Source organism: Aedes albopictus, chromosome 2 (genome assembly GCF_035046485.1).
Source record: "Aedes albopictus strain Foshan chromosome 2, AalbF5, whole genome shotgun sequence".
NCBI lineage: Eukaryota > Metazoa > Arthropoda > Insecta > Diptera > Culicidae > Aedes > Aedes albopictus.
Genome location: NC_085137.1, coordinates 378,153,189 through 378,215,205, shown reverse-complemented (window position 1 = coordinate 378,215,205; position 62,017 = coordinate 378,153,189). Strand labels below are relative to the sequence as shown.

The following is a 62,017-nucleotide window of genomic DNA, read 5'->3' as shown; positions in this document are numbered from 1 at the left end:
TGCAATACATGTTGGCATAAAGTTTTGGTTTCAAAGCGCTATATATAATAAATTTTACATCCTTAATCATTTGATCCAAAACAATGCTCAAATGTCAATGCTCAATGTCGATAACGTCTTGGAAGCAAGCGTTTGACAATGAATCACTACAATACACTGAAGATTTTTAGTGGTGAATATTGATGAAAATAAAATAATATCATTGGGTGGTCAATTCCCCCCTTACGAGGACGAAATTCCCCCCTAGGGGGGAATTCCCCCCCGGTTGAAAACCACTGCTCTAGTAAACCGAGTAGCCATAGGCGGTAAATGCAAGAAAGTGCTGTAGTATCTGTAGCGGGGAAAGTTAAAATAATTTGAAATTTACTCGAAAATGTACTCTTATTATTTAAGCGTGCATGTTGTCTGCAACCATCTTAGCGTGCATGACACTGCAACCATCTTAGCGTGCATGACACTTGGAGTTGAATTTTCAGTTTTGTGAGTATTTTTGTGACGGACGGTCGTCCTGCGCTGTGCGCTAGTAAAAAATAAAATCGGCTGATGGCTGAGCGGCCGAATTGCTCGGATACCACAATGGCGCAGCTGGATTAGAACCACAGCGCTCTCACTGGGAGATAACAGCGCTGGAAAGATGTGATAGGTTTGTATCATTGTGAAAAATGACAAAAGATTGACGAAATGGGATGTAAACAAATCCCCGGTAAGATTCCCTGCCTGAAAAGCAGCGGAATAGGCCGGGAGAAGGAAAAACGGGCTCCCCGGTAAGATTCCCTGCCTCAAACGCAGCGGAATAGGCCGGGAGAAGGAAAAACGAGCTCCCCGGTAAGATTCCCTGCCGGAAGAGCGGCGGAATAGGCCGAGAGAAGGAAAATCGAGCTCCCCGGTAAGATTCCCAGCCTGAAACGTAGCGGAATAGGCCGGGTGAAGAAAAAACGAGCTCCCCGGTAAGATTCCCTGCCTGAAACGCAGCGGAATAGGCCGGGAGAAGGAAAAACGAGCTCCCCGGTAAGATTCCCTGCCGGAAGAGCGGCGGAATAGGCCGGGAGAAGGAAAAACGAGCTCCCCGGTAAGATTCCCTGCCTGAAACGCAGCGGAATAGGCCGGGAGAAGGAAAAACGAGCTCCCCGGTAAGATTCCCTGCCGGAAGAGCGGCGGAATAGGCCGGGAGAAGGAAAAACGAGCTCCCCGGTAAGATTCCCTGCCTGAAACGCAGCGGAATAGGCCGGGAGAAGGAAAAACGAGCTCCCCGGTAAGATTCCCTGCCGGAAGAGCGGCGGAATAGGCCGGGAGAAGGAAAAACGAGCTCCCCGGTAAGATTCCCAGCCTGAAACGCAGCGGAATAGGCCGGGAGAAGGAAAAACGAGCTCCCCGGTAAGATTCCGTGCCGGAAGAGCGGCGGAATAGGCCGGGAGAAGGAAAAACGAGCTCCCCGGTAAGATTCTCTGCCTGAAACGCAGCGGAATAGGCCGGGAGGAGGAAAAACGAGCTCCCCGGTAAGATTCCCTGCCGGAAGAGCGGCGGAATAGGCCAGGAGGTGATGATGATGATGATGATGATGATGATGATGATGATGATGATGATGATGATGATGATGATGATGATGATGATGATGATGATGATGATGATGATGATGATGATGATGATGATGATGATGATGATGATGATGATGATGATGATGATGATGATGATGATGATGATGATGATGATGATGATGATGATGATGATGATGATGATGATGATGATGATGATGATGATGATGATGATGATGATGATGATGATGATGATGATGATGATGATGATGATGATGATGATGATGATGATGATGATGATGATGATGATGATGATGATGATGATGATGATGATGATGATGATGATGATGATGATGATGATGATGATGATGATGATGATGATGATGATGATGATGATGATGATGATGATGATGATGATGATGATGATGATGATGATGATGATGATGATGATGATGATGATGATGATGATGATGATGATGATGATGATGATGATGATGATGATGATGATGATGATGATGATGATGATGATGATGATGATGATGATGATGATGATGATGATGATGATGATGATGATGATGATGATGATGATGATGATGATGATGATGATGATGATGATGATGATGATGATGATGATGATGATGATGATGATGATGATGATGATGATGATGATGATGATGATGATGATGATGATGATGATGATGATGATGATGATGATGATGATGATGATGATGATGATGATGATGATGATGATGATGATGATGATGATGATGATGATGATGATGATGATGATGATGATGATGATGATGATGATGATGATGATGATGATGATGATGATGATGATGATGATGATGATGATGATGATGATGATGATGATGATGATGATGATGATGATGATGATGATGATGATGATGATGATGATGATGATGATGATGATGATGATGATGATGATGATGATGATGATGATGATGATGATGATGATGATGATGATGATGATGATGATGATGATGATGATGATGATGATGATGATGATGATGATGATGATGATGATGATGATGATGATGATGATGATGATGATGATGATGATGATGATGATGATGATGATGATGATGATGATGATGATGATGATGATGATGATGATGATGATGATGATGATGATGATGATGATGATGATGATGATGATGATGATGATGATGATGATGATGATGATGATGATGATGATGATGATGATGATGATGATGATGATGATGATGATGATGATGATGATGATGATGATGATGATGATGATGATGATGATGATGATGATGATGATGATGATGATGATGATGATGATGATGATGATGATGATGATGATGATGATGATGATGATGATGATGATGATGATGATGATGATGATGATGATGATGATGATGATGATGATGATGATGATGATGATGATGATGATGATGATGATGATGATGATGATGATGATGATGATGATGATGATGATGATGATGATGATGATGATGATGATGATGATGATGATGATGATGATGATGATGATGATGATGATGATGATGATGATGATGATGATGATGATGATGATGATGATGATGATGATGATGATGATGATGATGATGATGATGATGATGATGATGATGATGATGATGATGATGATGATGATGATGATGATGATGATGATGATGATGATGATGATGATGATGATGATGATGATGATGATGATGATGATGATGATGATGATGATGATGATGATGATGATGATGATGATGATGATGATGATGATGATGATGATGATGATGATGATGATGATGATGATGATGATGATGATGATGATGATGATGATGATGATGATGATGATGATGATGATGATGATGATGATGATGATGATGATGATGATGATGATGATGATGATGATGATGATGATGATGATGATGATGATGATGATGATGATGATGATGATGATGATGATGATGATGATGATGATGATGATGATGATGATGATGATGATGATGATGATGATGATGATGATGATGATGATGATGATGATGATGATGATGATGATGATGATGATGATGATGATGATGATGATGATGATGATGATGATGATGATGATGATGATGATGATGATGATGATGATGATGATGATGATGATGATGATGATGATGATGATGATGATGATGATGATGATGATGATGATGATGATGATGATGATGATGATGATGATGATGATGATGATGATGATGATGATGATGATGATGATGATGATGATGATGATGATGATGATGATGATGATGATGATGATGATGATGATGATGATGATGATGATGATGATGATGATGATGATGATGATGATGATGATGATGATGATGATGATGATGATGATGATGATGATGATGATGATGATGATGATGATGATGATGATGATGATGATGATGATGATGATGATGATGATGATGATGATGATGATGATGATGATGATGATGATGATGATGATGATGATGATGATGATGATGATGATGATGATGATGATGATGATGATGATGATGATGATGATGATGATGATGATGATGATGATGATGATGATGATGATGATGATGATGATGATGATGATGATGATGATGATGATGATGATGATGATGATGATGATGATGATGATGATGATGATGATGATGATGATGATGATGATGATGATGATGATGATGATGATGATGATGATGATGATGATGATGATGATGATGATGATGATGATGATGATGATGATGATGATGATGATGATGATGATGATGATGATGATGATGATGATGATGATGATGATGATGATGATGATGATGATGATGATGATGATGATGATGATGATGATGATGATGATGATGATGATGATGATGATGATGATGATGATGATGATGATGATGATGATGATGATGATGATGATGATGATGATGATGATGATGATGATGATGATGATGATGATGATGATGATGATGATGATGATGATGATGATGATGATGATGATGATGATGATGATGATGATGATGATGATGATGATGATGATGATGATGATGATGATGATGATGATGATGATGATGATGATGATGATGATGATGATGATGATGATGATGATGATGATGATGATGATGATGATGATGATGATGATGATGATGATGATGATGATGATGATGATGATGATGATGATGATGATGATGATGATGATGATGATGATGATGATGATGATGATGATGATGATGATGATGATGATGATGATGATGATGATGATGATGATGATGATGATGATGATGATGATGATGATGATGATGATGATGATGATGATGATGATGATGATGATGATGATGATGATGATGATGATGATGATGATGATGATGATGATGATGATGATGATGATGATGATGATGATGATGATGATGATGATGATGATGATGATGATGATGATGATGATGATGATGATGATGATGATGATGATGATGATGATGATGATGATGATGATGATGATGATGATGATGATGATGATGATGATGATGATGATGATGATGATGATGATGATGATGATGATGATGATGATGATGATGATGATGATGATGATGATGATGATGATGATGATGATGATGATGATGATGATGATGATGATGATGATGATGATGATGATGATGATGATGATGATGATGATGATGATGATGATGATGATGATGATGATGATGATGATGATGATGATGATGATGATGATGATGATGATGATGATGATGATGATGATGATGATGATGATGATGATGATGATGATGATGATGATGATGATGATGATGATGATGATGATGATGATGATGATGATGATGATGATGATGATGATGATGATGATGATGATGATGATGATGATGATGATGATGATGATGATGATGATGATGATGATGATGATGATGATGATGATGATGATGATGATGATGATGATGATGATGATGATGATGATGATGATGATGATGATGATGATGATGATGATGATGATGATGATGATGATGATGATGATGATGATGATGATGATGATGATGATGATGATGATGATGATGATGATGATGATGATGATGATGATGATGATGATGATGATGATGATGATGATGATGATGATGATGATGATGATGATGATGATGATGATGATGATGATGATGATGATGATGATGATGATGATGATGATGATGATGATGATGATGATGATGATGATGATGATGATGATGATGATGATGATGATGATGATGATGATGATGATGATGATGATGATGATGATGATGATGATGATGATGATGATGATGATGATGATGATGATGATGATGATGATGATGATGATGATGATGATGATGATGATGATGATGATGATGATGATGATGATGATGATGATGATGATGATGATGATGATGATGATGATGATGATGATGATGATGATGATGATGATGATGATGATGATGATGATGATGATGATGATGATGATGATGATGATGATGATGATGATGATGATGATGATGATGATGATGATGATGATGATGATGATGATGATGATGATGATGATGATGATGATGATGATGATGATGATGATGATGATGATGATGATGATGATGATGATGATGATGATGATGATGATGATGATGATGATGATGATGATGATGATGATGATGATGATGATGATGATGATGATGATGATGATGATGATGATGATGATGATGATGATGATGATGATGATGATGATGATGATGATGATGATGATGATGATGATGATGATGATGATGATGATGATGATGATGATGATGATTTTTTTTGCCACGAGAAAAAGGAATTCAAATAGAGTACAGAAGGAGGCGGATGTAGTATCTGTAGCGGGGAAAGTTAAAATAATTTGAAATTTACACGAAAATGTACTCTTATTATTTAAGCGTGCATGTTGTCTGCAACCATCTTAGCGTGCATGACACTTCAACCATCTTAGCGTGCATGACACTTGGAGTTGAATTTTCAGTTTTGTGAGTATTTTTGTGACGGACGGTCGTCCTGCGCTGTGCGCTAGTAAAAAATAAAATCGGCTGATGGCTGAGCGGCCGAATTGCTCGGATACCACAAGTGCTTCTTGTTTGAGATGAACGTGTAGTGGGGCAACGTCAAAGAGAACTTCGAGCGCTGCCGTAGGAGTTGAAGCGAACCACGGTGTGCTGAAACATGATTATTATCGCACTTTCATGAACCTAAAATATTTTTTCGTTATGAGTTAGCCTTAACCGTATAGAAAAAGATTCTGGAGGTTAGAAAATCTTTCATCGGGGAAAATTAAAATAAATTTGATTTTAGTATTGTACCATTTTTCTCATATAAACTAGTGTTCCGCAAAAAATAGTAAAACAGAACTTGCACTAAAAAGGACACTTTTCTAATCATAAATGTTTAAACCCTATGAATGAAACAAATGTGGAAGTTCTTATAACGAATAACAAATTGTTTACGACGTTCGTTTTATGTGACCAGCCCACTATAGTCTGCCAAAATTCATATATCAGCAATAGAGCACTATACATGAGATGCATGACCTTTATGTGAAGATTTTGCTTCTTATCTTTTGCGAATTTCACCCAGACAAATTAGACCTTAACTGTAAGGTCGTATTCAGTGTCTGTAAACTTCAGGAACCATCATCGGTTTATATTGCTGAGCTGGAAGCAATCAACTTCGCTTTGGGGATGATTTTTAACATGCCCGCAGACAATTTATTCATTTTCTCGGATAGTATTAGTTCAGTTGAGGCACTCCGGTCGATGAGACCTGTAAGCTGGCATTCATCTTACTTCCTTACAAAAATAAAGGAGCAGATGGGTGCACCGGTCGAAAGATCATACAAGATTACCTATGTATGAATCTCCTCACATCGCTCAATTTATGGCAATGAGAAGGCAGACTCTCTCACAAAGCAGAGCGCACAGGAAGGTGAGATATATGATAGAATTCTTTCACACAATGTTTTTTTTTTTTAATTTTGTTCGCCAGTTTGTACTAAGTACGGTTCCGGTTATAAAGACATCGGCCATGTAGTTTGGCAGTGCCCGGAAAATGACGGCTCCAGAGCTTTTCTTTTGGATACCCTTGAGTCCCGAGAAACACAACAGCTTTTGTTCTTGTGAGAGATTTTGATAGTAGGGGAAATAGTGTATTTTCGGCAGTTTTGTTCTCTTTGTCATAGAGGGTTTTTTGAAAGCTGTTGAACTCAAAGTTGGCCTCAAATCCTTCCCATTATACGACCAAGTTTCATGACGAAGAGAACAAACCCGCTGATATTAGCCATTGTCACCCTATATCATTGGTGCTGTTAAATTTTTCATATAAGTGACAAAACTATCACATATTATTAAGGATATTATTTCAGTATCCTTAAGGATTTAAAATAATCTAGGGGAATCTGAATATATGAAAATACGGAAGGATTTAAAAAGACATGATCAAGACCAAAATAGCAGCCTCCTGTTTCCTTCTAGCCTTAGACCTTTTCGGAACCCCAATAGGGTTGGTGCCCTTGACGGCAGGCTACGCACGCTACGGCTCTGCACTTAATATGGGAGCCAATAGAGCACTGCATTGTTTTGATTTTGTATGGGATTTAGACGGGGACGCAACCAATCGCTCTAAAATTTTACACAGTTGTTTTGGACGCTAAAAGGAATCGAAACAGCTTTGTTCCAGAAAACCGACCTTGTTGATCCATTCTAGTACCAATGGGTAGAAGAATTCGTCTACCTCGGTTACTTGCAAACAGTTGACTGTAGCCGTGAAATGGTACGAAGGCGCATCTTCAGTGCAAATCATGCCTACTACGGGCTGCATAAGAAACTCTGATCAAAAGAGATTCACCCCCGCCCCAAATGTACCATGTGCAATCACCATTAGATATTACTCAGTGAAATACTCAAGATCATAGTTAGCTATTGGTTTGTTTGACATAAGAGATAAAAGATCAAAAATGAGATCAAAAATAAGTATGAGTAAGAACAAAGTAATATCTCATTTAGATATTATAAGATCAAACTTGAGTGCACGATCACATCTCGATCGGAGTAGACGCGTTCGCTCGTAAGTGGTTTCTCGTCGCTTCATATAATCGTGTACGTTCATCTACGATCGAAATGTGCGGTGAAGCGACGGTTAGAAGCACACTGGCTTTTGTCTTCCCGGAGAATGCTGCTCAGCCAACACTTGCTGACATGGCTCGTTTTATCAAAACGCTTGCCGGTGATCGAACAATGATGGAGACCGCGTATAAAATCCCGGATGAAAAATCGGTTTTTATACGATTCCGAAACAACGAAGCCATGATATTTTCGTTTGAAAACAATCCTGAGCTGATTCCGTTTCGTTACACGGATGGAAAACCAGTGATGGTGCGAATGTCCGTTGCGAGTGGAAATACTCGCTATGTGCGTATTTTCGACTTGCCACCGGAGGTGTCCGATCAGAAATTAGCTTCTGTATTTTCGAAGTACGGGAAAATAAAACGCATTGTGCGTGAAAGGTTCCCATCTGAGTTCCAACTTGAAATGTACACTGGAGTACGCGGAGTCTACATAGACATCGACCAGGAGATCCCAGAGGTGCTTTATTTCCACAACCGTAAAGGAAGGATTGTCTACGATGGACGGAAACCAAAATGCTTCTCGTCCAAGTCGGACAGCCATCTTAAAAGATATTGTCCAACGCTGCAAGAGCAACGAAAGAGAGATGGGAACAAAAAGAACTCATCGTTAGTACTCGAAAGCGAGAAAGAAGAGATTGCTGCTACTGGAGAGGCGTCCGAGCAGTGGAATATACAATACAATAAAAAATCGAGAAAGAAGGCGAAGAGGAATGAGGTGAAGCAACACCGGTCTGTTGTTTCAGCCGTCAGCAAACCGATGCCTGAAATTACGAACGCGACCAACACTTCTGCAAGCGAAAGTGATTACAGTCGCGCCTCGGTTCCCGACATAACTTGTGTGAAGAGGAGAGTGCGTATCCCTACATACGAATGGATTAACGATGGAAATGAGCGTCAACAGCTTATCGATGAGGATACAGTCCGGATAGCAGCTGCCTGTAAGCTCACTGTGGATCAAATAGAATTTTATCATTGATTAATTGTAACTATTTTTGTACGGTTAAGCACTTTAGTGTTCAATATTTTGGATAATGTAAAAATGTACAAATGATTTTGGCTCTGTTATGCCCCGTGGCGCCCGAGCCTTCCAAATAAACGAATAAGCAAAAAAAAAAAGATCAAACTATTATTTAGGGAGATCCGGACTGTAGCACATCAAACCAATATCAAAAAATGTTCTGACAGATGGATAAGAGTAAATAAATAAATATGGCCGCGACCACAATCGAACTTATAACCTTGTGATTGATGAGCAGTGACATTACCACTGCTCTACTTACTACTTATATCTGAAAATAGGAGGTAACAAGAGCATCAAGTTCTACGTTTTCCAAGGTGTTTTCGGCTCATGGTAGTTGTGTTGGTTTGGTCGCGCCATGTTGCAGATGAGTGTGTGAAAGAACTAATTTTGATCTTGAATAGTAGTTTTCAGATCTTACAATTTTCAGATGTTTTAGATGAATGTGTGCAAGAACTGATTTTGATCTTGAGCAGTAATATTCTGATCTTTCGATTTTTGGAGGCTGCAGATGAAAATGTGAAGAGCTAATTTTGATCTTAAGCAGTATTTTTCAGATTTTTCAATGATATATGTTCTGTTGCAGAGTATTGATACAGTTTCCACCCAAAATTTGCAAACTGAAGCGATAGCATGGGAAAGAAATAAATTAAATCTCATGGGAATTTCATATTTTCTTAAAATGAAAGCATTTTCCTGATTTCACGCCTACCTATGCCACAAATTGTTAGCAAAGCAAGTTATCACAACTTTAAAAACGACATGTGTAGAAACATGATTGGTTTATTTTGCGCCTAAAATAGGACGAATTTCCATCCAAATGACGCAATCAGTGAAGTACTAGATGGCAGTAATAAGCTTACTTTTTGTATGGTGAATTCTCCATTTCTGCAATGAAATGGAGCAAAACAGTGGGTATTATGATTCATTGCCTAATTTGATGCTGCTTGAGTAAAACTTCGGGCAACAGTGTTGTTGTTCTCTCCATTTCTAGCAATTTAAACAATACAGTTACCCAAAGTTTTGCTCAAACAGCATTAAATTAGGTAAGGAATCATAATACCCACCCTTTTAGAATAATTTTGTTGCAGAAACGGAGAATTTAACTTCTCACCATCAACAATTCAGCTCATTACTACAAATCTAGTACTTCACCAGACGTGCCCTATTGTGAACTGTTGCCTAGAAAAGCTTTAGAAACATTGTAACCGTCACGACCGCCGCCTGTTCGCAAACCCGAGACAGAATCACTACGCAATTTATTGATTAAAACTCAAAAAGCTGGTCGTCTGCAGCGGTATGTATTGCTGAATCTAGAATCAAATGGTCCGTTTTTTGAAATAGTCGTATTGTGCTTAGCGTGCCGATAAAGATTCCAAATCGTCCGGTGATTCATTTAGAGGTCGGACTTGATTATCCGGAGTCGGGTTCTGAAGCTTCCCACAAACATATATCTGGGAAACGAAATGATGTACAAAGCTGAAATTTTGACTGATTACTTATCAAGGTTGGGTAGACAAAGTGTCCAAATTTCAGCTTCATAGAACATTCCGTTCGCCAGATACATGTTTGCGAAGCTTCAGAACCTGACTCCGGATAATCGAGTCCGACCTGTATTGGATTCGTGCCACAAATGCCAGCTCGACATTGAGGTTCAGATAATTTTCGGACTCAAATGGAAAGTCTCTGCAGGTTGCTCACAGTGCAATTAAACAACTGGTAGTAGTGGAGTTTACTGCTAGCTCAGAATTATGACCATTAAGTAAATATCTATCGTAACATTCAGTATATAATTTTGGTCCTTTTTTAGTATAGTAAAGAGTTTACTGAAAATGAAGGCTACTAAAATTCGTGGTGGACTTGCATGTTGCATCTATTTATTACGTAACGATAAATTCCATATTTTTGAACTTGGTGGTTGTTTCATTAGAATCTGGGGCATCCATAATGTGTTTTTGTATGAAAACTCCAACTTTTTGTATGGATCGTAACGCTAGGCTGTATTCCCTATTTTCCTGAAGCGTTGCGTAATTTAGGAACGACGCATAATGAAAATATACCCTAAACTTAAAAAAAGTTTTAATGGGCAATGTTGGGAGATTTCGAAATTTATACAGCGGATTTCACATCATATCACGATGAGATATTTAGCAGATATTTGGTAACTTTTTGAATATCACATCAATATCATATTAAAATATGACATCAAAATTTGATCGTTTTGAGATATGTTTATGGCATTCACGTCTACCCGGGATACGCTGCTGCGTAGGCAAAAAAGTTGGTACTTCAAAAGGAAGCACCTACTTCTAGCAAGAAACCATTTGTGCTCAAATCCTCAATCCTACCGATAAGCAAAAGCTGAATAGCAATAACAAAACCTGGGAATTAGGGTATTCTCCTTGTTGATGTATGGTTGGGAAACTACAATCTGAGTATTTTATTATCATTTTCCGCATTCCTTGTGTATACAAATCGAGGCTAGAAACAAAATTAAAGCTACAATTAAAATATGTCATTCTGTAGTTGCTTCGTTGTTTGGTAACACAGAGTGTTCGTTTTCCGTCCATACACCTTCGGCTACGCGGACGATGACGTTTTTTCCATTGACACTGGATTTTCCACTTTTCCCACAAAGAGTACGGCATCGGAATCCTGATCTTTGATGTAGAACATGAACGGTCGGTTGGCCTCGAACTGAATGGGCATTTCATCTATTCCAAATTTGTTTACCAGTTGGATTTCTAACAAAAAAAAAAATAGAAACAGAAAGCGTTGATTTACTAGAACCATCATTTGCGCATGCTAGTAATCAATTTGTCGTTAAGTTTAGAAGGTTATCAGTGTTTGTGCTAGTTGCACGTATACCTGTTGCTGCGAAGGCCAGTGTTCCTTTCTCGTTCACTTCTATGCCGGCCTTCTGAAGCATTGTTGATACTGCTAACGTGGAGTTTATTCCTCCGGAAAGCTTTGGAAGTGCAGCATCACTGGTGAAGATTTCGGTGATTCCCAGCTGGAAAAAAGACGCACAACACTTATCAGTGGGAATTTCCAATGCAATGTTTTGTTTGTGTCATGCCTTACCCTTATCAGAACATCATTAAGCATCGTACTGTAGTCGAACTTATATTTGGGAATTATCACTACAATTTCCTCCCGTTGCAGGTTTGATTCGAGCTTTCGCAGATTTTGATCGGTTAACGATTCAACCAGTTTATCCAACGACCGATTCGCATAGGGCAGGACGATGGTCATTGAAAAGTGACGGCCTTTGTACGGCAACCGCAGCATTTCCAGCTGCATGTTCTGATCGTCTAGGTATTCGTAGATGTCGGTCTGCTCCATGAACTCTGTTTGAATAGTGGCGTTTTCCGACACGTGGAAGGTACGCATTTTGTTGAGCTCTTCTTTAAACGAATTCCTCCACGAAGCTTTTAAAAACAAAGCGTTGACGATCACCATCACCGAGTCCTCAATGAGTTCTACAAATAAAAAATATCTATAATTATTCATGTCTGTAAACCCAAAGTTTCGTCAAAACCTTCATTCACCAGATCTTTCAAGTGTCCATTAGTGGCTTTGGAGCACCATTCGTTGATTTTACTAGCTGTCTCAGCGGAACTGTTGAACATCACCGACTCTATGCTGGTTTTGTAGCATGACTGCACCAAATCGGAATAGTCAGCCGAGACATTGGCTGCCGTGTGGTCCACAAATATCCGCGTTCCGACGTTGAATTGGTAGTTACTGTTTTCTTTCTGACAAACAAGAAACACGAGAAAAATCCGTTAGCTGTGAGCGAAGCTCTGAAGCTGGGAAAAAATGGCATCTAACCGTAGAGCTTTCCAAGAATTCCTGATATAAGAGACGGTTCTTTTCCAGATCTGAGCCCGCAAGGACAAGCGACAGCTCCTGTCTGGTTTTGCTGTGTTCTTTTGATGCTTCGTACAGCAGAGAAAGCAACAACTTTATCGAGAACGGCGAGAAAATGATATTTTTCTGTTCATGGTGAAACACTTCCTGGAAAGGGATATTTTATCATTACTTGAGCTCGATTCGTTTTATGTTTTCATACATACCTTGACCAGCTTCCAGTCAAGATCATTGTTAAGGACAACTAAATCGGGTTGGTTTTGTAGATGGTTCGACCTATGGTTTCCCACACTCCTGAGTGTTGCTGAAGTTGTTAACAGGACTGCAAATAATGAAAGGTTGAAATATTATAGTTGAACAGCTTCTACTTTGATCAGCTTTATAGCACAACTGATTGAAAGAAAGAAAAACATCATATCGCTGTTAAATGTAATCAATCAATCAATTCCTGAGGCCTTCCCCCACAAAATTTGATCTTTTAATTGGTCGGCGTTAAGTCAGAGGGGTATCAGTAGGTCGGCTCTAGAGGCACGTCAGAGGGGACTAAGTAACAAAATTGACGAAAATTAGATTTTTAGGGCGTTTGATAAAGAATTACTTAAGCTACTTAGAACATTCACCCAATTTTCTTAATGTTACAATTAAAGAGAGTTACAGCACAATTTTCTTTTGATTGAACTGCAAAAATCGATAATAGCGTGCAGTCAGAGTGGACCATATGCTTGATGTCAAGAGAGTTGAAAAAAATGTGTATTGGTTAATATCCAATAAATGAAATAGTTTATCATCAAAATGTGATACGTTTCCAAATTGTATGACTCCCTAACGCATTTTCTGATGATTATTGATCAAGAAAGCATGTGAAATTCCATTTTATTATGGTCAATATCGTATTTTACAGATCATCGTGTTGAAGCATATTGTGGCATTTCGCGTGCAGACAGAGCGGACCATGTGTCTCTAAGAAAAAAACGTTGAAATTACATTATTCTTCGTAATCCTTTCCAAATCAAAATATGTTTGTTAGGTAGCTGTTGGGCATCACATTGAAATGTATTAATACCCGTTTCATGAAGAAATTGAAATTGATTTTACCATTCCTTGTTGTGCGCTCGAACGAGTCGGTTGACAGGATCCCGATCTCTTCACACGGCACCTTTGCGGATTAGTTTGATCTTTTTCCCCACCGCCCGCGTGGGTTTTTGATCGCGTTTATTTTCGGTTCAGTGCAAAGTTTTGTGCTCAGGTGAAAGCGCCATCGAAGGAAGCGAACCGGGTAGACTAGATCTGCCAGGTATCGTGCCACAAACAGCGAATAAAGTCACTTCGGCATTGTAGACTTTATTACTCCGGCAGCAGCATCAACACAGCAGGCGTTTATTCCCTACCTACGGTTGCGGACGGTCAGCTGCTGCAGCAAACGGATAAGTAGAAAACGTTTATCATATACCTATAGGTATACCTACTCCGCATTCAATTGTTGTTGATGCTTTGAACTAGTGTTTTTTCCAAGGTCGTTTTTTGCTGGCTCCACTTCTGTCTCTCTCCCATTGCGGTTTGTCGATAGGGTGTGTCAAAAATATCGTTTCGCAATAAATATAAGTTTATCCTTTTTTTCTTTAATTCACACCAAAACTAAATATAGCATTGAATATTGAATTGAATTGGTTTATTATTGATTTTTTCCGCTTTTTCCGCTTATATTGAAATCCTACGGTTGAGTACTCCCGCATGGATGATCCGAATGGAGGCGGATCGCCTCCTAAAGATATTATTGCTCGGACGCGGTTTTACCAGCCATCTTCGCCTGGGCCTTGGGTTGTCTATTTCCGGCGCAAATGCAAACCTTTGAATGTGCTCTCAATCTCTCGAGAGCTGACGCGTAAGTATCCCGGGACTGTTATTCACCAAGTGAAACAGTCCAAGCTGCGTGCAACCGCACCTAGTTACAAAGCAGCAAATGAAATTGTCCAGCACGAGTTGTTCTCATGTGAATATGCCCTATACATAAATGCACGAGAAGTGGAGGTGGAGGGGAAGATCCTCGACGAAACGCTGACCTGCGATGACATCAAGACCGGCGTAGGCCGGTTCAATAATAGGTCGATCGCTGATGTGAGTATTCTTGATTGCAAACCTCTTCAAAAGGCATCCATGGAAGGTGACAAGAAAGTTTACTCACCGTCAGGGTCTTTTCGAGTGACATTCCCAGGCTCCGTCCTCCCGGAATTTGTTGTAATTGATAATGCTTTTTACACAGTACGTCTTTTTAGGCCGAAGGTTTTTAACTGTACCAATTGCAAGCAGTTTGGTCACAGTGCTAGCTTTTGCGACAACAAGCCCCGTTGTGGCAAATGCAACCAAGCTCATCTCGACGAGTCTTGCACACAGGAAGCTGAAAAATGTAGCTACTGTGGTAAAGAACTACACGAGTTGCAAAAATGCCCGGCCTATAAAAAGCGTATTCAAAATGAGAGTCGCTCCATAATTAAGCGCTCCAAGAAGACATACGCGGAAATGGTGAAATCATCGAATCCGCCCGCTATAATGTCTGAGTCAGCTGTCCCTGTTGAAAATCCCTATCAGGAGTTGTCTTCCGATGATCAGGACGATGGCGAAACTGATGAGGGTGGATCCTTTTCGGAGGTACACGCATCCGGAAAAAGGAAGTCACCATCTTCCCCGGGATTGCGCCGAAAGGTTTTCTTAAAGTCTTCCCTCAACAGTTTGACAACTACCAAAAGAGGCGGAGGGAATTTAAAAACTCCGAAGAAGCAGGTCTCTGATGGTGCAGTTCCTTGCTGTAGCAAGGACCTAGAACCTCCGCCTCCAAATGTTAAGTATACTTCAAAAAGAAATTCTCGACAAGGTGGTAAGAAAAAAGCCACAAAAGCTCCTCGAATTTCAGCAAAACCTATCAAGCCCAAACGAGGACTGTTCACTTTTAGGGCACTTGTGGATCGCTTATATGATGCCCTCGGACTTTCCGACTCCTTCAGAGGCATACTAGACATTTTTCTCCAAGCAGTAGAAGAGTATCTTCGGAATTTGACACAATCATGGCCCCTCCTTGCTTCGATCATATCTTTTGATGGATAATTCATCAACCGAGGTTCAAGATATGATCACTGTACTACAGTGGAACTGTCATAGTTTAAAACCTAAATTAGACCTGTTTAAATTTTTGGTTCACAACTCTGATTGTGATATATTTGCACTTTGTGAAACATGGCTTTCTTCTGAAGACGAACTCAACTTCCACGATTTCAACATTATTCGCCAGGACCGAGATGACCATTACGGAGGAGTACTTTTGGGGATCAAAAAAAGTTACTCATTTTATAAAATTCCAATCCCAACTCATCCTGGCGTAGAAATCGTCGCTTGCCAAATAAACGTAAAGGGTAAAGATCTTTGCGTAGCTTCCGTTTACATTCCTCCAAGAATTTCAATTAACCGCCGTCATCTTTGGAATGCGGTTTCTGCACTATCACATCCAGTTTTAATTCTGGGTGATATGAACGCACATGGTACAGGGTGGGGCGAACCATATGACGATAATAGAGCGGCCATTTTCTATGATTTGTGCGACGATTTCAATTTGAACATTTTAAATACAGGTGAAGTGACACGTATCGCATCTGACGGCAAAGAAAGTCGTCTCGACCTATCACTGGGATCAAGTTCACTATCATTCGATTGCTTGTGGAAGGTAATCGAGGATCCTCATGGTAGTGATCACTTGCCCATTATAACCACCATAAAGCATAATAGTGAAAGGTCAGTCCAACCAGTTCAGGTTCCTTTTGACCTCACAAGGAATATCGATTGGCAAAAATATGCAGAAGCGGTATCTTTTGGCATCGAATCATTCAACCCCCTCCCACCTTTGGATGAGTATCGATTCCTGTCTGAACTGATATACAAGAGTGCATTAGAATCACAAAAGCGACGAGTTCCAAGTGCAACTTTCAAAAGAAGACCAGCCATACTAGGCTGGGATGATGATTGCACCCAGTTGTATCTTAAAAAATCTGATGCTTTCAAAGCTTTTCGTAGGCATGGTACTTCAGATCTTTTTCAAGAGTATGCTAAGCTCGAAAGACAGCTGAAGAACCTGCTGAAAGCGAAAAAGCGTAGTTATTGGCGACACTTCATTGAGGGTCTCTCAAGAGAAACTTCAATGACAACGCTTTGGAGAGTGGCTCGCAACATGCGAAACCGCTCTTCTTCTAATGAGAGTGATGAATACTCCAACCGTTGGATATTCAGCTTCGCGAAAAAGGTCTGCCCAGACTCAGTCCCAGCACAACCGATTTCTTGGGAAACATCTTCAAGAGACGGTTCTCTGGACAGACCCTTCACTATGCTGGAATTTTCTATGGCTCTTCTTTCATCAAATAATTCCGCTCCGGGACGCGATATGATCAAGTTCAATCTTCTTAAGAATCTCCCAGATATCGCAAAAAGACGATTACTAGACCTGTTCAACTCATTCATGGAGAACAACATTGTTCCGCCAGAATGGAGACAGGTCAAAGTAATAGCTATTCAAAAGCCTGGTAAACCAGCGTCTGATCATAATTCATACCGCCCAATTGCTATGTTATCATGTTTAAGGAAATTGTTAGAAAAAATGATCCTATCGCGACTCGACCATTGGGTTGAATCGAATAAATTGCTTTCAAATACACAGTTCGGGTTTCGCAAGGGCAAAGGAACAAACGATTGTCTAGCGTTGCTTTCAACAGATATTCAACTGGCCTATGCGGAAAAGGAGCAACTGGCTTCAGTTTTCTTGGATATTAAGGGTGCCTTTGATTCAGTTTCCATAGGAATATTGTCAGAAAAACTGCACAATAGTGGACTTCCAGGAATTTTAAATAATTTCTTGTATAACTTGTTGTCAGAAAAACATATGAGCTTCAATCTCGGGCAACTGACAACTTCCAGAATTAGCTACATGGGCCTACCCCAAGGCTCATGTTTAAGTCCCTTGCTTTATAATTTTTATGTTAAAGACATTGATAGCTGTCTGGAAGGACAATGCACGCTAAGACAACTTGCAGATGATGCTGTGGTTTCTCTAAAAGGCCCACATGCAGAAATGTTGCAAAGACCATTGCAAAGTTCCTTAAACAATCTGTCCATTTGGGCAAGAGGTTTGGGGATCGAGTTTGCTCCGCAAAAAACTCAATTGGTTGTGTTTTCCAGAAAGCGGAACCCAGCCCAACTGAAACTCAATCTTTTGGGAATAGAAATCGACCAATCTTTGACTTCGAAATACCTTGGGGTCTGGTTTGATTCAAAAGGCACTTGGGGTACCCAAATTAAGTATTTGGTGCAAAAATGTCAGCAAAGGATCAATTTTTTACGAACAATTACCGGAACATGGTGGGGTGCTCACCCGGAAGACCTCATAAAACTTTACAAAACGACTATTCTCTCTGTTCTCGAGTATGGCTCTTTCTGTTTCCACTCAGCAGCAAACTGCCACCTAATAAAATTGGAACGAATTCAATACCGTTGTCTGCGCATTGCCCTCGGCTGCATGCACTCAACGCATAATGCGAGCCTAGAGGTCCTGGCAGGGGTGAAACCTCTTCAGAACCGCTTCTGGGAACTCTCGCTAAGGTTACTTATTAAATGTGGAGTGAGCAACACACTTGTAATTGAAAACTTCGAAGACATGCTCAGACTGAACACTCAGTCGAAATTCATGAGAATCTATCTGTTCTACATGTCATCTGACATAAGCCTCCCAGGTTATAATCCTCCTCGTGCACACTTCACCAATGACAGTTCCTCTGTTAAATACGATCTGTCCATGAAACAAGCTATTCATGGAATACCAGATCAACTTCGGTGTATATCTATTCCTCGCATTTTTAACGAAAAGTACCAACATGTCAATTCCTGTAAGAGATTCTTCACTGATGGGTCTCGAATTAATGGATCCACTGGCTTCGGTGTCTTCAACGAAAATTCCACCGCCTTCCGGAAACTTCAAGAACCTTGTTCTGTTTATGTTGCTGAACTGGCAGCAATCGACTTCGCTTTGGGGATGATTTCTAACATGCCCGCAGACCATTTCTTCATCTTCTCGGATAGCCTTAGTTCGATTGAGGCACTTCGGTCGATGAAACCTGTAAAGCATGCATCTTACTTTCTTACAAAAATAAGAGAGCAGATGTATGCACTGGTCGAAAGATCATACAAGATTACCTTTGTATGGGTCCCCTCACATTGCTCAATTTATGGCAATGAGAAGGCGGACACTCTCGCAAAGGTGGGCGCACAGGAAGGTGAGATCTATGATAGAAGAATTTCACACGATGAATTTTTCCATTTAGTTCGTCAGAGTTCTCTTCAAAGTTGGCAACATGATTGGCGAGATGGCCAACTGGGACGGTGGTTACATTCTATTATTCCTAATGTTTCTTTGCGAGCGTGGCATTACGGTTTGGATGTAGGTCGAGACTTCATACGTGTGATGTCAAGACTTATGTCTAACCATTACTCGCTAGGCGCGCATTTGCATAGAATAAATCTTGCGCTCGACAATCTTTGCCCTAAGTGCGGTTCCGGTTATGATGACATCGACCACGTAGTTTGGCAATGCCCGGATAATGACGCCTCCAGAGCGCTACTATTGGATACCCTTGAGGCCCGAGGTAGACAACCCTTTGTTCCAGTAAGGGATGTGTTGGGAACCCGCGATCTAATCTATATGCGGTCCATTTATGAGTTTCTTCGCATGTGTTGTATAAAGGTTTAATCTCCCTGTATTTTTTCGCTTCAGTTTTTTTTCTCTGTGTTTTGTCCTTTTGTGTTTTGTTCCTGGCCATCCGGCAGATGAGAATCCGTGACAAGCCCATGCCAACACCAGAGGCGACGCCAAAAGCCAAGATACCTCCCGGATGTGCTACAGCAAACCCTGAAACCTTATCCTGACCATGCCTTTCCTTAAAAATTATGTGACCCGCTAACCTCGAGCAGCCACGAGTACCCTGGCCTCCTCCCAGTACTAACCTTGATATAAGAAAGCAATATCGTTGTATGTAATTGAATACAAAAAAATGAATCTCGGCTCCGTAAAGCGTTGAACGCGATTGAGCCATAAATAAACGAACTAGATAAAAAAAAAAAAAAAAAATATTGATTTTACCAGTTATTCAAGAATTGTGTACTTGGTTCACTCTGTCTGAACGATTTTTTGAAAAATGCCAGTCCTCTGAATAAATTATTATGAACTGTGTAACTACAATATTTCAAAAACGTGCCGAACTATGAAAATACATTCAAAAGTTGTTAGCTGTTAAATGTTTAAGTTAAGAATTCTTTAATAGCTCATCAATTGACTACCCTTCATGTGATATTGAACTGTTGTACTTGGTCCACTCTGACTGAACACAAAAATTGAAAATGGTAATCAACAGTGTAATTACAGAAATATCAAATTTAAAACTACCGGCTCACATTATACACTACTCCTATTAACTGTTGTCCTACTTGTGCATTATTTTTTCATCAAATATGTAAAAACTTGAGTGTGAACTGTAGTTGGTTGAAGATTTTCCAAAAATCGTTCAGTCAGAGTGGACTAAGTGCAATCAATTACTTAGCAATTTCTCGGTTTCAAGCTTTATTTTACGTTTTTTTGCGATCAATACAGAGCGATGCTGTGATGAATAGTTATTAAGATTTATGGTAAAAAATCAAGATCACTTGTTGAAAAACTCAAAACTTATAGAGTTGCAAACTTAAAAGTCGTTTTTCTAGAAATTAAGTAAAAGACACATGGTCCTCTCTGACTTAACGCCGACCAATTTTGCATCTTATCATATTCGCAATACGACCAAATACGACTGGAAAAAGTGTATGTAAACTTTACCAATTTGGCAACATACGTATTCTCTAGCAGAATATCAAAAATCATCGAAAAAGTGATTGAACAAATTACCTTTTGTCAGATATGGACTAGTAATTTGATTTTATTTACATGATGTTTCGTTAAATTATATTTTTATTGGCTCCTTTGGCTCAGTACCTTTATGAACAAATTATCTTTGGGGGGTCAACCCATAAAGCGGTAATCGTGCATGTAGCGGTCTCTTTGAAACATAGAATATCTTCGTGCTTGTCAAATAACACAATTAAAATATCGATTGGCAATAACCCTTTCGTGACGAATCAGTTCAATTGTGCTGTTGAGCGATAACAGTTTTGCACATTTTTTCATCTGTTTATTCTTTGTTTCATGTGATATTAATTATTTTAATAGTTGAGCCATTACTTATACTTGTATGTGTGCAAACAAACTTTCATTTACATTGCTAGTGAGATTTACCACAATAATATAAAGAAAAAGTGGACATACATCGTAAACAAGAAAAAGTTTTATCTATCGCATTTTTTTAATTTTTTATTTATCTAGGAAGCCGAAGTTAGGAATCGAAAAATAATGAGTAGTTCTTTCAATTGAGGAACAACAATTGTTGTTTTAATGGAAAATCTAAGAGTTCTGGAGAGCCATAGTTGAGCCATTTGTATGGAGATTTCACTTTTTTGCGCTCCGTCTCGAAACGGATAAAAGCTCTGTAAATCTGCTGATGAAACATTAAGCTGAGAGGCAGGTTTTGTCCTGGTTAGGACTTATCACAAGAACTTAAAGAAGTAAAAGCACCCAAAATTCCACACGCTTAAATATTTCTACACACCGCATGTACAATCCTTACACACTTTGCGGCATCGCTTGCAAAGCAGCCACAATATGTGAAAATTATGTGTAAGCCATATTCACGCCATGAGTTGATGACCAGTAACACATTTTTGTGCAACCGGCTTGTGTTGACAAACGCTTCAAAATACGAGAGTGTCAGAATTCAACAAATCATAAAGAAAAACTTAGTTGTAGTAAATGTAGGTATTTAATTTAAAATTAATAAATCCAGTTTATCTTGGGTTCAATGCTGAATGTAAGCTAAAACTTGCATCGGTTTTACTTCTGCAACTGGTTTTTATTTGGAAATTTACACTTGAACGGAATCGTCACCGGCAACTGACCCGATTTGAAAGTTCCACGATTTGAGGCGGACGGACGTTCCCGACTTGATTTTTGTGCTGTTAGACTATGTACAACTACAGAACGGCCACTTGGAATGGTCACTCAAACGGCCGGCAGGATCTGATTGGATGCCACCATAGACTAACTTCGATCATCAAATCAAAAAATGCACAAATGTGTAACCGTTACACATTTTTGAACGGATCGATTTGAGCGTGTGGGTGATTTACATCAGCAAAAAGGAATGAATAGGAATTAAATGAGATTAACATTTAGATCCCTGAAGCGCAATTAGTTTTGAAACATTAATGAAAATTTTATAATTGTGTGATGTGATAGAGTGAAGGCACTGTGTAGAGCTTTCTTCCGGTGTTTTGATTGAAAATGTGGCGAATTTGAACCAAGATAACTTGGCGGGGACGTTGGTGTGCACATTTAGATTGTGAAGATTCAATGCCGGAAGTGTTAAGCGCATAATGCAAATAAATCAACACGGAAAATTTCTTGCGGACATTTCTTGCGAGTACATCCGAAATAGTAAAGGTAATGCTGCTGCTTATGGAAGACACAATGTTACAGTGTTCCAATAATCATGTGAATGCTGCGTTTCATCACAGTTCAAGTGGAAAAACCATCTGGCTGTGTGTTAGGAATCGCATGATGGACGTATTTGGGTAACATCATTTGGTACTGTAGTTATAATTAGTGATAATTTTGAAATATGTATTCCTGTAATAGTGGGAGGGATAAGTATTTTCTTTTCGTTTCAGAGAGCGAGTAAAGGCGCTTAAGCCTAGGCATAAGGGCCAGGGCATAAGGGGTAAATATCTATGTCCCATCCCAGGAACCCAAGGACCAAGGGGTGACATTAACATTCTTAGCAACGTCACTCCCACCGTTAATGTTTCATATTTATGCTTCGTATACGGAACGGTTGGTACGAGATGTCCCCGTTCTTTGATTTCAATAACAATAACAACGCTGCACAGTAGGCCTGGCCGCTTTAATGTTTGTAATACATCTTAGATGTGCTGCAAGGATTAATAATGACAAGAAAAATGATGGAATTAGTCGATTCTCTCATTTTCCAGGATTCCTTCAATGAATGGCTGTGTATGTGTAGACTAGACTAGACTAGATAAATGAAAATCTTATAATTGTTTATAATCTTGATTTTGAAAATTTATTAATGCTCTAACTTTTTTTTTTCTTTTCAGGTGAGATACACATATACGAGACACATGTTGATACAGAAAGGACTGTATGTATATCCCACTAATAATCATAGTGATTTAGATAGCTTACAGTTGTTTATTATTATCGTTTAAGACAAGCACTTTTATATGCTGCCCTAGAAACAATTTGAAATTCAAATAGTTTTTCGGGAGGTTCTGGAAACTGCCATAATGTCAGGACTATTTTATTTAGGTATTATAATGATTCTAAAAAACTCATCCAATCAAATGTTATTGAAACATCGCTTAAAACTATCAGATTCGATTTCGTAAAACGAAATATTTTGAATGAGTCGTTAATTGGGTTCTTTAGGGGTATCCGGATTATTTCATAACCGGGTTCTCCACCCAAAAATTAGTCGAAATCCAAATTTTCATAATTTTTGGAGTCCGGGAACTATTTTTAAAATGCATTTAAAGTTTTTAGGGGGATTTTTTTTTATTTGGGTCGAACTGTCACTTTATCGATTGAACTGTCATTCTATCCACGGAAATTTAAACTTAATCGATTGAACTGTCATTCTATCCACGAAAAATTGAACCATCAAAACAAAGGTATTGGAATCCAATAAAATCACGTTATACTGAAAAAATAAGCTCTTTCGATTAGGCTACAGAAAATAGCAATATTTTATCCACTAAACAACGCAATTTAGGTATTGATTGACCAATAGACTGGGTCAACAAAATTGTTTTTTTTTGTAACAAAGCTTTTTCGATTCCTTTTGGAGTCCAAAACAACTGTGCAAAATTTGGGAGCGATTGGTTGCGTCCCCGTATTCTGCACTGCGATTGAAATTTGTATTGAATTTAGTTTGGAAAAACTTGGTTTTTCGCATTTTGCTCCTAAATTGATTTTTTTGTCTAAAACAATCTAACTAATGACGTTGAAGTATAGTCTAGGATATGCCGAAAAACTTTGCCGAAGACCGCAAAGTGATCGAACACTTGTGAAAAAAGTTATAATGTACAGATTGCCCGGTGGTGCTTAACATTTGAGGGGGTCAGAAGCAGAGGGGTGTAAGTGACCAAAACTCGATTTTGAGATATTGAACAAAAACTTTGACATCTTATAAAAAAATCAACAATATTCGAAAAAATTGGATTCGCTCCGAACACTCTACTATCAAGTAACTCCACCATCTGAGATGGAAACAGACATTATATACGCTGTTTTTTTGCAGATAGGAAAATTTGATTTTTTGGGTTAGTGTCACTTACACCCCTTTACCACCAAACTGTTGACTTACACCCCTTTGGCACCAAACAAGTTCTCAATAGGCCATATACTCTACATCAGTGATCCTCAGCCTAACTGTCTTTGCGGGCCAAAATTGAATTTTGAATAGAGAATGCGGGCCGCAAGTCGTTCAAGAGTTTATTTTCAACTATTTTCAAGATTCAACACAAAATCCATTTGTCGATTTTTTGGAAATATTGAACAAGATCTAAACAACATTTCTGAGTTTTTTCTGCAGCTTAGGGATTTCCTGAAAAGTATATCGAATCCTTTATTTAAAACAATTTTGGAGCTGTGAGGTTTTTTGAAACTTCGTGAATTTTGAGAAATTTCAGAATTGTTTGTAGGAATTTCAGGGTTCTCGGAAGAAATTCACATAAACTGCCTGGAGATACTACATATTGTGGAAATCCTTGATGATTTTTTATGTTAATCTTGTGTAATTTCTTAGAGAGCCAATGAAAAAAAACCTGCAAACATGATTTTCTGAACAATGTGTGCAAGTATTTGTAGCCTATATAGAATATATATTTTAAGAAGAATTTCCAAAAGTATTGCTACGAATGAAGAGAATCTTACCCAATCTTGCCCAGGCGAAAATTGTAAAATGGTTTTGAATAGTCTCCTGGTAGAAGTGTTGAAATTTTAAGTTATATCTATTACAAGGAATTTTTTTTATTCACAATGACTTAACCTAATTTACAGCTCTATTGTCCACTGGGGCACTACGTGAGCAATTTCAATTGACAGCTGCACTTACATTTTGTACAGCGCCTAGATTCTATTCTACTTTATCGAACTGTTACCTTTCTGCTGCTTTCATTGTTTCTACTTTATACCTAGTAGAATGATGAGCACAAGGATGATGATGGATGGCCGTTGTTTCTTTCCAGTCCGATTGGGGGTCCATTATGAGTAGCAGTTCGCCGATGTCCAGGTATCCGGGTCCGTTAGAGCCATGGGGCTAAGAAGAGGGTCAGTGTCAGTTGCTCTCGGGGGAAAAGCAACTGACGAAAAAATGCAAGTGCCGGGGCTGGGAATCAAACCCATGACCATCCGCATATGAAGCGAACGTGTGACCAACTACGCCACGGGCCCCGGCTGAGGAATTTTTTAGCCGATAAAAACCAAATGGTCATTATTTTAATTTTATTTTCTTGAAATTAAACAAATTACTACTGACAAGTTCTGCCACAACTCCAAAATCCATGGAAGAGAATCTGTAAAATTTATCCTAAACACATTATTCAAGCGAAACACACAGTTTCGAATGTTTTTGGAACAAAATTCGAAAAATTAGTATTTTACTGTATGTAAAACTTTCAAAAATCTTATTTCTTTTGAAAAAACCTCCATGATCAGTAGTTAATATTCACTCTCATGAAAGTTTTAAAATATATTGATATTTCAGATTTTCAATCTGGAATCTATGAGTGGGCCACTTCCTAATACATTTCAAAATCAGCTTGCGGGCCGCACAAAACCTGGTCGAGGGCCGCATGCGGCCCGCGGGCCGCTATTTGGTGACCACTGCTCTACATGTAGACTCAAGTAGTACTATGAATAAAATTGTCCCTAAAATGTTTAAGGGCCTGTTCATAAACTACGTAGACTTTGAGGGGGACGGGGAAGTCTGGTGGAAGTCTACGGTCCTTACAAATTTCGAAAATTTTGTATGAACAAAAGTCTACAAGGGGGGAGGGGGAGGGTCTAAGGTTGCCAAAATCAAGTCTACGTAGTTTATGGACAGCGTCTAATTTCGTTTTAAATGAATAATGCAAGCAACCATGATGATGTGGAAGAATCATTTCTTTTCTGAATTCAAAAAGCAGATGAAGTATTGAGAAATTAAGAAAAAGCCCTAAATTTAACCCTAGTGGGATGTTGGGATTATGACCCAGGCTTTCTGAACGAACACTGCGCTATCGTGATGCGTCTAGCGTAACATAAAACCTTAGTGACCATTTTGTCGGATCATTGTTACGTCAGTAAGGACCTACAATTTAATTATCATAATATTTTCAAAAATGTAAGTTTTTTTTTTTAATTTTTAAATGTAAATAAAAATACATTTAAACCTGATATATTGAAAAGTTAAAAATTATAGTAAACCGGCTGTGCGGCTTTTCGATACACAGCTCCATAGAAAAGTCCCCCGTTATGTGTATTGGGGCCTCTGTTGCTAGTTAATTTGTCAAGTTGTTTAAAATCTTCCCCGGCTCGAAAAAAAAACTGGCATGCAAATGTTCACGCCAATCGTTTCAGATATTTCCGAGTCTATAAGGATAATACAGACAGACAGAAACTCATTATTAACCCGGGAGCGGTCGTGTCGTGTACTGAGTACACGCGCCATGAAAAATACACGCTTGTGGTATACAACGTGAGCGTGACTTCGCTGCAGGTAGTCGAAGACGCGACTGCTCGAGGGTTAAATGTATAAATTGATAGGCTTGCGCTACTAATACATGTTTTATCCTTCCAAATTATGGAAATCGCAAACAATACGATTTAAAATCTAATGATTTATCATACGGATTCTAAAACAGAGCCTCAATGACACTATACACGACGTAATGATGCACTTTTAGTGTAATACTCCCTGACAGTGGTTTCCAACGAGTATATACTGAAATTTGGAGTTTAGACGTCTCACGATTTCAAACGGTAATTTGTTAACTGCCCTTCGTTTCATCCGTGTTTGGCAGCCTTCTTTTAGGAGAAATAGACCTAATTTTCCATAGAACAAGACTGCCAAATACAGCCGAAACGTCGGCTAGTTAGCAAAGCACCGCTTGAATTCGTGAGACTGTACAAAATTTTGGTAATTCTGATCTTCACGATCGTCATAAAATCCTAAATTTGGGAATGAACAATTGTGAATAAAATGCAGTGTTGTAATTTTAATTGGTACATTATCGTCATTCGTACTCACGATGTGCAACGAAAAGAAGGTGATATTGTCACTTTTTTGTGTGAAAAGTTCAGCAAAAATATCAGTCAATTAATTTACTATCGATGTTTGCGGCTAAGCCAGTCGAGTGAAAGTTTTACCTTATTCCAAAAGCTAGACTTTGCAAATACTGGCGTGAGTGAGAAATGGATAATGAGAAGGGCAAATGACGAAAAGGTAACTTCCCCTCTCAGTAAGACTCGAAATAGTACAATACCATCACTGCCATTATTAACTTGAGAATTTAAATTGATTGAAACAATGTTGAGCAATACTTCATGAAAATATAATAAATTACTTACACCCCTCTGCCTCCAAACAAATCTCCTCAACGGTTAAGCGTCATATTTTCAATCAATGTTTAAATATGCTCAAACATTTTTTAAAATTATGGGTCTTTGGCAACAAGCAAAGTTGATCTCGTAGAATCACGTGCGATATTTATCTCAATTTTGAGTTTTTGGTCACTTACACCCCTCTGCCTCTAACCCCCTCATTTAACATGTAAAGGAATAACATCAATAATAAAATCTCAAGTTTTGGCCTACTTTGCGGTCTTCGGCAAAGTGTTTCAGCATTTCCTAGGGGCCTGTCCATAAACTATGTAGACTCTTAGGGGGGACGGGGGGGTCTGGCCAAAGTCTACGCTCCATACAAATTACGAAAATTTTGTATGAACGAAAGTCTACGAGGGGGGAGGGGGGTTCTGAAATAGCCAAAAATAAGTCTACGTGGTTTATGGACAGCGCCTAGGCTATACTCTAACGTAATTAAATACATAGTATTAGACAAAAAAAATCAACTTATGAATAAAATGCAAAAAAGTACGTACTCCCATACTAACTTCCATACAAATTTCAATCGCAATGCGGAGGACGGGGACGCAACCAATTGCTTCCAAATTTTGTACAGTTGTTTTGGACGCCAATACAGATTGAAAAAGCTTTGTTCCGGATTGATGCGATCAAATTTAAAGTTTTTCCATACAACGTTGACCCACTCTATCGACCAATGTACCCTTCGATTGCTTAAAAAAACATATTTCCATTAAGTATGCTTGCAATCAAAAAAGTTCAAAATCGCATAATTTGCCCTATAAATTGAGGTATAGCTCAAAATCGTGAGGCGCTGGAGCAAATCTGAGCCTGGATTCGGATTCTGCGGCCCAAAATACGTCGGAGACACGTTAATGGTTTTCTTGCTGTGTTAGTGTGAAATTTAGCGGTTTGCTGTATCGCGTAAAGAAACCTTCGCAGGAAGAAAACGTCATTCAACTCAGTGAGACAACGGAAATTTTCAGTGAAAAAAGCAATATTTGAATCTTAAAGGAGGAAAAGGCTTCAAAAGATATAATTTATCATTTCAAAACAAATTCATATTTCAAATGCGTCTGAGAATTATTAAAGTTGACAAATAAATAAACATTCTGCAACCAAAGTTGCGCCAATAAATTTCAGTCTTTCTGACCCTTAAAGATTAGGAAATCACTAAACCGATTCTGTACGCGGTTTTTTTTTTGAGCCGAGAGAGGTGTTTAAGATCGTCACCACCTTCTGGAAAGGGAGGGCTTGTATACAAATGAAACATGAATTTCTGCCCAACTAGAGAACGAATCAAGCAAATGGAACCAAATTTGGCGTGTGAGAGTTTCAATAAACTTCAAAAAAACTGTATCTCATTCAGATATTTAAAAAAAAAATAATCACAAAACCTAATGCAAAAAACAACAACAAAATATGTTATGATAGTTCTCACAAATTCTTAACACAGTTAGTTCGAAAATAAACCACTACCACACAGGTATTTGGATTTTTTTAACATAACATTCGGATAAACAATAGCTCGAAAATCTATTTCATATCTAAATAAAATCTCAGCGTTGTCTGTCTGTCTCTCCGTAACGTTTTGAAATATTTCACCAAAGTTGTATCAAATTTCTGAAAACTACGAGAACTTTCTAGATGTGTTTTGACTTTCTGGAAATAATAATGAGAAGAACAACCTGGAACGTTCTGGAACATAAATATTCTTAAAAATTGAAGAAAATTCTAGTTACTGAAAGTTCAAAAAAAAAGAAGAAGAGCATTCTGGCATGTTCAAGAGAGTATTGAACTTCTTAAACTTTTGAGAATCTCCTTTAAATTTATGGACGCTTCAGAGAGAAGAGGAAGGACCTTCTGCATTATTATGGAAAATCTTCTTCTTCTTCTTGGCGTAAAGTTCCAACCAGGGCAAAGCCTGCTACTCAGCTTTGTGTTCTATGAGCACTTCCACAGTTTTCAACTGAGAGCTTCCCAGACCGATGACCACCCATTTTGCATGTGAATATTGTGTGACAAGCACGAATGTACTGTATGCCCAAGGTAGTAAAGGAAATTTCCATTACAAAAAGTTTCTGGACCGGCTGGGAATCGAATCCGTCACCCTCAGTAGATTCCTCGAACTTTTTAGGTGTTGTTTAACGTTTCAGAAATTAATTTCTCAAATGTTCTGGAACATCAAACTTTAAAATATTTATGGAAATTAGGAAAATTCCAAGAACTTTCGAGAAATTACTGGACGTTCCAATAATAAGAAAAAGAACCTTCTGGAATGTTCTGGAACAACAAACTTTTTAAATTTACAAAAACTGTCCGGGAGTTTGTGAACATTCCAAGAAGAAAGAAAAATAACCTTCAAGAATGTTCTGGAACAACCAACTTCCAGTAAAAGATGACAAATCCACTAGAATATTTTGGAACATCAAATTTCCTCAAATATCTTGAACTTTTTAGAAACGGCAAAAGGTTATTGCAACCATAACAAATTGCAAATGCTCCATAGAAAATCAAAAAGCGCTTCATAAAAAGTGAACATATGTTCCATGAAATTGTGCAATGTTACCCATAAATAATTGAAAATGTTCCATACTTTATAAAAAATGTACCGATAAAACATAAAATTTTCTCATTGAAAGTGAAGTTTTGCATCAATAAATAATACTGAAATGCTCCATATTAAAACACAAATGCTCCATAGAAAAATGCAAATCTATATATATAAAAATGAGTTTGAAGTCCCTTTGAGGCAACAAAACTTACGAACGGGTGAACCGATCAGGATGACTTATGCAGGGTTTGATTCGTATTCATAGTGGCTGTGTTTATATGCAGAAAAAGTTACGAAAATCATTTAAAAAAGTATGGAAATTGGGAAAATGCTGGTTTTTGATTAACCGGGAACAAATTCAGCGTGATCAAAATTAAAACAATCTAGAGTGCGTTGCTGCAATGCCCTTAACAGTTGTCAAACCACCGCAGCTTGGCAAGACAAAGTTTGCCGGGACAGCTAGTGCTCCATAAAAAATTAAAATTGTACCCATAGAAAATTGAACATTGCATCATAGAAAAATGAAATTGCACCATAAAAAATTGAGATTGCACCATAGAAAATAGACAAATGCTCCATAAGTATTATCAAACTGCACCACAAAAAATACAATTTGCTCCATGAAAAAATTAAAATTCTCCATAACTTTAAACATTTGCACCACTAAAGCAGTGCAATGTAAAGCAATTCAGCCCTGTCGAATTAAATTATGAGAATATGCTATCTATGGAGGATTTTCAATTTGTCATGGAGCCATTCATATTTTCTATGGTGCAGTTTGATAATACTTATGGAGAATTCATCTATTTTCTATGGTGCAATTTCAATTTTTTATGGTATAATTTTATTTTTCTATGGAGCAATATTCAGTTTTCTATGGGTACAATTTTAATTTTTATGGAGAATTTGCATTTTTCTATGGAGCATTTGTTTTTTTTATTATGGAGCATTTCAGTATTATTTATTGGTGCAAAATTTCAATTTTAATGAGAAAATTTTATGTTTTACCGATACATTTTTTAAAAAGTATGTAACGATTTCAATTATTTATAGGTAACATTGCACATTTTCATGGAACATATGTTCATTCTTTATGGAGCGCTTTTTGATTTTCTATGAAGCGTTTCCATTTGTTTATGGGTGCAATAAATAGGCTGCCTTTAGAAACTGCTGTAATTTTTAGAAAGAATAGGAAAACGAACCTTCTGGAATTTTCTGAACCAGCCATGGCCCCAAGGAAGCCTGTTCCGAAATTCACGTATTATGATCCCAGGCTGTTTAGATACTGTAAACTGAAGCAATTTTAGAATGATTGATACCGATATTGCTAGTACCTACCGAAAACCCCGTGCATTGTCTAGATTTTCCGGCACCAACGGTGACCGAACCGGTTCAACCGAATATTATCTCGATAGATAAAATTTCTGAATTGAATGAGCCAAAAAATTAATGTCGATGGAAATTTCATGAAGATATTATGATCATTTCAATTTCTTGGGTACCCAGGTACCCTGCAGACATTCTTAGGGTGTTTTGTTTTCGCTGGCCCCAGAACGGTTAAGCGACTTCAGATAATGCGATGTGTACTTGCATTACTGCAAATAATGTTTGCAATCCGGGATGCTTCGTTAAGCGTATTGGGCTAAACCTGGACCTAAAATACTAGTTATCACAGAAAATACTAATAACTCAGACACCTTCAACATGCTCTTATTGAATACCCGTGTGTTTATCTCTTGAGCTTCATGGTCCTCATCCCGAGCAGGAGAAAATAACTAAAGAATTACAAACTGAGGTATGGAAATCCGAATACCTACAACCTGAACGATGTATTAAGAAGCCCTGCATAAGAGGTAAAATACCTACAATAATAACTAGTGTGTATTCTGTGTCAGGATAACCGACTAATACCTTGTCTTGGTATGATACCCCAAGCAACACGACTTGTTTCAAAGCCAGTACCAGCAACATCAGTGCAATTTATTCACTGTTCAACAACAGGACAACAGAACACAATTGCTTCTTCTTTGAAACGCAAAAAGCGCAAATTTTAAATCGTTGTGCAACTTGAGCTAGGGGGAATGATAAAAAAAATGAAAAAATATATTCAGACTCGAACCATGGACACCAGGAGTATTAACCACTCACCTTACACACTACACCAGAAGCTCTGTGAAAGATTTGCTGCTCAATGCACCATAAAAGCTACTGAAGTTACGCGTTACTTCATTGAGCCGACTTTGCCACAAGCTGTCAAAATAAAAAGACGTGCAAGTTTTCCGCAACACATTTGGAACCTAATCTGAACAAACAAACCAAAGTAAGATGTTTCATGTGTGTTACACAGCACATTTAATGCAAGCTGACTGTATTGCCACTTGTGAGGAATATGTAAGCTCCGCCTCCATAAATCGATGTTAAATACGATGTTATTTGTAATTCCTATGAAACAAAGCTGCAACTTAACGATATTCGGAGTTTAAATGCAACTCAACTGACAAGATGGAAGTTGCGTGCGCTTTTATAGCAACTCTTTTAGACCAAAACATAGAAAACCACATTTTGGATGATGTTGCAGGTGCTGCTTGGGACCTGACTTTGCTATGCTGCAGTTATGTGTCAGTTATTCGTTCCTGCTCGGGATGCTGACCCTACTTCCTCTGTTTGTGCAATAAACTTAAACCTTTTAAACCACAGATTTCTTTCGAGGCATTAGAGCACCAAGCAAAGCTTCCACGAAAAAGCATCACGAGGATGACTGTCAATTTCTCTGAAGCATTTTTAACAAAAAGCAACGGTACCATGAATTGAATACACTTGCCAGTGGAGAGTATTTCGGACATCAATCGTACATTTGAAACATCATCCCAAAACCTGTTTGACAGTAAACTTGAGTACCAGTCTGATATGATCTGGGAAACAACTCGATATAATCACTGGTTTTGTTTTGATCAAATTGTTCGCAACCTAATTGTATTCGACCGTACTGGCGAGTTCGTGTAAACAATTTCCTCACGACTCGTCCCAAATGGCAATAAAGGTTCTCCCGGTTCTCCAGACGTGCACATGAGTCAGTCTGTTAGTTAGTTAATTGACTCAATTAGCAACCCAGCAAAACATCATTATTGTCATGATTCGTACCCGCAGCAACAACAACGGGAACGTCTCTTCCGAACGTCTTGGCAAGTTCAAGTTCAGTGTGATCCCGCACGATCGTAGTTGAGCTGACGGCAATCGCCGGCGATCAAGTGGCTATAGTGTATTTGAAAGCGTACTACTGGTTCAGCAACTTTTGCACCGATAGATAGAAATATCCATTTGTAAAAACCTACGCCAATTGATCTGGGTCTTTCCCAACTAGAGAATGTAGCAGGCGATCGATCAACAGAGGTTTGTCAATGACTAACGATCTAGCGAACTCCTGACATTCCAAGAGAATATTGATTTTATAATGTCTATAATTCACTAATCCTTCATACTTACACAACAACGCCACCCCAATCTGTAACGCACTTATCCTAAATCGAGGGCACCGAGCTTGCATGTTTCCGATGAAGGTCATCGGGAGCCTAAATGTCCCAGTTCCGTATTTCTCTGGCCTTCTCTGTTGCGACGAGTGGTGACGTAGTGGCTCAACGTCGGCTTTCTACGCTTCTGAAAGTTTCGTCTACGCTGTTGCATCGATTTCCTACGGGTCTCGGCCGACAATTGTATGCATTGGTCCCATGGGAACTAGACCATGTACCGGGTGCGTTGCGTCGAATTAGTACGCGCGGGTTTGGGAGCTACGCGAGAGTAGCGATAACGATCGCAAAACACAACTACGACTAGCTCAATATACTCACACACCGTGCCGGAGCCTACCGGTATAGTTTCGACTTTACTAACTAACGAACCGCAGGCAACTGCCGGCCGTTAGTACGACAAATATTAGTTTTGCTCCAGCCAGCGCATCACACCACCGACCGACCGCGCCGTGTTTGGGTCGTCTCATTTGCTCTCACCCAGCGGAACTCGGCACCGCCGCGCCGTCGAAGTAGGCGATGATAATACACCGTCTGATGTGATGCCCGCGACAACGACGTGGTTGTGATGGTTATGACTACTACGATGATGTCGTTGGCGGTGAGAGAATGAGAATGACCGGTTCTGGAATTATCGTTGGTTTGCGTGTGGCCGGGGTCGCCGATGGTCGGTCAAACACTCACAATAGAGAGACTTCCGAATGCTATGCGCACATGTTGATGGGGCGGTAATGGTGCAAAATATTTGAATAACAGGTGTGAAAAAAAGGTCAGTGGCCAATTTTGTGACCGAAAGCAGACTGCTGCAGTCACTACTCCACATTATTTTTCTTATGTGCGTCCTAAGATTTGAACACAGAACGTGATAAGCGGATATCGATATTTTAAAAAATTGCTAGGAAGAGCTATTTGCAAAGTAATACATTTATTCAGCCATTCCACTTCGCTTGCATGGAATGTCGTAGTGCTTGGTTAGTTTGTAGTACAGGTATACCTCGATTGGACATTTCAACTTTCAAAAATTTAATGTCTATTCAATCGATTTGGCATAAAATCGAAGCAACATTTTTTTATTTCATTTTTATTTAACCCTTTGGAGCTGGAGGGGTCATATATGACCCCAACATAGAAACGGCTGTATAAATTCACCCATTCGATAAAACAGAATACTGTCTTCGGCAAAGTTGTTGCAAATTGAGGCCTCTAGTAGGGAAAAATGGGAATATTTGTATTTGGGACTTCATTGAAAACCTAGAACATCCCGAACACCATGAAATTTGGATAAACAGAATAATTGACATACCAGTTGTTCTAAAAGCTGAGCGTTTATATGTATTCATTGAGCCTTCGTTAAGAATATCAAAAGGTGTTTTATATTCTGGGATGTTCTAGGTGCTCCAAACTGTCCTTCAATTCTACAAGAATAAGGTTGTGTATTTTCGCCACAAATAATAGCATTGCATAACCTACTGGGATCCGTAAAGCTCTTGACATCTACAATATCATTTATAGACACTACAGGGATATTCCAGGTCAGCCAAACTACCTTGGAGTTCAGAACTTCAGGTTTATACTCGTAACAGTAGCCATATTTGTTGCTTATTAGAGACCTTTGGGATATTCAGGGTCGTCCAAACTGTTATATAATGAAGTCCTTCAAATCTACAAGAAAAACTTTATGTGTTTTGCCATAAATAGTAGGTAATATTGCATAATCTGCTGGGATCCACGAAGCTCTCAAAGTCTCAAATGTCATTTAGAGACACTACAGGGATATTCCAGGTCAGCCAAACTACCTTGGAGTTCAGGACTTCAAGTCTACACTCGTAACAGTGTTCATATCAGTCATACTGAGTAACGCTGCATAATCAACCACAGTTACTGGAGCAATCTGAAGTCTACTAGCCTATAAAAAACCTTTGGGACGTTCAGGGCCGTCCAAACTGTTCTATAATGAAGTTCTTCAAATCTACTAGAATAATTTTATGTATTTTCACCACAAATAATAGCGTTGCATAACCTACTGGGATCCGTGAAGCTCTTGACATCTACAATGTCATTTATAGACACTGAAGGGATATTCTAGGTCAGCCAAACTACCTTGAATTTTAGAACTTCAGGTCTACACTCGTAATAGTAGCCATATCTGTTATACTGAGTAACGTTGCATAATCAACCGCAGTTACTGGAGCAACCTGAAATCTACTAGCTTATAAGAAACCTTTGGAACATTCAGGATCGTCCAAACTGTTATACATATAATGAAGTTCTTCAAATCTACAAGAATAATTTTATGTATATTCGTCACAAATAATAGCATTGCATAACCAACTGAGATCCATGAAGCTCTTGCCATCTACAATGCCATTTATAGACACTGTAGGAATATTCCAGGTCAGCTAAACTACCTAGTAGTTCTGAACTTCAGGTCTGGTCAATAAGCGCAATTATTGGAGCAATCTGAAGTCTACTAGCATATTATAATCCTTTGGGACAATCAGGGTCGTCCAAATTGTTCTGTAATGAAGTCCTTCAATTCTACAAGAAAAGATTTATTTGTTTTCGCCATAAACTGTAAGTATTGCATGATCTGCTGGGACCCGCAAAGCTCTTGAAATCTCAAATGTCATTTATAGACATTCCAGGTAAGCCAAACTACCTTAGAGTTCATGATTTAAGGTCTACAGTCGAAACAACAGCCATAACTGCTATACTGAGTAACATTGCATATTTATCCGTGGATACTGGACCAATCTGAAGGTTACATACATACATACATTTATTTGTTCAACATCATTAAGATAAGACATAATCAACAATAGTACGTCACAATACTCGGTTTGTGGCTGCCGCTCTCCATCCTCGATCGCGCCCAATGCTCGCCAAGTCACGCTCCACCTGGTCCGTCCATCGTGCTCTCTGCGCTCCACGCCTTCTTGTGCCAACCGGATCCGATGCAAACACCAACTTTGCAGGGTTGTTGTCCGGCATTCTTGCAACATGCCCTGCCCACCGTATCCTTCCGGCTTTGGCCACCTTCTGGATGCTGGGTTCGCCGTAAACTGCAGCGAGCTCGTGGTTCATCCTTCTCCGCCACACACCGTTCTCCTGCACACCGCCGAAGATCGTTCTTAGCACGCGTCGCTCGAAAACTCCGAGTGCTTGTAGGTCCTCCTCGAGCATGGTCCATGTCTCGTGCCCGTAGAGGATCACCGGTCTTATTAGCGTTTTGTACATGGTGTATTTGGTGCGTGGGTGAATCTTTTTCGACCGCAGTTTCTTCTGGAGCCCGTAGTAGGCCCGACTTCCGCTGATGATGCGCCTCCGAATTTCTCGGCTCACGTTGTTGTCAGCCGTCAGTAAGGATCCGAGGTAGACGAATTCCTCCACCACCTCGAAAGTATCCCCGTCTATCGTAACATTACTACCCAGACGGATCCGGTCGTTTTCGGTTCCGCCTACCAGCATGTACTTTGTTTTTGAGGCATTCACCACCAGTCCGACCTTTGCTGCTTCGCGTTTCAGGCGGGTGTACAGTTCTGCCACCGTTCCAAATGTTCTAGCGATAATGTCCATGTCGTCCGCGAAGCACACAAATTGACCGGATTTTGTGAAAATCATTCCCCGGCTGTTGAGCCCGGCTCGTCGCATCACACCTTCCAGCGCGATGTTGAAGAGTAGACATGAGAGTCCGTCACCTTGTCGCAGTCCCCGGTGAGAAACGAATGAACTGGATAGTTCACCCGAAACCCTTACGCAGTTTTGCACACCGTCCATCGTTGCTTTAATCAGTCTAGTCAGCTTCCCAGGAAAGCCGTTTTCGTCCATGATTCTCCATAGCTCTGCGCGGTCGATACTATCGTATGCCGCTTTGAAGTCGATGAACAGGTGGTGCGTTGGGACCTGGTATTCACGGCATTTCTGGAGGATTTGCCGTACGGTAAAGATCTGGTCCGTTGTCGACCGGCCGTCGATGAAGCCGGCTTGATAACTTCCCACGAACTCATTTGTTTTAGGTGACAGACGACGGAAGATGATGTGGGATAGCACTTTGTAGGCAGCATTCAAAATAGTGATCGCCCCGAAGTTCTCACATTCCAAATGGTCACCTTTCTTGTGAATGGGGCAGATTACCCCTTCCTTCCACTCCTCGGGTAGCTGTTCGGTTTCCCAGATCCTGACTATCAGCCGATGCAGACAGGTGGCCAACTTTTCTGGGCCCATCTTGATGAGTTCAGCTGCGATACCATCCTTACCAGCTGCTTTGTTGGTTTTGAGCTGGTGAATGGCATCCTTAACTTCCCTCAGCGTGGGAGTTGGTTCATTTCCGTCCTCCGCTGCACTGGCGTCGTCGTTCCTTCCGTTGCCGTGGGCTCCCGTGCCTACGTTCTCCACGCCGTTCAGGTGCTGATCGAAGTGCTGCTTCCACCTTTCGATCACCTCACGTCCGTCCGTCAAGAGGCCTCCGTCTTTATCCCTGCATATTTCGGCTCGCGGCACGAAGCCGTTGCGGGATGCGTTGAGCTTCTGATAGAACTTCCGTGTTTCTTGGGAACGGCACAGCAGTTCCATTTCTTCACACTCTTCTTCTTCCAGGCGGCGCTTTTTCTCCCGAAAGAGGCGGGTCTGCTGTTTCCGCTTCTGTTTGTAACGTTCCACGTTCTGGCGAGTCCCTTGCTGCAGCATTACCGCCCTCGCTGCGTTCTTCTCCTCCAAAACCGTTCTGCACTCTTCGTCGAACCATTCGTTCCGTCGATTCCGTTCCACGTACCCGATGGTGCTCTCGGCTGCGTCGTTGATGGCTGCTTTCACTGTACTCCAGCAGTCCTCTAGAGGGGCCTCATCGAGCTCGCCCTCGTCTGGCAACGCGGCTTCGAGATTCTGCGCGTATGCTGAGGCGACATCCGATTGCTTCAGTCGCTGTAGGTTGTACCGTGGCGGTCGCCGGTACCGTACATTGCTGATGACGGAGAGTTTTGGGCGCAGTTTGACCATCACCAGATAGTGGTCGGAGTCGATGTTGGCGCCACGATAGGTCCTGACGTCGATAATGTCGGAGAAGTGCCGTCCGTCAATCAGAACGTGGTCGATTTGAGATTCTGTCTGCTGTGGTGATCTCCAGGTGTAACGATAAGGGAGGCTGTGTTGGAAAAAGGTGCTACGTATGGCCATATTTTTGGAGGCGGCGAAATCAATGAGTCGTAGGCCGTTTTCGTTCGTTTGCTGGTGGGCGCTGAACTTACCAATCGTTGGTCTGAATTCCTCCTCCTGGCCTACCTGAGCGTTCAAATCACCTATGATGATCTTGACGTCGTGGCTTGGGCAGCGATCGTACTCGCGTTCGAGCTGCGAGTAAAATGCGTCCTTGTCATCATCAGTATTTCCGGAGTGTGGGCTGTGCACGTTTATTATGCTGAAGTTGAAGAATCGGCCCTTGATCCTCAACCTGCACATTCTTTCGTCGATCGGCCACCAACCGATCACGCGCCTCTGCATATCAGTAGATCGGCGAGTATGCGGGTGCTCCTAATGAAGCTGAGAGATCGGCAGTTCCACGTACCGAGTTTCCAATCGCAAGTCCTTTTTGTTCGCTGGGGTCGTTGCCGTTGGTCTCGGTTCGTATTATTCTGTTGCTGATTTTCCGTTACAATGGTTTTTTACGGCTGGCTCGTAGGGCCTGACACCAACCCCCTACTTTCCGGAGGACCATAGTGCACAGTTGAGCTTAGAGTCCTTCCCTGGCACTCGGACGTAGATCAGCCGCCCCTAACATGGGGATCAGACGCTGTTGTGAGCCGCTCCTCCTGGAGAACAGACGCTCAGGTTTACCGAAGCAAACCCCCCTTCCCTGTCAGCCAGCGACCAAAGTTCCCACCGGGGTTGGTTACCCGATCTTCCCTAAGGTTGCTCGTAGTTTCCGGCCGGTACCACGTGGAGGTAGGGATAGGAGTTGCTGGGCAGAGGCTAGTGGATCACAATGGGATCTGAATTGCGCAGCATACCCAGCCTTTACCGTGCCAATCTGAAGGTTACATTTTTCTTATTATAAACCTTCGTGACATCCAGGTCAGGTTCGTCCAAACTGTTATATATTGAAGTAATTCAAATCTACAAGAAACACTTCATGTGTTTTCACCATAAATAAAAGCATAGCATAATCTGCTGAGATCCGTGAAGCTCTTGAAATCTCAAATATCATTTAGAGACACTATGGGAATGTTCTAGGTTTGCCAAACTATCTTTGAGTTCAGAACTTCAGATCTACTCTCGTAATATCAGCTATATCTGTCATACTGAGTATCATTTCATAATCAACCGCGGGGCTGGACCAACCTGAAGACTACTATATATTATTCCCAAGTAACCAAAAGTTCAGATAAAAGCGTACTTTATAAGTTAAGCAGCTTGTTTGAGCTTGCTTAGCCTTCTAAGCAGCTTCATTTATAAGTAATTTTGGAACTTGAAAGTTCATATAAGCACGCTGGAAGCCTTCTAAGCAGCTTCTGACAGAACTTTGACAACATTCATACAGATACAGAATCACCACAACTCTGTTGTTGGGGGTTTGTGATTCATGTCTGGAAATTGCTTCTGATAATTACATTTCGCTCCTATGTAGATTTGAACTGGATCCTCCTGCGTGATAGCCTGTCGACCTACCGCTGCGCTGCCGAAGACACTTGACAAAGTCAAGCTAACTTCACTACTGTACAAATGTGCAAAACTAGCTGCCGAAAGAAAATCGATTCAAGTCAGACTTGACCTGCTGTCCACTCAATTGCAGCTGTAGTACTGTGGTAGAGCGTAGGGTTCTCACGCAGCGACTATCGGTTCGAATCCGATGGGCGGCATTGTTTTTTGTTCAAGCCTAGTATTCATTGATTTGATATTTGTCTTTTATTCGTGTACGCTTAAACAGTTGTTTTCTGTAAAAGAAATTGAAAAGAATTCATTGAAACACAGTGCTGCTGAACTGAACTTTTATGAACTTGAAAGTTCCGACAAAGTTCCGACATAGCATCTTAAGCAGCTCTAAAGTTTCGCGAAGTTCAGATAAAGTTCCGAATGGAACTTCCTGGCTGCTTAAGAGGCTAACAATTAGCCTTGCCGGAACTTGTGACCGAAGTTCCAGCAAGGCTCTTCGTTAGCCTCTTAAGCAGCCAGAAAGTTCCGTTTGGAACTTAATCTGAACTTCGCAGAACTTGAAGGTGCATTTTGTCAGGGGAAGCGGAACTTTTGGTTACTTGGGTTATGAACCTTGGGGATACTGAGAGTCGATCAAACTATCCTGAAGTTTAGCTCTCGATAGTAACAGTATTGATTCTCACAATGAACTTTGAACTGTAATCTGTAATCCCCCTGGCATATCATGAGTCATTTCAAGATAGGTTTGAGATATTCCAGATTAACAACAATACTCCGAAGACCATTGCTTCAGGTCTACACTTGTGATAATAGCTTTTGTCACTACGTTAAGTAGTGTTACATAATTCACTGTACTTACCAAAGTTGTTAGAGGAACAATAAGCGTTGTTATATATTTTGGGGATATTATGGGCTTTCTTACTGTTATAAAGCTAAGTTGATAAAAACAACCACCGTAACTTTCAGAAGACTTACTGGACATGATAGATTACAGCTTTTAATGAAAGAAGCTACGGTTACACCCCACAGTATTTTATTTTGCCGGTTTCGTGCGCTTTTTTAATAACGCTTCAACCGTTGATTTTTGTGATATAGTTTCTTCGGAGAAGTTTCTACATAAGACAAAGCGCATCTTTAGACATAAGGAGTTGAATGATTAATCCACCTATAAGTGAGATGAAAAAAAATATTTTTTCAAAAAATGCAGATAGACGTTTGATGTTTTCGGCAAAGTTGTGCACAATGCAATTTTCAACAACTTTGTCAAAGACGTCATAATGCTAAATCTCATAATTTACAAGATATATAGCGTTGTATGTGCATGACCCCTAGAAATCATATATTTCATCATAACTTTTTAACGGGATTTTTTACATTTTTTTGCGTCTTCTACAAAGTTGTTTGGAATGTAAAAATACATGTTTTTGCTGAACATCGAAAAACGCTAGCTTTTGAAATAACAAAGTTATTTACAAATTTCTGATTTTTATAGGGTAACTTTGAACTCGTCTAACTGCTTTCGGCGCGAAATGGTGCAGAGAACCGTTTCGAATAATGAAACAACTATATTTCTACTATATGAAAATGGCTGAAGCTTTTGTATACAAGTTTATTCTTTCTGGGTTATGGTAGAAAAACAAACAATTATCAAATATTGAAATTTTTTAATAATATCATCATTTAACGAGATAGAATGTCGTAATGTTCAGCAAAATTGTGTATTTTTATATGATCAACAACTTTGCAGAACATGCAAATAATATAAAATTTCTGGATTAAAAGTTATAATAAAAATAAATTTCTGAGTGATTTTTTAATAAGTTTATTTTTTTAACTCGTTAAAATAATAATAGCTTTTTACCAAGATTTTCTAAATTTCTTTCATGTTCTAGAAAGTTATTGAGCATACAATTTTTCTGAACATTGCGACATTTTATCTCGTCAAATTAAGAAGTTATTAAATAATTTCGATATTTGATAATTGTTTGTTTTTTACCATAACCCATAAAGAATACACTTGTATACAAAAGTTTAAGCCATTTTTATATAGTAGAAATATAGTTGTTTCATTATTCGAAACGGCAAGGTTGCAACCATTCATTTGCAAAAATTTACATTCATTTACTATTATCTCAGTTCAGAAGCATGCTATCGAAAAACAATGTATGGATGAATTGAACCTTGTAGTTTTATCTGAAAGTTCGCCGAATAGCATTAGGGTCGTACACGCATTCCAAAGTCGTGAGAGAGCTGTGAAGGCAACTCTCCACGCGGTGAATATAAATTTCATTCACGCTGTGGAAAGTTGCCTTCACAGCTCACTCACGACTTTGGAATGCGTGTGCGACCCTAAAGCCATTCGGCGAACTTTCAGATAAAACTACAAGGTTCAATTCATCCATACATTGTTTTTCGATAGCATGCTTCTGAACTAAGATAAAAGAAAATGAATGTAAATTTTTGCAAATGAATGGTTGCAACCTTGCGAAACGGTTCTCTGTGCCATTTTGCGCCGAAAGCAGTTAGACGAGTTCAAAGTTACCCTACGGGTGCACCCGTAGACTTTAAGATCTAAACTCAAGAACAGTTTGGATGACTTAGCATTTCCCGACTGATGTGGTACTGTCTATTAACCTTTCAAAAGACTCACTGGACATGATATATAACAAATCGTAGCTTTGTATAATGAAAAAAGTTACCGTTACACCCGTACATTTTAGGATCTGAACTCATAAACAGTTTGGATGACCTAGGATATCCTAATTGATATGATACTGTCTATTGAATTTTCAGAAGACTTACTGGACATGATAGATTACAAATCGTAGCTGTGTGTAACGAACGAAGTTCCCATACGCCCGTAGACTTTGGGATCTAAACTCAAGAACAGTTTGGATGACCTAGGATATCCCGACTGATCTTATACTATCTATTGAAACTTTCGGAAGACTTGCTGGACATAATAGATTTCAAATCGTAGCTTTGTATAATGAAAGAAGTTATCGTTACACCCGTAGACTTTGGGATCTATACTCAAGAACAGTTTGGATGACCTAGGATATCCCGACTAATCTGATACTGTCTATTGAACTTTCAGAAGACTTACTAGACATGATAGATTACAATTCGCAGCTTTGTATAACGAACGAAGTTCCTGTACGCCCGTAGACTTTGGGATCTATACTCAAGAACAGTTTGAATGACCTAGGATATCCCGACTGATCTTATACTGTCTATTGAACTTTCAGAAGACTTACTGGACATGATAGATTGCAAATCGTAGATCTGTGTGCTGAAAGAAGGTACCGTTACACCCGTAGACTTTGGAATCTATACTCAAGAACAGTTTGTTTGAGCTGGGATATCTCAACTGATCTTATACTGTCTATTGTACTTTTAGAAAACTTACTGGACATGATAGTTTACAAATCGTAGCTTTGTATAATGAAAGAAGTTACCGTTACACCCGTAGACTTTAGGATCTAAACTCAAGAACAGTTTGGATGATCTAGCATACCCAGAAAAAATATTCTGCATGATTTTCTACCCTTTAAATGCTATTGAGCACCAAAGCAACAGAAAAACGTAGAAAAAGTTCCATTATAACGCTTGGAAAAATTCCGGCTTCAAAGGGTTTTATGGTAAATGTCACGGCCTTATTGGCCTTTGACCATGAACCTAGGAAATATGCCAATTGCTATTCAAGGTGAATATCAATTGGCATTTTTTGAAGTTAGTTGATCTTGTTTTCCTCAAACATTCGAAAACTATCGGGTTTTCCGTGACTGTCTTGTAGAACTGTTCTAGCCGCACAAGTTTTTCATATAACATATTCTCAGGTTCAGCTTCTGAAATGAGTTGTAGGTGGTTAAATTTAGATGATGGCGTCAAATTTCATTATATATATTAGACGGTTCATTCACGTTGTCGTTAATAAGGGTATACATGGATAAAACAATAAAATTTCCTTGAATTTGTCAACTTTTTTGTGTAACAAATTCAAAATGCTTCTTTGAACATTTCTCGAAGTTCCACAATGATTCAAAAGTTTTTACCCTCCCAACCAGTTAAAATCCGCTTGTCGGTGTTAAATTAATTTTATTCATCCGGATTGCCGGAAGCCGTGTGATTCTTGGTCTCGTAAATATCTGTTCGTTAGCATTCATGACACAGTAGGTAGGTCTCGTCGGCAAGACATCCATGCGCTCATCCGCACAGCTCCACATCTTGTACCGAATCCACAACACAACAATGTCGGCAAGCAAACTGCTTCCCCCCAAAAGAAGCAATTAGCAGAAATTTATTTACTTCAGAGTTCCACCGGAGGCCAATTTTGTAAAGTGAACGTAACGCTTGTACTTTTCATTGTGTTGATCGTTAAGACATTGTCGGCGCGCTGATGGTATGGAGAAGCGAAAATAGATGGGTTTTCCTTCACTGCCTCCTCGAAACCTCTGCGCTATGCCACCGAGGCGTGGCCCTTCGGGTAGGACAACTTTTTGCTCCACTTGAATGAAGGTGGTGAGAAAGTGGTAAAAATAGCTCACAATTATACCTACAACCACTTCTCTGCCAGTCACGCCTCGAATCCATCCCAAGACCCGGGAGGAGAAGAATTCAACTTTTCACACAGATGGAACATTTTTCCATCATTCCAGAGTGGTTGGCTGTAGGTACGACGCAACATAACTTCCGGGCAAAATTCACTCTCACACTCTCAAGCACACATCCTTCCTCCGAGTTAAACCATGGCCAAGCTAATCGAAGGAACGAACAGTTCTGCCTTCTTTCACACACGTAGGTAGGTACGTCTTGAGAGTGAAGCAAGCGCAACGCCGCCAACAAGAAGAGGTGGCAAGATTGCTGTCAGAAAAGTTTTTAACTGCTGTCTTTGTGAGGAAAATGAGAGTTGTTTCCACTCGTACACTGCTAGGAAAAGTGCTCACCACATAGACTTGGCAAGTAGAAGAGTGCATTCAGCAAGAGGCCGGTTGAAGAAGTTGGCGCAGAATACTGCCTTCGAGTTTGCATTTTTTAGCTGTACAATGTACAGCTGTGTACAGTGTACATGTGTAACCAGCATTTACGATCTTTTACGGCAATCTTTTACGACACTCTTTTCAGTTATTCCAAATAATCTCAACGGTGTATTTTGTACTGTTCTCCCTTTTACAGTTGTGCAGTTATTTGTTTTTGTGTCGTGTTTACTGCATTGAAAGTAACTTCCTAGCATTGAAAGAATGCGGTAAACTTGAGGAGTTCGGTTCGGTTTGATGGTTTTGAATCTTTTTGCACTGGTGTTGAGCAAAATTTCAACTAACAACAATGTATGAAGTTATTTTGATTTAGTGGTATACCCGGGCATGAATAAGTTGAGTGGTGACTTGAATGTGTCAGTTTTTTTTTTGCCCGTTGTGAAGATTTATAGATTCCGACGCAAATAAATGATTAGGCCAGGGGTTCCCAACCTTTTTGAGGTGGCGACCCCCTTGAAGAGTTGTCGAAACATCCGGGCCCAATGATTTTTTTTTCGAAAAAAAAAATAATATGAATTAACTAAACGAAACCGAGTTATTGCTTATCCAGAGAAATCTTCCAATCTGGCGGAGTGAAGAAGACAAAGAAGACCTGTTCCGCAAACGTCAAACTGCTGCACACTTCAAAAAGTATGCACACAACCTTGAAACAAAAATAAATAGTTGAAAATCTAAATTATGTTTAATGGCGTACAGCTGCATATTAATGTGCTAAAACTACACCTAATATAGTTTAGAAATAAGTTATATGTTGTGGCAACAATTGCGATTACATAAACCATAAATGAAACAATTTTCATTATTTTTGAATTTTATGGCAACCAAGTGAGTGAGAGATTTTTAGCGTGAACCGAGCACTTTTGACGTTTGCGGAACGACTGCGGCGGTCGAAACCACCGCAACCCCGTTGGATTTTTTCTATTTTACCGCAGTATTAAGGTACAATGGTGTAGGCAGCAATTGGTCGCAGCAAGCCGTGGCTACGAACGGTCGCGTTTGACAGCGGTCTCGCGTGTCGATCGTTTTTTTTTTTTCAGTAGTCCGCAGATGAAAAAAAAATGATTCTGCTGATAGTGCTACGCCTCCCAGCAATGATAAAGTTTTATATTTTGGTGAATCGCGAGTAAATTATAGAAAAAAAAAAAAAACAGTTAAAATAAACCTTTTTCTGGCAAAGTAGTTTTCTACCCGCGGCGCGATCCAAAAATTTTGTAGTGATTTTGGGTCATCCCGTTGCAATGTTGGTGCGGTTTTTTGTCAATTAATGCACTGCAGTCGCGTGGTTGTTCAATATGCCGTGCCTGTTCAGATCTCGAGTGTTAAGCTAGCAAGAGTTATGGAGGATTCTGCCTTTAATGTGCTCTATTGTGAAAAAAACAAATCAGGTGTAGTGCAAATTTGGACGGAAACATCATAATGACACGCGAAGATTGAAAGAGCGGTGTTCGTGGAGTTTTGCGTTTAAATAAAGGAAATTTTTTGTACTGGGCAGAAGGAAGAAGAATACCGTTCAGCAGGTTAATTACAGGGCGAAATAAATGAAAAATGTTGATATATGAGCCGAAGAAGATAATTTTCGTTGAACTAGTGTCACTATGGGAACGATGTACATTTTTACAACTGGCATCATGTGTTTAAAAACGAGGAATGGATGCCGAGAATGGTCCTTTGACGGAGAGGTAGCGGCTGGTGACCGGATCGAGTATGGTTGTCGGCATCCAGTGGCTGGTAGCTGCATCGAGCGCAGCTGTCAGCATCTTCACTACGTTGGCTGGTGGCCGTGGCGTGCACAATTGTCGGTATCCGGTGGTCGGTGACTCTGGGTAAGTCGTCGTTGCTGCTTATCCAGGTAAGTGCAACGAACCTACCTCCAGAGAACTTCAGTACCCAACAGTTTCTGTTAACCCTCTAATACCCAATTTTTTTATTTTGATCTAAATATCATTTTTCGTCATCTAAAATCGATTTAAACATGTTTTGGAAGATGATTCTTTTTAATTCTCGATTTCGTGAATTTCAGTATTTGATTGTTCTAAATTTTATTTTTGAACATCCCCACACTTTTATATTTTTCCTGGAAGCCTATTTGAGGTACGGATTTTTTGAGATGAAAACATTTTGAGATTTTATGATTATTGTTGAAATATTTTTATTTTAAATTTTTTTTCATAGAAAATTTTATTTTCCGTGTAATTTTAAGGAAAATAATTTTAGAGTGTAGTCGATTCCCTTAAACTATTAAACTAGGATAGAATGATTTGGGAAAAATTTAAAATATGTTAATTGTAGCGATTCAGTACAAAATAAACAATCATTTCTAAAAGGTAGCTAAAACATCATTTTTTAATGATTTTTAAAAAATGTAAATACGCTTTAAAAGACAACAAAAACCATTTTGAGATATACAAAACAGTCCTAAATATCAGCCAAAAATATAAAAATTTTGATTTTCCATGAAACAAAATTTACAAAAATGCTCAAACTATACCCCGTCTAAAGGCGGGGTTGGGTATTAGAGGGTTAAATTATATTCAATTATTTCAAACTGTATAAATTGGTTCATCATAATACAGTTACATACAGGGGATACTCAAAATAACTGGGACAGGTAAAATTTTCACTTTTCAAAAAATGTTCAACTCGCTGTAACTTTTCGAAAAGGGCATCAAATATTCTCAAATTTTTACTGTAAGTTCATCAACTAGTTGTGTATTAGCGGTCAAAATTTGGAAAAGATGGGGCTATTCTACACAAAGTTATAAAGGTTCTAGAAAAAGGTATAATTATTCGATAGTCAACTTTGAGCTGTTATATCTCCGGATTCAATGAACCGAATGCAATGTAATTTTGATCATTTATGACTTATATAATGAGCTTTTAAAACGTTTGACTAAACTTAAAATTTTTTACACGAAAGAAAATTATAACGATTAGATTATTTTTCTAATATAACATCAATTTATCCAAAACTTCATCATCGTTTCAAAATTCGAGATAGTAGTTATAGTTAATTAAAATGCCCTCTAATTGACTTGAATATATTTATGTTTCAAAGGAAAGCTACTAAATAGCCGGCATAAATTGAAAAAGTAATGGGATGCATATGAAAAATAGATAAATTTACTAAAAATTCATAAAAATCTCTATAATAAAGACATAAAAAAAAAAAAAAAAATTCATAGAATTAATGAAATCGCTATAACTTTTTTTCATATTAATAATTTCAAGTTAAGTCAACTGTTTTTAAAGTTCATTATACAAGTCATAATTGATAAAAATTTCATTGCATTCGGTTTATTGAATCCGGAGATATAACAGCTCAAAGTTAACGATCGGATAAGTATACCTTTTTCGAGAATCTTTATAACTTCGTGTAGAATGGCCCGATCTTTTCCAAAATCGGACGACTGATACACAACTAGTTGATGAACTTACAGTAAAAATTTGAGAATATTTGATGCCCTTTTCGAAAAGTTACAGCGAGTTGAACATTTTTTGAAAAGTGAAAATTTAACCTATCCCAGTTATTTTGAGTATCCCCTGTAACTTAATCATACTTAACCATACCCGCACCAAAATCCCATCTCCTTTCTATTTACGAGGGCGTCGGTGAGTCGCTGGCATCTCGATAAATAGACTCCTTCCCTGATATCCCTTCCCATCTGCATAACGTATTTCTTATCGTTTCAGAGAGCGAGCAATGGCGCTTAAGCCTAGGCTTGTTAGCCAGGACACAGTGTAAATGCCTGTGCCCCATCCCTGAAGCAAGATGGCCCAAGGAGTGACAAAACCTTTTTAGCTACGTCACTCCCAACGTTGGTATTTTAACATACTAAAACACTTACACTCACATGAACACATCTGCATATACTCTTCAAATACACTCACAAAATCTTGTCGTATCACTCGCTTATAGTGAATCCCAAATCAACCCATTCCAAATATCCAACTCCTTGACACCTATGGGGGCGCCGGTGAGTCACTGGCCTTTCATAAAGTAGGTGTCATATCATCACATCCTTTCCTTTCCTCGTAACGGAGAAGATGGGCGTGGCCGGCAATGGAAATTCTCATGTCTTTTTTACTTCAACCTCTGATTGGATAGCTGTTTCTTCCTAAACAGCATTCCATAAGCAATTAGAATAGGAGTACTAAAGTTTTAACATGACAACTTTCAGTATGCAATCTACGAATTACTCCGTTACCACGCAACGCAACAATGGTGTAGGCAGCAATTTACTATGGGAGTGATTTTTGACGACCATTGATATTTCTTTTTATTTGACACTCAAATTTCGTAAATAATTATGTAATGTTTATATTCAATTTGAGTCGTTGCTTAAAAATAGCGGCGCAGCCGAAAATTTTTTTTTTCTGAAAACGTTTTATACTGAAAATTTGTGGCGGTTACGGGTTTGATAGTGGTTAACCCTGAAAAACTCCTCAATACACTGAAACCTCCATTTAAGTCGATGCATGGCTGATCGAAAATAATTTTTACCGTGCAGGCAATGACAAAACTATAGACTTTTATATTTTTTAACACTTCGCATGACAAAGGAGATTTGTCAAAAATATAAAACTGTATAGTTTAGTAATTGCCGGCACGATAAAAATTATTTTCGATTTCACATTTTAGGTAACACCACGGACCCCCTGGACTGGCTTCACGGCCCCCCAGGGGGCCGCGGACCACCGGTTGGGAACCCGTGGATTAGGCTCATTTTCAGCGTACCCGAGCAGAAGAGAATATCAACAGCATAATAAAATATGTTATTTTGGCATAATAACTGTATAATGAAATCATTAATTTTTATGTTATTAGCATATCTTATTATGCTATAAACTTGTCTGTCATAAGCGGCAAAATAACAAAAATCATAACAAAAAAATGTTCCTGGATGACCAATTTAATAACATGTTTTGTTAGTTCAATAACAATTTAATAACAATGAATCTTGCAGTGAATTTGAAAACTTGTTATTGTTGTGTTATAGTTCATTACATATTTTATTTTGAATTTTGAATTGTAAAATAATAACAAAACTTGGTCTACAACAAAGTATATTATTGAAATGTTATTTAGTGGATGAATCTCAATAAATTGAACATAACAAACTAAGATTGCTTAACCAAACATGTTATAAAAATGTAATACAGTGGTTTTTCGATTTTGTCACGGTTCTATTTAATCACGCTCCATTATATCACACTCGATTTTAGCACGCTATTTTTTTTCGATTATATCACGCTATGATAATCGATACAAATATCGCTAAGCACATATTTAAAACTATATAGGATACATGAATCGTCATGAGTAAGATGGTTTCCACATTAGTATACGATTATGGTGCCATTGGTGACAGATCGGACACAGGATTCGATTATCTACATTCCATCTACATCCACATTCCCATGCTTTGCTCTGCATTGAGTCCGGTCTGTATGCGTCAATTCCACGCGTTACATTTTCCATCAGGGGTCTCCAATTAGCCTATGATAATAAGGTTTTGGATCGCCATTTTTTTTTTATTGTGTAGAAAATTCGAATTACAAACTTCTTACATTTTACGTTTTTACCACTAACTCCTTAACCTATGTATCTCAGCTTCTAACGATTGTGAACATGCATTCAAATTCGATCCGAATTCTGAGGCAAACATTTTTCTGTTGTTCCATCTTTCTTCTCTTATCTCTTTTTTAAAAACAAAAAGTGATGGTTCTGAAGCTCCCAAATTAAATGAAATCGCTTTCATGGCATTTCAGAGACGGCGGGTTCGATTCCCATTCCGGTCAACTTTTCTTGACTTTCCTATGCATAGTGTATAATTGTACTTGCCCCACAATATACAAATTCATACAATTGCAGGCAGAGAAAGCCCTTCAATTAATAACTGTGGTAGTACCGTAAACCGGGGTCAAATTGATCAGCGGGGTGAAATTGATCATTCGGGTACTAGATTGTAATTCCATACTAGGAACTCTTAAGCGTCGTAATGATCTTAAAATTTTTACGTCATCTTGTTCGTAGCTGTCCAGAGATGAGTGTAGACTTTTAAATTTTCAAGAAAAAAGTTAGTTTTGCCTTATTTTTTCAAGGAATTTGCAATGTATTTCTCATTTAGCTGAGATCATCGCTACTAAACAATCGATTGCTAATAGGACTTCCCGTAAATTCTCTGTTTTAATATTTTTGTGGAGCCTTGGTTGGGAAGTTATGTAGCTAATCAGAACATAAAATAGTTATAAAAAAGTTCATTTTATGATGAAATAGTCATTTAGTGTGATAGAAATCACTTATTTCAAATGATATTGCCTATCTTTAGGCGTTTGAGGGGAAATTTTAAAATTTAATTTTGCATTTTAAGTACTAAATTCACTAGTAATAAGATTTTAAACGCCTTATTCGGGTTAAGAAAAGCAAAATTAAGCGAAGAAGGAAATTTTCCTTTCCAACCGATGCTTAATTGTGTACTGATCAATTTCGCCCCAAAGTGACATTTTCATTTTTTTGATATTTGGAGTTATTTAGCTTAAAGTTTTAATTTGTTGAACAAAATTCTGTCACATGGTTCCATAGAGACCCACTGGGTACTGGTTTTAAAGGAATTCTTTTGACAATATTTGAATTGGCACTGATGTTATCCGCAAAAGTTGTTTTAAAGTGATCAATTTGACCCCGGATTACGGTACTCAAATAACACTAAGTTGAAGAGGGGCAGCCCTAGTTCCATTGGGAACGTAAAGTCACAAAGAAGAAGTAGAAGAACAAAAAGCGTTTTCCGTTAGAATCTAACTTTGATTTCATTTTTTTTTGTATTCTAATTATTATTAACGAGCTTTACAACCCGCGGCTCGTCGGGACCTACGGTTTCACTTCACTTCCGAAGGGATAACTAACATTTTGTAAATTTATCGGAATTTAAAAGTTGATATGTTGTTCAATTAATGCCAACCAGCATATCGAACGATCATCAATTAAAGACAAAACCTTTATTCTTCGAGGCAATTGTACAACAAAGCGTAACGCGACAACATCGTAAAAATAGCATTTTTTTTTTTCAACCAGAAATTCCCAACCTTCTGGAAACACTTTTGAAAATGTTAAGTACTCGACGATAAATTTAAGCAATTATCTTTATTTTGCTGTGAAAAGATTGAAATCAACAACATTTGAAAACATCGTTCCATGAAGTTCAAAAGCTATGGTGTAGAAGTGCAAATAATACCTCCATTATTTGACCTTATTTACAGAGACATTAAATAATAATTACATACAACAATATTAGACTTCCACAACCGGATTTGATATTTTGTTCGTTTTTGTTCCATTTTTTTATGTGCAAGTATATTTTGATTAATAAACACCTTCGGAAAAAGATGTTTCAATTATATCACGCTCCAATATATCACGCGAAATTTTTTTTCATTTGTGATATAATCGAAAAAGTACTGTAATTTTATTAGTTAATAATAAAAAATTATGATATAAAAACTGGCCATGTGTTTCTGTTGTTATGAATTTGATATTCTCCTCTGCTCGGGTAGGTGTCATAGCCAAGAAAGCCTTTTTTCTGTTCCAACTAGTGGAAGATTTAGAAGTGCGCGTCGTGTCTAGTCCAATTCTTAAAAAGTAAAATGTTGAATACTATTGTGTTAAAACTTATTAATTAATGTGTTGTTTTTTATAGAAGTTAAAACTAGTGGTCCTTAAAACTATTAGTACGGGCAAAAGTACGGAAAAATCTAATAATTGATGAAAAATGTATAGTACGGTTGATGTTCATTGTTAAATTGTATGAGCCTTTATTATATGCCAATATTTATTAGTCCATCGTGCTGAAAATATGCCCGTTCGAGAATATTTTGTGAAGCTTTAGAACAAGTTTATAAGAGAAAGATAAACTGTGCAAAATGAATTGTAATTGTGCAAGTGGTAGAAGATGGCGTCGCATTAGGGTGCTAATCATTGTGAATAGATCCGCAAGCGGGCCTTTCTCTTCTCTTTTCTTTATTCGGAACAAGTTCCGAAAAACACCAGGACGGCTGAGGTTACAACAACACCCCCAAACCCCCCCCCCCCCCCCCCTGTACGTGAATGCGCACCTTCCTTCCGTTACGCCAAAGTTGGACAGAAACCCGTTGGCCCATCTGTCATATTGGCCACTGTCATCTAGTGCCCGGTCGAAGACCGGAAACCGCGAATCGGCCTGTAGTTAGCCATCCGTTATTCTGGCCATCACCACTGCCCAACATCTGTGGAGCGACCGCAAAGCCGCCATCTTCCGAACAATCTACGACGTTCCATCTCCATTGTTCGGCAATCTGAGAAGAGCTGGATCTTCACACAACGTCGGCCATCTTGGAAAACCGACTGATTCTTGCCGACAGTACCGTTCTGTCACCTACGAACTCCCGAAAGTGCCCGATGCCATCACCAACCAACTCTCCAAGCCTGTGCCGATACATCGCTACCACCATGGATCCGGATCCCACCGAAAACATGCGCAAGTTCCCTATGTGACGTCAGTGTGAAAAATAGAAGTCCAAATGCACTAATAAATAGTTTGTTAAGTGATATTTGTGGTAGCGATTCTTTTATAAAACCACAGCCTTTGGTTAATAAGTTTACACCACTTCCTCTTGGTTCGTTTCCGTGTTTAAAATGGGAACATCCATGCCTCGTCCTTCACTGGTGATCGAAAATTAGTTTTTTTGATGTTTTTGAGCATCCCTATTGTAAGGCTTTGATGTGAATCCGTCTTTACACGTGCATCTCCGCTGGGCACGTCTTACTTGTTACAACAACCATCACCTCAGTGTTGTGGTGAGCCAAGTCCAATTTCCTGGATCTAATCCACGCCTCCACAACCTTGATCGAGTGGGTGGTAGTCAACTACACCTCTTCGATCGACTCACCGTAGACTTTGAGCATAATGTCGTCAGCAAAGCCAACAATCACCACCCCCATCGGGAACTCTAACATCAACACCTCGTCGTACATGACATTCCATAACACCGGACCCAGGATGGAACATTGTGGGACTACTGAGATAATGTGAAAGCACTTGCAATCCATCTCTGTGACGTAGACTAGTACTCGATTCTAGAAATAACTTCCGAGAATCTTGTACAGGTACCCGGGTATCCCCAAACGAAAGAACGCATCGGCGATAGCTGACCAGCTGGCGCTATTAAACGCGTTCTTTACATCCACATTCCAGAGTCACTACTGCACAGTAGCGAATCCTCCCCTCCCGGCCGTTTTCGTAACCAACAGGATAGCGTCTACGATTCTCAGCCGTGTCGATCAAGCATATTGGTCTATATGCCTTTTAAATATGTTAATTTATTATTTAAGTTTATTTCAGCAGGGTATATTATATTTGGTTTATGTGATAATTTAGTGGAGTAATCGGTAATACGTGTTTTTGCGTCTACGATTCAACGTAAAAGAGAGTGAGCAATAGCTCACATTGTTTATTACGAATTGTGCATATAATACATTTATATTGTTCGCTGTCAATTCCTAAGCACACAATGGTGGCAGGGTGGTATACACCACAATGTCGACGGGTTTCCGGGTGGTTTCCCCGCCTTTGGCAATAGTACCAGGCTCTGCCTCTTCCAAGCTTCTGGGAAAACTCCCTCGACCAGGCATTTCTGCATAGCAGACCTGAACATCTCTGGAGCCTTTGCAGTAGCTACTTTTAAGGCCAGATTCGGAGCTCCGTCCGGACCTGGGATCTTACCTACGCTAAGGGACTTAGCTATCCCCGCAAGTTCCACATCGTTTCGCTCTTCCTCTGAACGTGCTCGCTGCATCCGCCGCCTAGCCCGTAGGCAGGCGCTGCGAGTGTAACCATCATCTACTCTCCAGTTTGAACTACTTGTTAAACCAGGAGTACAAATTAGCCAAGTCGACATCTAAGATGGCCAGTGCTTCTAGCAAGATCTGACCCCGCTGGTTCGTGAAACGGCTTCCCCATTCCACGGCCCAGGCATTAAAGTCACCCGCTATTACCACCGGCTTTCGCCCTGTTAACGCGATCGTTTTGCGGTCCAGCATTCGCGTGAACTGCTCGATCGGCCACCGCGGAAGCGCATAACAGCTACAGAAGAAGACCCCATTTACTTTGGCGACCACGAAGCCCTATGAGCAGACACCAACTCCTGGACGGGGTATTTAAAAAGACGCGGACACCGTCTTCAGCCAGAGGCTGTACAGACTGAATGAAACTAAACATTAGACAAGGGACACACGGAGCATGCACCAGTGGATACGGAGAAGAAACTATTCTCACGAAAAGTTTCATCGCCCGGAGCGGGAATCGAACCCTCACCCCATAGCATGGTGCGATTAGAAGCTTGGTGACCCTAACCGCACGGCTACGAGGCTCCACCCGTTGTCCATATCGCGGCCATTTTTCTGGACCCATCCGCGACGCAATTGCCGTTGCCGGCGGGTACTCGGTATGGGTGCGCTATGATGGCGATATCCGTTCCCACTCAGAAACCGCCAGACAAAGCAGTTGCGGAGCTGCATCACAGTGGTTCAGGTTCAACTGCGTTGCCTGCACTGCGATTTGTTCACTGCGGATTTCTTGAAGGCCGGGCACGTTGGACCACCCGTCGGATGTCTGTTGTTCGAGCAATTCCCGGTACAGATCATGCAGATGGGTGGACTCGTGCAGCTTTGGGCCTTATGACCTTCAGCGCCGCATCACCTGCACAGTTTGCGCCTGTTGGGGCCTTTGCAGTCCCACGACTTGTGTCCTGGTTCCAGACACCTGAAGCAAACCTCCGGTGGCTCGTGGAATGTCGGGTGACATACGCGCCAACCCACCTTTATGTTCCCTATCTTAACGGACTTTTTGACGTCCGCCACAGGTAGCTGAACCAAAGCTATCTGTGTCCCTGCTGGCCCTTTCCGTAGCTTAACGGCTGCGGCGGCCACCTGCACATCGCACTGTTGCCGCAGTGCCGTGACGGGCTCTTCCACTTCGGTGATCTCATCAATGTCCTTGACCTTCAGAGTCGCCTCATGTGTAAGAGCCCTCACCTGCACACCCTCACCAAAGACCTCTTCTGTCAGCCTCTTGCATCGTCTTCAAGACGTCCGAGTACTTGGACTGTTCCGTCTTGATGACGATCGCGTCGCCTTTCTCACGCTTAGCACGTGCCCTCCTACGCCTTGGCTTGGCATCCTGCACTACTACCGGTGGATTCGTCTTCTTCTTCTTCTTCTTCTTCTTCTTCTTCTTCTTCTTCTTCTTCTTCTTCTTCTTCTTCTTCTTCTTCTTCTTCTTCTTTTTCTTCTTCCACTCTTTCTTCGTCCGAGAAGGGTCCTCCCCTTGTATTGCCCTGCTCTGTGGCTGCTGAGGGCCCACCAGCGATCGCAACCCCTTGTTCCCATCTTTCCGGGACGGGCCAGCCTTTTCAGACCCACCCTTCCCAGCTTTCCGGGAACCCTGGCTGGGGTCCGACCTTCCGGCATTATGACCGACTTTCAGGGTGATTATTCGCCTGGCTTTGCGGGCACCGCCAGAGAGCTCCTCGCCTGACGGCTGCCTCGCCCGCTTCTGCGAGTGCTTGCCCCGTTTGTCGCGAGTAGGGCTTCCAATCCCGGGATGGATTTCCCGGGAAATGAAATTTCCCGGGTTTCCCGAATCCCGGGAACCAAATTTTTGTATCCCGGGTTTCCCGAATTTCCCGGGATTTTTTTTCTATTGTCTATTTTTTGTCAAATGACCAACTTAAAATTGTCAATGATTAATTTACCCAGTTTTTTTATTTACGTTCGACAAATCACGTGACCTCTATGCAGATGTTGTTTATGTTGATGTTATTACATATATGATTGTACCTTTACGGAAAGCTTACGCAGATAACATCATCTTAATAATATGAAGGCATTGAACTGATTTCAACTCACAACGATTCCCCTTCTTTTTAATACTGCTTAAAAGTATGGAGTTTACCTATAGTGCCAACTGATCCACCAATAACAGTTGGAATCCTATTTATAACTGGCTTTCTACAAGGTCGTAGTGACCGCCAAACTATTTAGAAACAAATGAATTTGTACATTGCTACTAGATCATGGTGCATGAACCTCATACAGCGCTTGTTAATTAGACGATCAGATAATACCACGTATGGAGCCATTATTGGGCTTCAATGGGTTTTTACCTTTGTAGTTTTTTTACCTTCATTTCAGAATCCCTCGCCGATATCCTTTTCATTTTTTTTTGTTTGGCAGTTCTCCTATAATTATTTTTTGTATCGGGTGTTATGTACTCTTGACTTGTGTTATTGTATTTGTTCATTAAGTATGACAATGTGATTGTGAATTTTAGGAATAGATCTTAAGCTTAAATGAGCATCATAGGGGTTGTTTTATGCCAGTTAATGTACCCAAAATAATCAATACAAAATGAACTACTTTCAGCAAAACACGTTCATGTATTTTAAATTGAAACTTAATGTTAATTTGAACAAATCGTACTTAAATTCAATTGACGGTAAAATATGATCCATCTTATCATGAAATTTGCTGAATTGTGCACAGTCTATAACAGGAAATGGTAAAACATGATATCTGATTAATAATTTTCTTTAAAATAAATACAGTTTTCGCTTAAAATAAGAGGTTTCCTTATTTCCCGGGATCCCGGGAAATCCCGGGAAATGGTTATATTTTTTCCCGTTTCCCGGGAAGCTGAATCCCGGGAAAATTGGAAGCCCTAGTCGCGAGCAGTCGCTTCCACCTGTTTCGGACTTCCTGCGAAGGAGAAGGCCTCCGTTTGAGTAAACTTCGGCACTTTCTCCTTTGCAGGCTCCGCTGCTGCAGCAGTCAGCAACGCGAGTACCGCGTGGTCCTGCTTGGCCTCGTCGATCGACACCCTAAGTCGAAGCAAGCCCGTTTTCAGGTCCTTGCTTATATTCTACTTAGTGGACGCAAAGTTGATGATTTTGCCACACTGCCACCACTGCTTCCACCTTGAGTTTAAGTTCTATTTGATTTATTATTCATGATTACATCCCACGAGTCGCTCGGGAAAGAATGTCCACCACGCCAGAGCCCTGCATTAACGCGGTAAGGGACAGCTTACTGTGGGGGGTGCCCAGGTACCCCACAGGCTCCGTTAAAGATCGAGCATCTTTTTCACCCCTTCGATCACTCATTCCTCAGCACGGGTCGCTTGACACCTGGAATTGGGGTTAGCAGTCCTATTCTTAGCCGACGACTACGCGGCAGCCTCGCAAGCGGGGGGGTGCGTCAGGCCCCAGGACTATCGTCCCTGCTGCTGCTTACAGTCCTTTACTGGAACCCGAACGTTGATCAGTCGCTCCTTACATGGGAATCAGACGCAGGCGCTGTTGTGAGCCGCTCCTTCTGGAGAACAGGCGCTCAGGTTTGCAGAGCAAAACTCCCCCTTCCCTGTCAGCCGAACTCCAAATCATAGCCCCCCACCCTCCCCCTCCGGGGATGATTACCCGATCTTCCCTAAGGCTTTTCGCAGCCTGGTCGATGCCACACGGAGGTAGAGTTAGGATCACAATGGGAACTCCCCCATGAATCCTCCTCCGGACTGGCAGTTCCTCATAAGTTTTATTGAGAACTCCGTGAAATATGTTTAATGCCCAACTAACAATCACTCATTTTACAAGCACCTTTACGACGAATTGATTCAGCATGATGCTGAGTAACATTTGGATAATTTTCAGGCACAACCTTTGTTCGGGTTTTGTTCACACAAATTTGGAGAAACTGTAAAGCATAGTGTTGTGTACCAACTAAAATGTTTGTTGTTAAATCGTTTTACAAATATATAGTAAAACTGTTATTCTGCTTTAGCAAAAATGATTAAAAATAAAAAAATGCAAAATATTTCAATTTCCACGAGAGTTTATGATTGGAACTTAATGCTGTGAACAAATATTGTGAAATAATAACTACACATAAATTTACCTAAATCCAGATTCGAACTCGAGACCCGTCGATTGCCAGCCGCATGCCTTCCTATCTGCGCCATCCTAGAGATGATGAATTGCAGCGCTCAAATCAAAACATAAACTTCCCGTGGTTTAATAATGATCAGACTCTGACTCCTATACAGCAGTGGTGAATTAGCACAACATTATGGTTAACGACTGAACAACAGATTAATTCAGCTGTTGTTCGGTAAAAAACACGTGTTTTTCATCATGTACTCTGAGTCGAAGTATGATGAAACGAAAGCGCTTATTTGACTTGTGAAAAACACATTATTCAGATACATGTCCTAATTTTTACATGAACTTAACAAGAAGCAGAAAAAAGTCTTGTTAAACTATGTTGTAAAGGAATTACTGCGAGTCGAATAAAAATCTTATTAAACGCTTGAAAAGTGTTTTAAATTATCATTATTGATACCAATACGAAAAGTTGAATATTGGCTACTTTTTCAATTGAAAAAGCATTTGTACAGTAATATGTACAGCATAATTTTAGTTCAGCTATAATTACTATTATAAAGCAACAATTCAGCATGCATGCTTGTTTGCGGATGGCGATTGTTAGTTGGGTGAAGCGTGAATTGCTGCATTGTTGCAGCCATTCTCTTAAAGCTTTCTGAATATGTTGCATAAGAATTCAAATATTTGGAAAAAAAATTGCAGGTTTTCTGGTCTGCCATCAGTGAATAAACTGCAAAAGGAAACTGTCCTTGAAACCCCTTATCGCATCAAATGCGTGTAAATCGATTCACTCAATTATCCTTCGTTGACATCGATTCAATATTGATCATGTCGCCGAATCACCCATAAATGTGTCACCAGCCAACAGCCTATCGCCCATCCATCATTGAAACTGTCACGAGAAGACCACCATAACAGGGTATCACCTTGAGCAAACATGGTGCCATCATGAGAGCAAATTCCGCACCGGTTTCTCAGCCAACCCCACTTTCGACGTTGTGAGGTCTCTTCCAGAACAAGAACACGCGTTGTTACGCAGCAAAGTAATCAAATTTATATTTATGACCTCAAGCGGCATGTTGGGCGGGTGTTGGACTGGGGGGCCGGATAGGGGCGTTTTTCCGTTCAGTGCAAAGAATAAAGGAAAACCAAGCCTCATAAATAGGCTGATTGGAAAAGATAATTCAGCGATATGACACTTTTCGGGTGTAGGCTGCGGTGGGGCGCTATATCACGCGTGTGACGTGGAAAACCTGCCTCGGTTGGCGGTGTTTGAGGTTTTGTTGAATATTCATGCGCTCACTGGGAATGGTTTGTGCGTGTGGTATCATCATCATCATCATCATCACCGTGATCATCACGAGTTTTCCTTGGTGGCACTTGTGTTGGCGACGACAATACATAATTCAGCGCTTTGATTGGGAGGGTCTGTAGGTGTGTCGTCGTCAGATCCTCCATCGAATATGCGGCGGAAAAACATACAAAACCAACAAGTGTGAAACCGAAATGGAGCAATTGTCACCGAGGTGGATTTGATTAATCGAAAATTGAGCGATAAATTATTGCTGGGTGCTAGACGGTTGAATGTTTTCCTATTGGATGAATTTGTCTTCTGATTGCTTCTATTTTTATGCGGTCTGCAAAAATGTTCAACGATTCAGTAATATAACACTCGTAAAAACCAGAAAATAACCCGTTGCTTGTTATGTAAGAATTCTTGAGTGATGAGAGTTATAACTTACTAGAACCAAACAGGTGGCTTTCTGCACTCTACGGCAAAACTCTGCATCCAGAAGGTGCCAAATCCGTAAGGATACGGTGGACAGTGCATGATGCAAGAATTTCGGTGATCATAGCTCCAAATTTAAAATTTGTCACAGCTTAGTCCAATTCATGTCG

The 62,017-nt window shown here is 39.7% G+C and overlaps 1 protein-coding gene across 1 annotated transcript; it reads right to left on the bottom strand.

Moving 5' to 3' along the window:
- Nucleotides 1-12,137: 12,137 nt before the first annotated feature.
- LOC109422959 (serine protease inhibitor 2) lies at nt 12,138-35,016 on the bottom strand. Its single transcript, XM_019697860.3, has 7 exons — nt 34,432-35,016; nt 13,792-13,907; nt 13,547-13,732; nt 13,254-13,470; nt 12,797-13,194; nt 12,581-12,725; nt 12,138-12,456 (listed from the first exon to the last, which is right to left on the bottom strand). Exons 1-7 carry the CDS (start codon nt 34,508-34,510, stop codon nt 12,293-12,295), a joined length of 1,305 nt encoding a protein of 434 aa, XP_019553405.2. The 5' UTR covers nt 34,511-35,016; the 3' UTR covers nt 12,138-12,292.
- Nucleotides 35,017-62,017: the final 27,001 nt, after the last annotated feature.

Coding starts and splice junctions, on each gene's coding strand:
- LOC109422959 (XM_019697860.3), bottom strand. CDS start 34,510: ATGACCTTCATCGGAAACATGCAAGCTCGGTGCCCTCGATTTAGGATA. Junction 13,195..13,253: donor GAAAGATCTGGTGAATGAAG/GTTTTGACGAAA, acceptor TTTTATTTGTAG/AACTCATTGAGGACTCGGTG. Junction 12,457..12,580: donor ACTGGCCTTCGCAGCAACAG/GTATACGTGCAA, acceptor TTTTTTTGTTAG/AAATCCAACTGGTAAACAAA.